General features: G+C 38.6%; 6 protein-coding genes, 1 non-coding gene and 1 pseudogene across 7 annotated transcripts in view; 3 read left to right on the forward strand and 5 right to left on the reverse strand.

Moving 5' to 3' along the window:
- Positions 1 to 2,582: 2,582 nt before the first annotated feature.
- LOC112184828 lies at positions 2,583 to 3,092 on the reverse strand. Its single transcript, XM_024323063.1, has 2 exons — positions 2,819 to 3,092; positions 2,583 to 2,722 (listed from the first exon to the last, which is right to left on the reverse strand). The coding sequence occupies exons 1-2, from the start codon at positions 3,090 to 3,092 to the stop codon at positions 2,583 to 2,585; spliced, it is 414 nt and encodes a 137-aa protein (XP_024178831.1).
- A 14,019-nt stretch (positions 3,093 to 17,111) lies between these two features.
- On the reverse strand, positions 17,112 to 18,585 carry LOC112188725 (glucan endo-1,3-beta-glucosidase, basic isoform). The gene is made up of 2 exons (XM_024327907.2): positions 18,430 to 18,585; positions 17,112 to 18,286 (listed from the first exon to the last, which is right to left on the reverse strand). The coding sequence occupies exons 1-2, from the start codon at positions 18,449 to 18,451 to the stop codon at positions 17,334 to 17,336; spliced, it is 975 nt and encodes a 324-aa protein (XP_024183675.1). The 5' UTR covers positions 18,452 to 18,585; the 3' UTR covers positions 17,112 to 17,333.
- Positions 18,586 to 27,267: 8,682 nt separating this feature from the next.
- On the reverse strand, positions 27,268 to 27,851 carry LOC112184830 (glucan endo-1,3-beta-glucosidase, basic isoform). Its single transcript, XM_040513549.1, has 2 exons — positions 27,825 to 27,851; positions 27,268 to 27,642 (listed from the first exon to the last, which is right to left on the reverse strand). Exons 1-2 carry the CDS (start codon positions 27,849 to 27,851, stop codon positions 27,268 to 27,270), a joined length of 402 nt encoding a protein of 133 aa, XP_040369483.1.
- Positions 27,852 to 34,124: 6,273 nt separating this feature from the next.
- On the forward strand, positions 34,125 to 34,197 carry TRNAK-UUU. Its single transcript has one exon. It is a non-coding gene; the product is annotated as a tRNA-Lys (tRNA).
- Positions 34,198 to 35,717: 1,520 nt separating this feature from the next.
- Positions 35,718 to 39,245, reverse strand: LOC112188595 (protein MANNAN SYNTHESIS-RELATED 1). The gene is made up of 6 exons (XM_024327742.2): positions 38,860 to 39,245; positions 38,158 to 38,299; positions 37,970 to 38,040; positions 37,414 to 37,499; positions 36,617 to 37,193; positions 35,718 to 36,349 (listed from the first exon to the last, which is right to left on the reverse strand). Exons 1-6 carry the CDS (start codon positions 38,959 to 38,961, stop codon positions 36,071 to 36,073), a joined length of 1,257 nt encoding a protein of 418 aa, XP_024183510.1. The 5' UTR covers positions 38,962 to 39,245; the 3' UTR covers positions 35,718 to 36,070.
- A 17,552-nt stretch (positions 39,246 to 56,797) lies between these two features.
- LOC112184832 lies at positions 56,798 to 57,295 on the reverse strand (annotated as a pseudogene).
- Positions 57,296 to 62,881: 5,586 nt separating this feature from the next.
- Positions 62,882 to 68,927, forward strand: LOC112187357 (coatomer subunit beta-1). Its single transcript, XM_024326116.2, has 4 exons — positions 62,882 to 65,037; positions 66,260 to 66,772; positions 67,919 to 68,004; positions 68,412 to 68,927. Exons 1-4 carry the CDS (start codon positions 62,983 to 62,985, stop codon positions 68,614 to 68,616), a joined length of 2,859 nt encoding a protein of 952 aa, XP_024181884.1. The 5' UTR covers positions 62,882 to 62,982; the 3' UTR covers positions 68,617 to 68,927.
- Positions 68,928 to 70,499: 1,572 nt separating this feature from the next.
- Positions 70,500 to 71,467, forward strand: part of LOC112187358 (coatomer subunit beta-1) — a 5,395-nt gene continuing 4,427 nt past the window's right edge. The window contains exon 1 of the mRNA XM_024326117.2: positions 70,500 to 71,467. This exon is cut by the window's right edge and continues 1,161 nt beyond it. Within this exon, the coding sequence (XP_024181885.1) occupies positions 70,580 to 71,467 (888 nt within the window). The 5' untranslated portion in view covers positions 70,500 to 70,579.

Below are 71,467 nucleotides of genomic sequence, written 5' to 3' on the forward strand. Positions count from 1 at the left end.
AATAGAAATGAGCTGAAACTTTCCAGATTAATACTAGACATCCCAAGGATCATTTCTTATGAAGAGTGCCAGAGTTAGTTTTAAGTGGAAAGCCTTCAAACAATCAGCCCAATTTTCTATAGAAGCAAAACTGGAAAACTGGACCTGTAAGAGGTCCAGCAGCATTTCCGGCCCAACCACATGGAAATAAATTCTGAAATTTTACCACAGTAATCTACACTCATGGTGGATAATTTCATATGCAGAAGTCGAAGGCTTATACTGAAGTCTTGTTGGAGAAATAATTGAAGGAATAAAGGGACAGAAACTGACCTAAAACCAGCTCAATATTCACATGTTCATGTTTCCTACCCACATGAAGAAAGCTAGATGCTTTTCTCTTTTTCCTTGGATATATTTTTCTTCTACAATCTCTTTAATAGATCTTCATCACTTCCATGTTTCTGCACCTTCATGCTTTGCGTTCATTTCATCATTTCTCTATCTTTTCCATATTTTACAAATCACTTTCATACTCCATTTTCATTATTTTTCTTCCACTCATCATTTCACTCTTCTTTTTCTTCCCTATATAAACACCTTCTCCTCTCATTCTAACACACACATTCATAACATCAAAACATCTCTAAGATGATCTAAGTTCTCTCTAGAGCAACCTCTCTAAGAGCAACTCCTCTCCTTGTCTTTCTCTTAGCGGTGATCACACTCGTAGTCCTAGTCTTCTCAGAAGCTGACTTTCAGTGCCACCAAACCCTCTGTCAACGTACTTTGGTCCTAGTCTCCTCGAGAGCCAACGGTAGTGCCGCGACCACAACGGTTACGGAACCAGCCAAGCAAGGGTAACGCCTTAACAACCCAGCCAAGCTAAAGTCACGCTTTAGCAAGATCTCAATACTTTCCGGTGATTTCGCTTTGCTCAATCTGCAATATTGGGTATCGATTGTGTGAACAAGAAGAAGTTCAGCAAAAGTCCTCACCACGAGGCACAAAGAATCCCACGACGAGGTTGGTGCTCTCCTCGTCCACAATTGCTTGAAAGAAGTCAGGTCAAGGGACACCCCCGACGACCGCACCCGAACGGTGCTGGCACGCCCGCACAGAAAAGAGACTATTGACCAGCTGCAACAAAACTAGAGCCAAACACTATGGAAGCATGAAAAGTCAACTTTAGCACATTTTCCAACTTCGGCTAGGAGAAACCGAGCTAAACAAGGAAGGAGGGACGGCAGACTAACCAAATAAAATCGAAATGAGTTGAAACTTTCTAGATTCATTCTAGACAGCCCAAGGATCATTTCTTATGAAGAGTGCCAGAGCTAGTTTTGAGTGGAAGGCCTTCAAACAATCAGTCCAATTTTCTACAGAAGCAAAACTGGAAAACTGGACCTGTAAGAGGTCCAGCAGCATTTCCGGCCCAACCACATGGAAATAAATTCTGAAATTTTACCACAGTAATCTACACTCATGGTGGATAATTTCATATGAAGAAGTCGAAGGCTCATATTGAAGTCTTGTTGGAGAAATAATTGAAGGAATAAAGGGGCAGAAACTGACCTAAAACCAGCTCAATATTCACATGTTCATGTTTCCTACCCACATGAAGAAAGCTAGATGCTTTTCTTTTTTTCCTTGGATATATTTTTCTACTACAATCTCTTTAATAGATCATCATCACTTCCATGTTTCTGCACCTTCATGCTTTGCTTTCATTTCATCATTTCTCTATCTTTTCCATATTTTACAAATCACTTTCATACTCCACTTTCATTATTTTTCTTCCACTCATCATTTCACTCTTCTTTTTCTTCCCTATATAAACACCTTCTCCTCTCATTCTCAAACACACATTCACAACATCAAAACATCTCTAAGATGATTTAAGTTCTCTCTAGAGCAACCTCTCTAAGAGCAACTCATCTCCTTCTCTTTCTCTTATCAGTGATCACACTCTAAGTCCTAGTCTCCTCAGGAGCCGACTATTAGTGCCACCAATCCCTCTGTCAACGTACTTCGGTCCTAGTCTCCTTGGGAGCCGACGGTAGTGCCGCGACCACAACGGTTACAGAACCAGCCAAGCAAGGGTAACGCCCTAGCAACCCAGCCAAGCTAAGGTCACGCTTTAGCAAGTTCTCCTCACTTCCCGGTGGTTCTCGCTCTGCTCGATCTACAACATCGAGTATCGATTTGGTGACGAAAGAAGAAGATAAGCAAAAGTCCTCATCACGAGGCACAAAGACCCCAACGACGAGGTTGGTGCTCTCCTCGTCTACAATCACTTGAAAGAAGTTAGGTCAAGGGACACCCCCGACGACCGCACCCTAACAGTGCTGGCACGCCCGCGCAGAAAAGAGACTGTTGACCAGCTGCTACAAAACTGGAGCCAAACAGTTATATGGGCCCGTACGCCTTTCTTGTCCCCTGTTATTAGGGTATTGCTGCTTGCGCCCTCTTTTGGGTGCATTATAATTTGCCTCACGGACGCTCTTGGTTCCAATGGGCCTTGAATGATAATTCTTTACAAGGATGTTGTCGTACTTTTCAGCTACCGACAAAAGATTGATAAGCTCATTAAACCTTGTAATTCATCCAGCATTGAATTCGGTGCGATATTGCTTTGATATCACAATTGCTGAGACAGGAATGGTGGAGAGAGTCTTCTCAATTAGCTCCTCTTCTATGAGAGGCTTTGCACAGAACCTCAACATGGCTTTGAGGCGAAGAGCTTCCAAGTTATATTCAGCAACAGACTTAAAGTCGGAGAAGCGTATATTATTCCACTGAACCTTCAAGTCAGGGAGGAGGGTATCTTAGATATTACCAAAATGCTCTTCTAGCGCTACCCATAGGTCTCTGGCATCTTTGATTGACATGTACTCTAATCTGAGTGCTTTATCCATATGGCGCCGCATCAAGATAATAGCTTGTGCATGCTTTATGGGTGTTCGTTGGAACACAAGGCCTGGATTAGGAGCCTGAATTATGGGCAATATTCCTCTTGAAGTGAGGTGGTTCTCAACGTCGGTTACCCAACTATGGTATTCCGAACCAGTTGAGTCAAGCATTTGAAAATCGAGTCTAAGTTCATTCGACATCCTTGGAATAATATTGCCGGAAAAAGTTGTCGAAAAGTTGCCGGAAAAGTGTCAAGAAAGTTGCCCAAAAGTGGCAGGAAAGTTGTCCGGAAAAGTGTTCGGAAAGTCGCTGGAAAAGTCGTCGGAAAAGTGTCAGGAAAGTTGCTCGACAGATCTGTCGACAGATGTGTCGACAGCAGGCAGGGGGCTCGGCAGGTGGCTCGGCAGCTGCTGCGCAGGTCCTTGGCAGGTGCTCGACAGCTACTGCGCAGATCCTCAGCAGATGCTCGGCAGGTGCTCTCGGCAAATCTCAGCAGATGCTCGATAGGACTTCGACAGCGGTTCGGCAGCGGTTCAATATTTTCGGTGGCCGGTTCAGGCTGTTTCTGGCCTGTTCTGGAGGTTCTAAGGCCGGTTCTGAGCTTCTTGAATCAAGAGCTTTGATATGTGCTAGGGTTTGGAGGTTTTTTGTAAGTTTGAAAAAATGACTTCGATCGGATTATGAACTACCTCTACTCTTTTCAATTTCGATTCTAATTCTAGAGCAGTTTCGTGCTGATAACGTGTTTTAGGACAAGTATAAATTGATACACAGAGAGAGAGAGTAATATTTCAGAGAGAATGGAGATTCAAGTGTGTTTATTCATCTCATACAAAGAGGTATTTATAGGAGTACATTTTGTAGTGTGAATGCTCAAAGAGAAACTCAATTTGATAACTACTACATTTACAGCTGCAGCTCTATATTGTGGCTGTGATGATGACATTTGCCATGCTTGTTCCCCTTTGGCATAAAGCTTGTCACACAAGTCTCTATACCTACATTATACACTCAAGTACCTATTGTATACATGATATAGACATTTATACTATGACTCATATGTACAACATGATTCATATATACTACAACACATCAGATAATCAGTAAAAAAAACACGGGGGAAATGTGAGCTGCAGACATAGTGGCACAAACAGGATTCCATCGACCAACCTGCACACCTGAGTTTATTGGGTTAAAAGTTTTTCCATGTAAAGCACAAAGTGATGAATCACTTTGACGTCTTCAGTACGCTTCCATTAAGTTTTAGAAGACAAATTTTGACAATGGTAGCGTTGCGCTTCGTAGAAAAATGATTCAAGCAATAAAACTTTGGCCTATCATAGGCCTTAGAGAGATCAATTTTCCAGGCTAGCTATGAAACCATTACCTTCTTTGGCATGATTGAATCTATGGAGAACCTCCCGAGCTATCATGGCGTTGTCTGACATTTATCTTCCACAAACCAATTTCACTCGACTAGGGCTTATGAGTTATTTAAGAAATCAAGGGTCTAATTTTAGCAACAAGCGCCCTAGAAATAACCTCACAAATGGTGTTAATTGCATAATCTGATTGGCCTAAAGGGAGCCATACTTTGAGTTTGAGGCACCAAAGTGATCAACGTATAGTTATGCCCTCAGTGTTCCTCGTTCTGACGAGTAGTGAGACGAATGAAGTGTTCCTATACCCATCCAAATTTTTGTTCTTTCAAGATACTCATGTTAAAGGTTCAAAAGTAACTTTTGCACTATTTCTTGATAATCAAATATTTCAATAGCTACTCCTACTATCACTATTCTAAAAGCTAAGATTGTTGACTAGAATTTTTTCCGTGTGTTCTATCTAGCCATGTTTTGCTCTTTGACCTGTGGTGATTTAGAAGAACATGAAGCATCATTCTAATATCTAGGCAGACCTCTCGAAGATTTTCAATCAAGTATGGTTTGTCAACACTTTAGTTTCCTATCATGTGATCGAAAATGAAGCCAGTTAAAAAGACACAGTTGAAATCAGATATGTAATGCGCACAACTCCTGCTTCCGGTTAGAGTTGGCAAAAGTTGGCCAAGCCTACACCTGAAATTATAAAAGTAGCTTTTCCTATAAGAAAGCCATAAATGAAGCGTCCTCGAGCAAGATGCACCATCAACCGCAAGGCTTAGCTCTAAAATATTTTTTTGATTATTAATAAGTGCCCTGTTAAGTCAAGCGTACCTGCACAGCTGAATGTCTGATTGCAGCTATGTGAAATAATGGTGGAATAGAACAAAGTACGCAGAAGGTAAACTAGGGAAGGGAGGAGGGGAGTGTTGTGATTGTACTACCTAGTCGCGTAAGACATACGGCAGCTTAGACAAAAGGAAAAGGTGCATCAATACTTGAAGCTGCTGATCATGTTTCATTCCCAATGAATAAGAAAGCTAGCAGTAGAGTACTACTGCTTCTGCTTATGATCATCTAACAAGAACAAAGACACAAACAAATACATTAATTGAAGACTTCTTTTCGTTGCCATGCAGAAATTACAGATATGCAATAAGAGCATTCAGACAAATTGCCTTTGTGAACATAAAGATCATGAAAAAATAAAAAATTTAAAATCTTCTAGCTTGACCAGTGCAGTAATGAAAGCATGATCTTATATATAAGTTCAGCATAATAAAAAACTATATGGATTTTATAATTTTCTCATCCAAACGCACCTCTATTAGGGCTCACTGAAGTGAGTCTTGAAGATTTCGTCTTTCCTATTCCGGAAAAGTATCATACATCTTAAACGAACATTTTGGCCAAAAGTTGATCCAAATTTATACACAATCAATACTTGACTTTTTTCATGAGAAACCCGAAAAGATTTGGACTTCTTGAATAGTCCAGCGCGCTAGTAACCTTATTATGCGTGAGTTACCTATTTTCCAATCACTCTTCTTATTTCTACGCTGCTTCTTTACTTTGATAGTTTTTCGACTAAACTAGGTCTATTCTCATCCTACATTAGACTATAACACTTGCTTGTCTTGAGCTGAATTTTGGTTCTTGTTTTTGCTCTGTGTTAGCATTTTCGTTGGTGCTCTTTATTTTGCTTACCTTTGCTGCTCTCATTTCTATGATTTTGCCCGTGACCTATCTTTGGACTTTGGTATAAATATTGTTTTGGCTGAAATAAAGGAGAAATATATGTGTAATTCAGCAATTAAATCACTTAGAAGATTCACGGTTGATTTCTACTTGCTTTGGAGGATTTCTATTGGGCAGATGATGTAGAAAAAGTAAGAAATTAACAACCAAAACATCAACCCTTTGTCGTGCACTACATAAGCGAGCATTGTTTTACGTTTTCACCACCACAAAATCCTAAATCAAATTCGTAATTCATTGCCTCCTCGATCTCTCCCGTGAAGTAAGCTCCATCAATATCCATTCATCCTTGTCGTGATGCTAATCAAGCATCCATCATTTTGAAGTTCCTCTTGCGTTCTTGAAGACTTTAAAAGTGTAACCATGACCATCTCTATTTGAGTTTCAATTTCTAATCTTTGTAACGCAATTCATATTATTGTTATGTTATTTTGGATGTTTTGAATTCTTGTTAGATTGAAGTTTATGTTTTGATTTTTAGTTTTCGAATACCATGAAGCATGTTTAACATTTTAGGATTTCTTGAACAAAAAATTGTGATTTCATTATGTATGTGATTGTTTGTTGATTTTGTGCTTTAATCCCACCTTTTATATGTTTTATAACCTTTGGATGCATACTTCGAATTATGAGCATATAATTGTTTCTAGATTAAGATTGCTAGCGTTCTAGGTCTTAATTGCTGAGTAGAAAACTTATAATTACTTAAATAAATCAACAATGAGCTTTGCATGAAAGAATTGGCGTTCCAACTTGTTATCTTTGCTTAAATCGATCAAACTTCTACGATTTTTAATGCGTTAATTGTGTTCGATCTTGTTAGTGATTAACTACAACTAGTAATTGCATGCTTAATAGGCTTAACTATGGTGTATTCATCTACTTAATTTAATTAAGGGAAGTAGTAAGGACTTTGTATGCGTTCATCTTTGTTCTTGATTGATTTCTTTCATTTTACATGTGTTGATCAGTAATTTCTGTTTAGAATCCTTGTTAACGTATTAATGGTGGTTAATTAAATCTCTACTATCTTCATTCATCTATTTCTACATTGATTCTTGATTTGATTTTTTTGTCACACTTAGGTTAGATTATAATTAAAATACATGAAAAACCCCCTATCTCTTGTAATTTTTGTAAATACCTATATACATTCTTGTTTTATACTTTATAGATTTTGTATTCCTTAAACATTTTTGACAAGAGTCCATCCCTTAATCCTAAATTTAGAACGATCCCTACTTATTCTTACTACAATTGCAGGGGTATATTTTGAGCACTCATTCCAAGCGTGTCAGTCAATACTTGATACCAAGGAAGGGAAAGGTAAAGTCATTGTTGGTATTTTGATTGTTGGTTTCATATTTGTATTGAATGTTGTTGAGTTATAGATCGCATCAAAAACATGCTTGGATAAAAAATGGGAAACTGAAGTTGAAGAACATTGTTTGGGTTTCAGAGTTCTATGGTCTGCTGACCTCCTTTGTGCAGTTTGGATTGTACATATGGGCAATTTGGCAGCCACTTGCTCTGCGCATATCTTCAGAGTTCTATGGTCTGCTGACCTCTTTTGTGCAGTTTGGATTGTACATATATATAGGCACTTTGGCAGCCACTTGCTCTGCGCATATCTTTTCCGACGTGTCTCTTCAGCATATGCTTGTTCTGCAACAAGATGATCAAGCGTTCCCACATTAAAAAAAAGTCAAAATTGATGTTTGAAGAGTGATGTCTCTCTATGACTGGTGTCCAGTATTTTTTCTCTCTGTGACTGGTGTCCCCGTATCTTTATGTATTTTGTTAGTGTCTTTGTGGTGGCAATGAGTCTTTTGAACTACTAGTAGAATTGCTGTGTGTCAATTAGGGACTGTATTCACTGTGAGGATTTGTGCCAATAGACGATGCATGTCAATCATTTTGGAAAATTTAATGCCACGTCCGTTTTTTTTTTTTGAACAGGAATTGATATTATTAGTAATTAAAGCCATAAAAATATGCCCGCCAGAGTCTAACATGCACTTATTACATAAGAATCCGATGGAACCGGATAAATCTATCTAAGTCAATACTGAACTCATTAAAGTCTAAAGGAATGCCCGCTGGAAAGCAAGCCTAAAACAAGCAAGAACAACCTCGCTATTCTAAGGCAATTAAAATCATTCATCTAGTCTAATCTGTTAGCATGCAATTGTGGTACAAATAACAACTAAAAACATCTTAGAAAAACTCATAGAGATTACTCCAACTTTAGGAGACTTGAAACCATATGTCTAATAGCAGAGAGACTTAAGAAAATGCTAGCTCTTTCCTCTTAGGGTTGGAGCCAGGACTATGCTCAGTGTTAGGGGCCGCACTTGTAATGCCGCAAGCAACCTTGTCCAGGGTCATTAGTTAAGCCTTTGGTTGGTTTGCTTGCGTGCTAGGGTTGTTTTGGTAATTTACAAATGATGTAATTTATTTTATTTAGCAATTAGTCTCCTCGGCCTTTTTCATGTTTCCTCCTGCCAAGTTCGTGTAAGGCCGATATGCTCTATAGGGAGGGGTTCCTAGTCGGCATAGTTTGGACTACGGAACTAGTATAGGTAAGCACATGTACTTTTGCCTCCCTTACCGTCTTACCATCAATAAAAGAGGAATTATTCAATCATCTGTGCCCCGTGAGATTGCTCTTTGATCTTTCCTTTCGATTATTCATTGTTCTTCGTGGTTGCCCCAACATTCATATAATTGTGTTCTTGCTTGTCACTAGCACTATTTTAATATCGTGTGGCTTTCATTGTTCCTTGCAAGGTACTCACTTGGCTGACTTGCTTGCTAGCAAGTGCCGCACGGTCCGCTTTGCGCATTGCAAAGTTCGGCCCGTGACAGTTGGTATCAGAGCCAGCTCGGCTCAAGAAGCTCACTACGATGACGGGGAAGATGACAAACCAACAAAGATTCGATTGGTATGACCAACAACTCGGAGAACTTGCGGGAGTGCCGGATAGGTTGATTGATATCACTAATGTGTTGGACCGCGTCGACCTAGATGAGTTGGCGGCGCGGATGATAGAGGTGGAGAACCTGAAGGACCGAGTTGTGGCCCTTGAAAATTGGAAAGCTCGAGGTAGCGGAAGGGAGAGAAATGAGGAAGAAGCTCCTGTTCCGAACGAGCAAATGGGGGCGATGAGTGATGCCCTTGACACACTCCAGGTGGCCGTGGACAATATGGCAGAAGATGTCCGAGTCACCATTGATGCTTTTAGAAACGAGCTGGTGGAGATGAATACCAAGCTCAACCTAACCATCCGTGCGATGGGAAACCAACCTGTGACGGACTACAGGAAGGTAAAGATACCAGAACCTCAAGCTTTTGGAGGGGCGCGAGACGCCAAGGAGCTTGAGAATTACTTATTTGATATGGAGCAATACTTCCGAGCAGTGAAGCCAGACTCGGAAGAAGTGAAGGTGAACATGGCGACAATGTATTTGTCAGGAGATGCTAAACTATGGTGGAGGACCAAGTATAATGACATACAAAGAGGGGTATGCACCATTGACACCTGGGAGGATCTTAAGAAGGAGCTCAGAGCTCAATTCTTCCCCGAGAATGTAGAGTACATTGCTAGAAGGCAGCTAAGGGAGCTCAAGCACACCAACAACATCCGAGACTTTGTAAACAAGTTCTCGGGGCTCATGCTTGACATCCCGGACATGTCAGAGAAGGATCGGCTATTTTATTTCCTGGAAGGCTTAAAGCCATGGGCGAGGACCGAACTTCAGCGGCAGAGAGTCCAAGATTTGGCCTCCGCACAGGCTGCTGCTGAAAGGCTGACTGACTACACATTCGAAGAGAACTCTACTAGGAAGACTCAGCCGTTTTCGAATGTGAATGTCAACAGAAATGTAAGGCCTGGACCGAGTAGAAGTGGGGGAGCGGAGTCCAAGTTTTCCAACTCAGGAGGAGGGGACAGGAGAGTAGTGAATACGAGGGACACGGCAACGTCCAAGCCTGTTGCCTCGACAGGGGTCTTCACCCCTCGACCCTTTAATCCCTCAGGCTATGCTCCAAGGCCACTAGCATGCTTCTTATGCAAAGGACCGCATAGAGTGAATGAGTGCCCCCATAAGACCGCCCTCTCTGCCCTACAGGCTCATATTCACTCGAAAGAAATGGAAGATCAGCAAGAGCCAGAGGAGGAACCTGGTCACATGGGAGCTCTAAGATTCTTGGGTGCGGTGGAGAAGCGACCACAATCACCTAAGAAGTCCCAGGCTAAAGGCTTGATGTTCATAGATGGTAGTATTAATGGAAAGGTAGCCAAGAGCGTGATGGTTGACACAGGGGCCACTCACAACTTTGTGTCAGAACCTGAAGCACGGAGGTTGGGGCTGAAATTGGAGAAGGATGTTGGCCGCATGAAAGCTGTGAACTCTAAGGCCTCACCTACAACTGGACTATCTCGAGGGGTATCACTCAAGTTGGGTCACTGGCAAGGGAAGACGGACCTCGTAGTTGTCCAGATGGACGACTTTGATGTCATATTGGGGATGGAGTTCTTGTTGGCGAACAAAGCTATTCCCATTCCTAGTGCCCAACACTTACTTATTATGGGAGAAAGGCCGTGTGTGGTTCCGGCAAGAATCGAACAACCAAGTGAACCCCGTCTCTTGTCCGCCCTCCAGTTCAAGAAAGGCGTGAAGCGTCATGAGCCTACCTATGTAGCAGTTCCTTTGATAAAGGATGAGACTAAAGGAGAAGTGATTCCGAAGGAGATTGAAGGGGTATTGGAGAGCTTTGTAGATGTGATGCCTCCTGAACTTCCCAAAGAATTGCCTCCAAGGAGGAGTGTGGACCATGAGATCGAACTGCTTCCGGGGGCCAAACCACCTGCAAAGGCACCTTACAGAATGGCGCCCCCAGAACTGGCGGAACTTCGAAAGCAGCTCGAAGACCTGCTCAAGGCGGGATTCATTAGGCCATCTAAAGCCCCCTTTGGTGCACCTGTGCTGTTTCAAAGGAAGCACGATGGAAGTTGGAGACTGTGTGTGGACTATCGGGCTCTCAACAAAGTCACGGTGCGCAACAAGTACCCGATCCCTCTGATTGCAGATCTGTTTGACCAACTCAGTGGTGCCAAATATTTCACAAAGCTAGACCTCCGCTCGGGGTACTATCAAGTTCGCATTGCAGAAGGAGATGAACCCAAGACAACGTGCGTCACCCGTTATGGCGCCTTTGAGTTCCTGGTGATGCCGTTCGGGTTGACCAATGCGCCAGCCACATTCTGCACTTTGATGAACCAAGTCTTCCACGAGTACTTAGATAAGTTCGTGGTAGTGTACCTGGATGACATAGTGGTGTACAGCTCTACCCTAGAAGAACACGTAGAGCACTTGAAGTTGGTGTTCCAACGATTGCGGGACAACCAGTTGTATGTCAAGCGCGAAAAGTGCTCCTTCGCGCAAGTGACCATCAAGTTTTTAGGTCACATTATTGAAAGGGGTCAAATCAGGATGGATATGGAGAAAGTGGAAGCCATAAAGGAGTGGAGAAACCCCAAGAATGTGAAAGAGCTACGTTCTTTTCTTGGGCTGGCCAATTACTACAGACGTTTCATTGAGAATTACTCAAAGAAGACGACCCCCTTAACTGAACTCTTGAAGAAAGGGGTGACATGGGACTGGAGTAGTAATTGTGAGAAGGCCTTTCAAGATTTGAAGAAGGCCGTGATGGAAGATCCGGTCCTTGCCTTACCCGACCTGAACCAGCCATTTGAAGTCCAGACAGATGCTTCTGACTTCGCCTTAGGAGGAGTCCTGCTGCAACAAGGGCACCCTGTTGCGTATGAAAGTCATAAACTCTCGGAAGCTGAGAGGAGGTACGCGGCTCAGGAGAAGGAGTTGCTAGCCGTAATTCACTGTTTGAGGACGTGGCGACACTATTTGCTGGGGTCAAAGTTCCTTGTGAAGACAGACAATTCAGCCGTCAGCCACTTCCTGACCCAGCCGAAGTTAACTCCAAAGCAAGCTCGATGGCAAGAGTTTCTCGCTGAGTTCGACTTCAATTTCGAACACAAGGCTGGGCACACAAACCAAGTTGCTGATGCTCTAAGTCGCAAGGCTGATCTTGCCACCCTCAAGGTGTTGGCCACTTTGTCGAGCAGCATCATTGCCACAGACATCAAGCAACGTATCAAGGAGAGTCTGGAGAAGGATTCCGTGGCGCAATCCCTCATGAAAATGGTGAAGGAAGGGAAGAGCCGTCGGTTTTGGATGGAGGATGGCATATTGATGGCCAAAGGAGGACGAGTGTTTGTTCCGCGAGCTGACGGACTGCGAAGAATGCTTATGAGGGAGTGTCACGACACCCTGTGGGCAGGTCACCCTGGATGGCAGAGGACCCATGCACTCCTCAAGCAGGGATACTATTGGCCCCAGATGCGAGACGATGTCACGGAATACACCAAGACTTGCCTGACATGCCAGCAAGACAAGATTGAGCGCCAAAAGACTCCAGGGCTGTTGGAACCGCTGTCTATTCCTACTCGCCCGTGGGAGAGTGTCTCCCTTGACTTTATTACTAACCTCCCGAAGGTGGGAGACTTATCAGGCATCCTGGTTGTGGTTGACAGGTTTTCAAAGTATGCCACCTTTGTGCCAACTCCAAAGTACTGTTCGGCGGAAGACACAGCAAGCCTCTTCTTCAAGCATGTTGTAAAGTATTGGGGTGTGCCTCAGAACATAGTCAGCGATCGAGACACTAGGTTCACGGGAACATTCTGGACCGAGCTATTCAAGTTGCTCGGGTCTGAGCTCAACATATCTTCAAGTTATCACCCACAGACTGATGGGCAAACAGAAAGGTTCAACGGGATGTTGGAGGAGTACTTGCGCCATTTCGTTCATGCCAACCAACAGAATTGGGCGCAATTGCTCGATGTTGCACAATTTTGTTTCAACTCGAAGAAGAGCTCATCCACCAACAAGAGTGCTTTTGAAATTGTCACTGGCCAACAGCCTCTCTTGCCGCATACGGTGCAAGAAGTCTACAAAGGGGCGAATCTGCGTGCTTTCAACTTCACAAAAGAGTGGAAGACTAATGCCGAGATCGCTCAAGCCTATCTAGAGAAAGCGGCGGGGAGGATGAAGAAGTGGGCAGATCAAGGCCGCAAGCCCAGGGAGTTTCAGGCAGGGGACATGGTCCTTGTCAAGCTGCTTCCGGAACAACTCAGGTTCCTGCGCTCCAGAGACAAACGACTATTCAGGAAGTATGAAGGACCGCTCCCCATCATTGCTAAAGTGGGGAAGTGCTCCTACAAAGTCGATATTCCCGCCTGGATGAGAGTTCACCCCGTCTTCCACGTCAGCAACCTCAAGCCGCACCAGCCAGACTGTGAAGATCAAGCACGCAACCAGCCTGTTCGGGAGCACGTCGACATCAGACCACCAAAGCCGAAAGAAGTGGAGGAGATTCTAGCAGAGAGAGTGATCCGAGTGTCAAGGCGCCCATGCCAGCAGTTCCTGGTCAAGTGGAAGAGTCTGGGAGATGAAGAAACTAGTTGGGAGAATGCTGACGTCCTGAAGAAGAAGTTCCAGCAGAAGATTGAAGACTTCAAGATCAAGGCAGTCGTCGAGAGCGCCGACAGCTTAAGTGGGGGAGGATGTTAGGGGCCGCACTTGTAATGCCGCAAGCAACCTTGTCCAGGGTCATTAGTTAAGCCTTTGGTTGGTTTGCTTGCGTGCTAGGGTTGTTTTGGTAATTTACAAATGATGTAATTTATTTTATTTAGCAATTAGTCTCCTCGGCCTTTTTCATGTTTCCTCCTGCCAAGTTCGTGTAAGGCCGATATGCTCTATAGGGAGGGGTTCCTAGTCGGCATAGTTTGGACTACGGAACTAGTATAGGTAAGCACATGTACTTTTGCCTCCCTTACCGTCTTACCATCAATAAAAGAGGAATTATTCAATCATCTGTGCCCCGTGAGATTGCTCTTTGATCTTTCCTTTCGATTATTCATTGTTCTTCGTGGTTGCCCCAACATTCATATAATTGTGTTCTTGCTTGTCACTAGCACTATTTTAATATCGTGTGGCTTTCATTGTTCCTTGCAAGGTACTCACTTGGCTGACTTGCTTGCTAGCAAGTGCCGCACGGTCCGCTTTGCGCATTGCAAAGTTCGGCCCGTGACACTCAGCCTCTTCGGGAGCCAACAACCTCAACAAGAAGTTGGTTTTGCTCTTCTTGTCCAACGCCACTATAGCAGACTCAATCACCCCAAACTTGAGCTCAAGTCTACGCTCAAAAGCCTAGGCACCCCTAAGGCCAAGTTTGAGCTCGGGCCCAACGACCCAAGCCCAAACCCGAGCAAAAAGGGAAAGAAACCTCTGCTACTGGGCTGCCTCTGCCGCCACCAGAGCCTCTGGCGGCTGGCTGTTCCACCTTTACATCAAGTGTCGATCACCCTTGCCGAGTCCTTACAGAAAACTAATGACCCTTGCTTGTAAGGAAGCACACAGCACAATCTGCACTCGACTCCTCCCGCCTTGCTGGCAAGAAGCACTGATCGAAGCACACCTCTACCGATCGGCCCTTAATCTTTAATCTGCAATCTAAAACTCGACCTCGATCCGTGCGTTGAAACTCGGCCAAGATGTCGATTGTCCTCGCCTCATCCCAATCTTCCTCACCCCTATGTAGCACTGACGACCTTTGACGAAGCCTCGTCGGAGACAGATAAACAACCGTCACCGTTCTTCGCTCAAAACCCTTAGGCTCTGCTAGTTTTTTAATGCTACATCCGTTGTCATCAATAATCTCATCTTAAATTCTTAACGTCCGTACTTTTAGGTTATAATTTATGTAGAATTGATGATATCATAGCAAGATGTTAAAGCCATAGCAAGATGGCTTTAACTTTAATAGTTATGCATGAGAGGTTATGCAAGATGTTAAAGCCATGGCCATCATCCTAATATTCTATCTTGAGATAAACAATAAACTCTACGCTCTGTTTTCAGTTATTCAAAATTTGAAAATCTCGTTGTGCATCGATGTTTAGAGATACTCTGCCAACCCAGACTCCACGATGTCCACTGCCAATTTTAGGACTCTAGAATTCCTTGAAGCAAAATCAGCAATCAATGATCCAAACTCCATTCCCACTGCTTCAACTCATGCACAAATACGGTTAGTTCCTAATGATCCTTTTGTCAAGCTCAATATTGATGGAGCCTGGGATAAATATTCTCTTAGAAGTGGTTTGGGAATTATTATCAGAAATAGTGCTGGTAAGTTTGTAGCAGGTGCTAGTATTTCTACACTCTCTAACCTAGCAATGGAAGCATAAGCCTTGGTCATTGTCCAGGGTCTAACTCTGGCTACAAAAATTAATCTCCAAAATGTCCAAGTTGAGAGGGACTGCAAGGAAATCATTGATTCCCTTTCGTACAATAGGGAGTGCAGCAACTGGAGACTTGCGCAGTTCATTGACAGATTCCACTGCCTTATGACTAAGTTTCATTGTGTTTCTAGCTTGGTCATGGATCCCTCATGAAGCTAATAGTTCAGCAGATGCTGCGACAATGCTAGCTAAACAGAGGATGTGTTCGGAGGAATGGATCAATCTTCCCCCAACCTCTATTTTAGCAGTTCTCAAAAGTGATGGCTTTTTTAGACCACCATATGGAATTACTTGATGTTATCTTAAATAATTTATATTTGGAAACTTTCGACTTTTCCCATTGTTTTTACCTGTATTCTGCAACTTTGGCTTATGAATGAATATTTTTGAAAAAAAAAAAACCATAAATTGAAATGGACTAGCATCCTAAATATGTCAATTTCTAGTCCTAAAAAAGCAACAACTATTTTCTCAAAATGTCTCCTTTTTTTTTTCATGTTAAAATGGAGATCAGAAGACCCAACCACCTATTTGTTAAAAAAAAAAAAAGGATACACCAAGTTTGGGGTGTAATAAACAACAAACTAACTAAAAAAAAATTTGGGCAAACTCAAATAATCTCTACTACGCTGAGAAAGAACGAAATCAGGAGGGGTACATCCCACCAAACCAAACAATCTGAAGAGATGTCATGATTAGCAAGAGCATCTGCTACTCAGTTTCCCTCGTAATGAATGTGAGCAAAATTACATTTGAGACTTGTGGTGCAAACAATCTTTAACCAAGAAACACGAATTCGTCAAGGCACTAATTAAATGGGGAGATTTAAGAACAAGAGCACATCAACCTCTAACCACACATGTTTCCAATCATGAACCCAAGCCAACTCAATGGTTTTAATTACCGCCATGACTTCAACAGCAATAGAGCTAGGAATATCAGGATTACAACAAAACGCTCCAATTACATGACCACAAAAAATCATGAAAAACTCCACCATAATCCGCTTGACCTGAGACATTCCTCTAAGCACCATCCGTATTAAATTTAACCCATCCTATTAGATATAGAAGGAAACCAATTAACTTCAACAATACGGGGAGCACGTCTAGGCCGACAAGGGACCCGAAGCCTTTTTAAAATGCAAAGCTCTTGGACGTTGTTACATGGTACCTGAAGCAAGCATGCATGCTAGAATTAATAATAGAAGATTATTAATAACTTATATGCAATTTGTTCTGCCCCCTAACCAATTGAAAAGAACTAACCACATTAACACAAGCACCATCATATTTCACTCTGTTCCTAAACCTCCAGAGACACCAAAGCGCTCCAACAAAAGCAATACGCCAAAGCTCATGCAATGTGCCCTGCGGCCAATCAATAAACCATGGTGCAGCCTATCTAACAAAGATCCATGAAGCCCACCTAAATAAAAAATCCAAGCAATCTGTTGCCAAAGTGACTCCGCAAAAGGACAATTAAGAAAAATGTGATCAAGTGATTCACCATGAGTACTAAAGCATAGAAAGCACCTTGATACAAGACTTCTTTTTCGCTGCCATGCAGAAATTACTTACAGATGCAATGGAGCATCCAGACAAATTGCTTTTGTGAACATAAAGCTCATATAAAAAAATAAAAATAAAAATAAATAAAAAAATTAAAAAAAAATCTTATAGCTTCACGCCTTCACCAGTGCAGTAATGAAAAGCATGATCTTATATATAAAAGTTCGGCAAAGTTTCTTTTATTTGACTACATGCCGTACCGAGTCTACCGACATTATTTTCTTGCGAGATACAACATACTGATATTTTGGCTCTTGCCATGTTCAGGATTACAAGTAGTTAACCCAGCTTTTATTTATGCTTACGAATCGTTGCACAAAAGAAGTGCTAGCTTATCACCTAGTAAACTCTTAGTTGAAATTGATGGGATAAACCGGATTTTTGCTTGGGTAAAAGAGGCCGAAATTTTTCTCAGTCTCGTCTCCAGGTTTTTGATTCTCATTGAACATGGCAAATATGTAAGTTTCTATTGAACCTCCAGGTCTCTTTGGAGTACCGCCCTTGACATGCTTGATCACATTTGAGTTGTAAATTCTCGCATTCTCCTTTGTTGTCACTTGACCATCACCACCAGCAGAGGGCCAACCAGTCTCCGATACAACAATTCTCAAAGAACCACCCCCAGCCTTCTCTAAAGCGGAGTAATGTGCATCAAGAAGTGCATCAAACAGATTTTGATAGCCAGATTGTCCATCTTGAACCACGACTGACGGAGATGTAAAAAGAGCATATCGAAGGTCAATGTTTGCTCGGTTTTGAATGAAACTAAAGTATGGGTACATATTTAGAAGCAATGGAGATTTATTTCCCACTAGGAAACCAATGATAGGATCGAGAAATGGTCGGTAATCCTGCCTGAATGATCCTTTTGATGGAGGGTAGGATTCTTGGAGAATTACAGGATGAACGGCCGTGGAGACTTTAATTTTGTTTGCAAGACCAGCCCTCGAAATTGCATTGTGAATTTTTTCCATGGCAGGGCCAACAAATGGTGCCAATGGCCCTTTAGCATCTATTTCATTTCCAACCGCAATGTACTTGAAATTGACATTTCCATAGGTCACAACATTTTTTTGGACCCAGTCATCAGCACTGGCTTGGTTAGAAGAAATATCCCGAAGGCGTTCGTTTTCTACACCAAGCATGAGCTCAATGTTGGAGCCTCTAAGAGCTTCGAGAGCATCATGGTTAGGACCATAAAGCCGCATCCTTTTGATGTTATATTGGTTGTAAAGTGATATTACTTCTCGTGGGGGTGGCAATTTGTTTGCGACAGTTCCATAACAAACACCAACCTGGGCACCTGCATCATATACATGTATATTAGCTCCGAAAACAAGATTTACATATAGGGTAAAAGCACACCGATCGACTATAAGCAACATGAACATAAATTAATGATACATTGAGAGATAGACAGACAAACTGACTAACTGATAGACAGACCTGTTGTGGTAAAGGTAGCCATGAGGATACCCAATAGTACTAGTAACTTGGAAACTACAAAGGGACTTTGGCAACTACATGGGACTTAGCCATCTTGTGCATTCAAAAGGATATGTATGTTAGCAAATTGCATGTTTCAACAACTACTAAGGTGCCATTTTTATAGGTGGAGGACTCCTTGGACATTTTTTTGAATGGATTTGCACAATCAAGAATGTGCACACCTTGGTCCACTTACACTTTGTTTTTAGTTGTGGAAATTAATCTGGACCAAATTACACTTTGTATTTAGTTGTGGAAATACTTGATATATTAATTGCTGGTATGGACTAAATTGCTTCCTTGTCGGAAATTCCATCATCTTCAATATCAGCTAATGAATTGTAGGAGAGATGGATATTATTGGAGGCCTAGCTAGTTGATATTTTCAAAGGTCACAAGTTGATATTTTCAAAGGTCACAAGTTGTATATATAGCTACCCAAACTTTTCGATCCAAGGGGCAAGCTAGTTGATATTTTCAAAGGTCACAAGTTGTATAGCTACCCAAACTTATCAATCGAGGGGGAGGATTCAGTGCACGTACATAAATGGATAGTTTGATTATATTAAATACACTCTTAGGTTATTAAAAAAAATATTAATTATAAATATCAAGGGTTGAGATTATCTTATAAGTGTTGAGTCATTTGCACCGTCGGTGCATTGTCGGTGCATATATAGAATAATTTCTAATTGATTGAAGGGACTAGCTAGTTGAACAAGTCTAGTTTCCCCATTGTAGCGCAGAGCTAGCTAGCTCCATCTATTTGTTTGAAAATCCGAGTGAACCGTACGTCGAATGTTCATTAGTCCATATATGTATGTGTATCCATATGGTGATGACGAGGTTATACATGTATCATTATAGTCTAACACGTACAGTTGCCATCATTGTCTTGGATCTATTGGATTACCCATTAATTGTAAAGTGGGAAATTCTAACTTGTTTTACTCGTAGACAGAAAATGTTCACATAAGAAGTCGAAGTGGGAATTCCTACCAATTAAGTCCTACCTTTGATTCTGTATTTTTTTTTTTCCTTCTCTTTCTTCTGGTTCGAAAGCATTTAGCTTGAGTTGAGGTCATCCCCTAGCTAGTAAGTGATGGAGTAACTAATTAAGTGAAGCCGCCGCCTTAGTCAACCCAATAAGTCGATCTTATCCGGTCATCCCAGTTGTTTCGATCATCATACTTATCCATCCTCACAATATATACGTAACTAAACGTGTGGACCTTTTGATATATTGCCGGACTAAATTGCTTCCTCCTCGGAAATTCGATCATCTTCAAACTAGTACATTAGTTTAAGTGGAGTAATTACTACAAATACAACAAAAATGACCACTTTTATATCAATTGATGTGGATTGTGGTAAAATGCATACTCATTAAAGTATTCATCCCCGGATTTGCAATAGAGATTTTATGGGGCTTCCTAATTTTTGCTTTCGATAGTTTTTTGCTTAGTTGTTTTTGGTCAGATGTCTTTCAACTTTCTTACTAGAGGGGTATGTTCATTCATTACCCCCCCCCCCCCCCCCCACAATATCTAGTTAGTCTTTTTGTCTTTCTTCTTTTATTAATAAATTTGGGGGGAATTTTCCTCTCTTATTAAAAAAAAATTCATCTCATTAATGATAAAAACATAAAGATTTACCACTCTAACAACAAATTTATTGTCAAACTTGTTAAATTGTCCATAAACTAGTAAATAGGTTGTAGGTGGAGTAATTACTACAATTAGAACAAAAATTATCGTTTTTACATCAATTGTTGTAGTTTGTGGTAAATTGCGTCGATGAAAGTAATTACAACTTCGACAATGGAAATTACACAATATATTACTTAAATTACGCAAGGGAGAACTTCATTACACCAATGAGAACATACATTCTTTTAGTCCAAATATAATAGTTTACCTATATGATAACACATTGTGGTAACATTTGTAAATTAGTTCAAAAAACAGTAATAACAAGTTGTACGTGAAGTAGTTTTTATATCTAATTTTTACATTAATTGTTGTGGTTGTCGTAAAATGCATGTAAAAATAATTATATTTGGTTAAGGAAAATACTAATGCTATAACTAATTAGCAATAAAGACCATATAATTAATACTAATTCCGTGAGCCTAGATTAGAAGCTTTTTTTTTTTTAATAAGGAAAAAACGTAATTGTCAATGGGGGCTGAAATTTGCACACCCTATTTTACATTCTACACACCCTTTGCATTTTTTTAATATTTCTTATCAATTCAAGATAAATCTCTTCCAAAACTACCCTTCTCTCCCTCCCTCCACAGAACCGAGAATGATGTTGATTGTAGGTTAAAGTGGAGAACCCAGAAGCAAATCAGCTTCCTGAAGTGGATTCATTACCAGTTGGATTTGTTGACAGCTCCACAAAGCCACTGGCTCCTCCAACTCCCACCTTTGAACAAGAGAAGCCTCCGGGCAATCACGAAGATGATAATGCCTCGGAGATGGATCGTTCGAAGGAGCTTGTGGATGAATTGGGTGCAAATGAGTTGCAAACGAGCCGGGATAAGGGAGAGAAGACACCCAAACTAAAATCATAATAGAAATGTAATCTATTGGATGAGCATCTTGAAACCTTCGCAACAACCAAGTCTTGTGCAACCAAACATGTAACTCTTGAGAAATATATGTCCCAAGTAATTAAGCTATAACATCAACAGATAGCTACTTCTGTTGTGTCTAGAATCCTCATAAAATAGCACATTGCCATAGCAATAACACAAGCAATTATGATTGAGGATTCTTTCAAAATAAACAAATAATCGAACATTGCATAGCCTCATCGAGATAGAGCAGTAGCATGTGCAATGATTCAGTAATCAATTTGCAAATCTAATCAAAGACCCACCCGCTGCTCATGTTAGTCCAAAGTCATCCTTCATCTCCGTCTCAACTAAGAAGCTCTCCAGCTCCCCTTTGTTCCACTCATCCAAGATTTCGGCCAACTCCGAATTCGAAAGCCCACTGATGTTCTTCAATACGTCGTAGGAAGAACATCATCGCCGACGACGATAACGCTGACGCTGACGTCATCTTCCCTCCGATTCCCCATAGCACCTCAGTCGCCTCGATCACCCTCCACGACGATCGCAAAGACCTATATGCCCCCAGATCATCTCCCTCCCCGACCAAAGTACCCACCTTTATCGACCTCTCTGATGAACCTGACGACATCGACGAGATTCGGATCCTCCGATTCAAACCCACCAAAACCCACTTCAAAAAGCGAAGGACAAACCTGTTTATAACAGGGTTCGTATCAGAACCGGGCCAATCCTCCTCCGATTCTCTCACTGACTACCCGCCATTCGTCTGTGATATTTGCGCCGATGACAAGTTTGGGTACCAATCTTTTCCAATCGAGAACTGCAACCATGTGTATTGCTCTGATTGTGTGATCAACTACCTCGATTCCAAGCTCCAAGGAAACGAACCCACAATTTGGACCCGCCTTCGCCACGCATAGCCCGTTCTCTACCTGGGCAACCTTGTGGAGAATATCCTAAACGTTGGAGTACGTCTGGTGAGAGAGAGAGAGAGAGAGAGAGTGCGTGTTTTAGTTGTAGGCTGTGGAAGGGAGAGGATGAGACAGAAAGTATAAGGGTGATTTGGTAAAAGCAGCACAAGGGGTGTGTAGAATGTAAAATAGGGTGTGCAAATTTCAGCCCCCTTGTCAATAGTGTAATTGTTAATTGATAATCAAACATTAATTGACTAATGATAAATTAATTAGTAATAAATACTATTTAACAGTGTTCTAAAAAACGACCGCCTAGGCGCTGGGCGGCAGCAAACCGACTCGAGTAATGGGTAATCGGAGGCATTGGGCAGACATGATTTAGGCGGGCTGGGCGGGCGCCTAGGCTGGTTGGGCGGCCTAGGCGGCTAGGCGCTGGGCGGGTTGGGCGGGCGCCTGGGCGGGTTGGGCGAGCTCCTAGGCTGGCTGGGCGGGCGCCTAGGTGGGCTGGGCGGCCTAGGCGGTTTTAGGCGTTGAAATTCATCAAATGATTTAGATCTAAGATCTTAATGATTTTCGAAGCAAATGGAATTCAACTTTACATCTACATTTGAGATCTCATTGAAACTTTGAATTCTGAAGCACTTAATGACCTCATGCTTAATTGATCAAAAGATCTCAATGATCAATGCTTAGGACGATGAGGAGAAGGATTTATCGACCTGGGATTTTGGGAAGGTAGATAGAATGAAAGAGAAGATAGACGAATTGAACTTTGTCTTTTAAAAAAAGGAAAAAGAACTAGAAATTCTAGTAAATATAAACTCTTCTAAGTAGTTTTTAAAACTCTTTTTAAGTCTTTATATATATTTTATATATAATTATATGATATAAAAATTAAGAAAATAAAAATCGCCTAGGCGCTTGGGCACTAGTCCCCTAGCCACCGCCTGACTAGCGCCTAGCGATTTTTCGAACCTTGCTATTTAACTATTGGCTAAGAGCATCTTTAGCAATGCTAGCCATTTTTGAGTCAAATTTTAGCTAAAGTAGCTAAAAAGTCATTTTAGCTAGCCACTTTAGAATTGCGTCTGCATCAATGCTCTCTATTTTAGCTAGTTTTAAATTTATATTATTTTTTAAATGTATTTATAAATTACATAAAATAACTTAAAAGGAATGTTTTAAATTATAGGGAGCCTCATCCCGCTCTCTATATTTAGGAGCGAGATAGCTAAAAGTTATAATAGAGAGCCACTTAGGAGTCTGGTGCAGTTGCTAAAATAGATAAAAAGTTAAACATGCTCTCCAAAATAGCTAAGGAACCACAATAGAGAGTCTGCTAAAGATACTCTAAGGACTAAACTATGAATTGTAATAGTTATAGGCTTGCTTTAGATAAGTGAGCGATAAGTTCAAATATAATTGGTCTATCCTATGTATCACTGTGGTTTTACCACGAAGCCTTGTCATGTCCATTGTGAGGCAGTGGGTGCGTATGTAATGACCTTCTTGGCATGCGTTTTATCAATGGAATTACCATTCATTCAAAAAAAAAAAGGACTAAACAGGTTACCAAATTTAAATATTTTGGACCATTTGATATATTACTAATCTAATAATCCAAAATATTTAACAAAATGGGTGTATGGCAAATATCCGGATACCTAAGAAAATTCCCATCTTCAATATCAACTAATGAATTCTAGGAGAGATGGAAATTATTGGAGGGCACACACTTGTATTCTGAAAAGACTGCCCTGTTAGCTCGGGAGAGTCTATGAGATAAATATCTACAAAACTGAGTACGATACTAGCTGGCTGGCTAGCTACTATCTCCCAACTTTTAAGACAATTGAATTCTCATGTTATAAGCCTCAAATTAGTAGAGCCTTGATATATAGAGGACTTGGAATAAAGAAAAGGGAAGAAATTAAAAGCTCGTCTTTGATCCATATACGTACAGATATGGCCCAAAATAAAAGGCTAATGAAGTCTAGATCTTCCGCGTGATAGATTTTTTTATTTTGTGTTTCATCTGTATTAGTTATAATTAAGTACTCTGAATCGAAGATCTTAAGTTGGAGATAGATGAGCGAGGTAAATTTCAGACAGCGCCTATAGAGGAAGCTGAAAGAAAAGAAACCTTCGAGTAGAGGAGAGTCTAAGTCATGCAACAGAAACCATTGTTCTAATTTATGATAGGAATCTTTCACCTGAATGAGAAATGGATCGATGGAGATTAGAATTATCTGCATTCTAATATGATCGATCATATGACATCTTTGAGAACTTGGAAAAACATATTGTAAGTACTTCATTGTAATTATTTGATAGATACGAAGGGGCAACGGAATGCTGATAATTAAATAAGACCCTTGCTGTATCGATGTTTCATTCCCAACATAGGAGTGGTGATTCTGCGTATGGGGAAATTCTAGTGTAGTGGTGGGTATCTCATACCCACATTTACAAAAGTGAGAACAAATTTTGTTGTCAAAGTTGTAATTTGAGTCATACTTTGTGTAATCTTAGTTCTAATAATAGTAATTACAGATCTTACGACATTTTACAAGTTTTTGAACAAATTCGTTGTCAATGTTGTAATCTTAGTTATAATAATGGTAATTACACCTCTTACGACATTTTTACAAGCTTTTGAACAAATTTGTTGTCAATGTTGTAATTTTTGTTTAACTATATATAAATAGTGTAAATAAATATGGTAACTTTTGTTCTCAATGTTGTAATTTTGGTTCACATACTTGTAAATTTTTGTTCAAATAGTTGTAAATGAGGGTATCTCATACCCACCAGTACACTAGCTTATCTCTCTGCGTATGATCATTTAAGAAGAACATACAAAGAGACAAACCCTTAATTTGTTAATTATTTGAGGATTTCTTTTTCGTTGCCAGCAATTACATTACAGACTAAATAACATATATATTTTTTTTTTGGACAAAATACTGTTTACTCCATATACTTATAGGGTCTCGACGTTTCAGTCCCTGACGTTTCAATTTCACCTAAAAAGTCCCTGAATTTTCCAATTTCACCTAAAAAGTCCCTGCCGTCAATTTTCCGTTAAAAAGTCTGTTATCTTGCTGACGTGGCACTATTTCAACAGTAAAATGACTATTTTACCCTTACTGACCCAAAAAAAAATTTACTCTTTTTTCTCTATTTTTTTAATTTGTTCTTTTTTATTCCTACTTTTTCTTTTAACTCTTTTTTCTCTATTTTTTTAATTTGTTCTTTTTTATTCCTACTTTTTTTTAAACTCTTTTTTCTCTCTTTTTTTAACTCTCTTTTCTCTTTTTTTTTATTTGTTCGCTCTCCTTTATATATATATATATATATATATATATATATATTTCTTTCTCTTTTCTATTTAGCTCTTCTTCCTCTTCCTCCTCTCTGCTCTTCGGCCTTATTTTCCTCCTCCCTGATCGCAGCTCCAGTTTTCGGCCACGCTTAGAAGCCAGAATGGTCGGGTTCTCTTCCCTTCATATTCCGGCCCCTTCGTGGTGTCGGAGCTATATCAGAAGCTTTCTCTCGACGTCAATGACATTTCTTTGGTGTTGGTTTGCTGAGATGATGAGCTAATAGAGATTCAAAGAGGATAAGATATTTGAGTTTTCCTGCGAGTTTCCATGTTTTGGTCTATTTGGCAGTTTCTGATCGTAACTTTAGAGAGAAATGTTTGAACTGTTTTGGCACCGAAGAAAGGGAGGTGAAACGTGAATTGATTTGATTTGGGTGTGCTCCGATTTGGTTTGGAACCGCTGTATGGATAGAGGTGATTAGGAGAGGTGGTGATGCTTGCTAGCATGACGGGGATGATGGATGGACGGTGGAATGGTCAGCAGTTGCTTGGAGCGGCGGGCACGCCAACGGTGATTAGGAGAGGTGGTGATGCTCGCCGAAAACTGGAGCTGAGATTAGGGAGGAGGAAAAGAAGGCCGAAGAGCAGAAAGGAGGGAGAGGAAGAAGAGGTAAACATAAAAGAGAAAGAAATAAAAAAAAAAACAAAAGAGAGAGAACAAATAAAAAAAGAGGAAAAAAGTTTTAAAAAAAAAAGAGAAAAAAGAGTAGGAAAAATAAAGAGAAAAGAGGGTTAAAAAAAGAAGAGAACAAATAAATAAATAAAAAAAAGAGAAAAGAGAGTTAAAAAAAAAGTAGGCAAAAAAAAAAGAGTAGGAAAAAAAAGAAGAGAACAAATTAAAAAAATAGAGAAAAAAGAGTTAAAAAAAAAGAACAAACTAAAAAAATAGAGAAAAAAGAGTTAAAAAAAGAAAAAAAAAAGAGTAAATTATTTTTTTTGGGTCAATAAGGGTAAAATAGTCATTTTACTGTTGAAATAGTGCCACGTCAGCAAGATAACAGATTTTTTAACGGAAAATTGACGGCAGAGACTTTTTAGATGAAATTGGAAAGTTCAGGGACTTTTTAGGTGAAATTGAAACGTCAGGGACTGAAACGTCGAGACCCTATAAGTATAGGAAGTAAACAGTATTTTGTCCTCTTTTTTTTCTCGAGTGGAGGAGCACAATTTGGGAAGTGCAAGAGCTAGGGTTCGATCTTCCTTCATCTTCTTCAACTTCACAAAGAAAAATAAATAAATAAAATAAAATCCTACACAGTATTCGTACTACTGCAACAGTGAAAGAAAAAGATCTTTTAAAAATCGACCTAAAATAAAACTCAGCAAGTCCTTCCCCATTATGTTGGCATTAATTTCTTGATCGATACATCATGCATATATTTTGGCTTAGGTAGGGTTACAAGTAAGCATTTATTTCTGCAAAAGCGTGGTTACATGAATGAAGAGTGCCTATATATAATTATCCTAGAACTCTCTTAATAATTAATCCTATAACTCTCTTAACTAGTTAAATTTGACATGATTAATCACATTAGAGTTGTATTCTCGCATTCTCTTTTGTCAGTTTTGTGGCCATGCCACTTGCCCATCACCACCAATGGAGGGAGGCCAGGGCCAACCTATCTCTGATACAACAATTTTCAAAGAACTGCTGCCTGCCTTCTCCAAATCGTCAAACAAGTTTTCGTAGCCAGTTGTCCATCTGTAACCAGAATTAATGGATATGTAAAGAGAGCATATTGAAGGTCTTTTTTTTTTTTTTTTTCTGATAGATTAATTAATAGAAATTAAAAGAAGCACTGAAACATACACAACCCAATTAGCAGAGATAGTCCATATATAGCTCTACGCAGACCCCATTATAACCTAAAACACGACTCCAAGGAAAATCCAAAATGAAAAGGTCGTTGTTATTATCCTCCACCACTAGAAGAGAAGAAGAACAAAACAGGATCAAGAAAGGGTCGGTAATTCGGCCTGAATGGTCCTATTGATGGAGTGGAGGATTCTTGGAGGATTATAGGATGAACTGCCGAGAAGACTTTAATTTTATTAGCAAGACCAGCTTTCGAAATTGCATTTTGAATTTTTTCCATGGCAGGGCCAACAAATGGTGCTAAAGGACCTGTAGCATCTATGTCATTTCCAACCGCAATGTATTTGAAATTGACGTTTCCATAGGTTACAACATTTTTTTGGACCCAATCATCGGCACTGGCTTGGTTAGAAGAAATGTCCTCAAGGCGTTCGTTTTCGACATTTTCCATGACAAACACCAATCTGGGCACCTGCATCATGAATATGCACATTAATTAGCTATATAAAACAAGATAGCTAAACAAGCTTTAAGTACATAATAAGAACACACTGATTGACTATGAGAGAGAGAGAAAGAGAGAGAGCTGTTGTGGTAAAGGTAGCCATTAGGATCACAAAAAGTAGCAACTGAATTGGAAACTATGGAAGGGACTTCGACAACTACACGAGACTTGGCCATCTTGTATTCTTGTATATTCAAAAGGTGTAGTTAGCAACTTTTGAATGAATTTCCACTAGTCAAGAACTAGCATAGTAGCATTGACATGACCCAGATTTCCACAAATAAATACAAAGTGTAACTGTGAAAGTACGTAGTTGACCCAGATTTCCACAAATAAATACAGAGTGTAACTGTGTAAGTACGTAGTTCACAAGTTGCATAGTAACCCTGACTTATCAAAGAGGCAATCAGTTGAACAAGTCTGCTTTCTTGAGTTTCTTCCCCTTTGGACAAGTTGATGAAGAAAACTTCTTGCTTGTACCTATATATCTCCTGCCTAACTTATAAGACAATTGAGTCCTTATGTTACAAGCCTCACATTGGCCTCGGAGGATTTAGAAGAAAATAAACGAGAAGAAAAAGACTTTCATATGGCCCAAAGCCCCAAAAGAAACGGCAAATGAACTAGTCTCGATCTTCATTCGATATGTACGTGGTATATAATATAAGTATGTAACTTTTGTGTTTTGTGCTAGTACTCGATCTGAAGTAAAGATATTGAGGGGGAGGTAGATGAGGTAGGTACGTCTATGATTAATTAGTGCTCATCTCTGCCAGACAATATTATAGATTGCAGCTAGATAGCACAAGCCGATCCATAGAAGCTGAAAGAAAAGAACCTAAAGACTCTTGGTTTAGGGTTTAGTCATATACTCATATATAATTAATCATTAGTCTTCATTTGTGCTTGGGTTTCTAATGCTCACTCTATTTTCCGTCTCTGGGTTGAAAAAGATTAAGGGTTTCAATTTGCTGAATGAAAGTGGCGGGAAAGGGACGTGGAAGGGTTAATTTACCCGCCAAAATTCAAATATATAAATGGCAACGAACACAAACGCTCTTCGAACCGCTGAGTTGGGGTTTAAAAGCCACGCGCGAAAATTATATAAAGCATTATTGATCAATTTTCTGAAAAAGAAAAAAATAGAAGTCCCCCTCACTTGATGCTCCGTGAAGCAAAGCGATCATCTTCATCCTTTGTAACATCGTAAAGTCTTCTTCTTCAACCACTCTCTATATTCATATGCATATGTTAATGGGTAAGGGCCGGTGCGGCTGCTCTCAGACATTAATTGATGAAACCGATGAATATAAATAGGGGGACATAAAGCCTAAACCCCATAATACAATACACATTAAGAAGACCTCCTGAATAATAACAGGAGACTCCACAACTACAATGTATTCGAACACGCACCTAATAGCAAAGAGCATCATAAGGACGACTCTATTTGCTTTACAAGAATGGTGGCATATCGGAAAGTTAAAGCAGTGCCATAAAACCAATAAATTAGCTGTTTTCCCACTATGCTGACGACTGGAAAGAAATCCGCCAACACGATATTTCATCCTGTCACCAGGAGGTTGCACCCGATTCAAGAATTGCCGCCTCACTAAGACAGATAAGGCATACTGAATATGCAACCTGGTACCGAGCCCACATGGCAGGGAGTTATTGTAGAAAAACTACCCCTAAACTTGATACCTAAAATGAAAACTAAATAATACCTACTATAAGCCCACCAGCAGAGGCCTAGGGACTGAAGGCAGGCCCACGATTCCGGACAGGCCCACAACACTAGAGAACAAGCCTACGACCAATGTCCCGTTTGGAATTGAGGCACCACAGCCATCGATCGTTGACTACGTCGAATTACTACCGAAGACAGAGGTCGGACCACACCACGGTTGATATGTGCCGCCGACGCACATAGACGGCCAAGCATTGTCGTGAAATAAATCCTATACGGCAGCATGTGCAACAACCGCCGCCGGATCGCAAAAATCCTCAAAGTCAGATTGCAGCCGGATTCGGATATCATCCTCGAATGAGCAATCCACTCTCCCCCAGCCTTCAAAGACCGAATGCAATGGCCGAATTGTTGGCCCAAGTTGGCGGCAGTTGCAGGCTGGTCGTCGATCGCTGTAGTTGCAGACTGATGCAGATTCAAACCTCAGTTGCAGGCCGGTCGTCGACCTATCCCCCGCTTTGGACCTTCACTTGCGGACTGAGAAATCCTACCTACCCGTCCGAAGACGACGTCCCGAAGACGTGCCGCCGGACGGAACATTGGAACACGACGATTCTGCGCTTCTTGGAAACTGTTTTTGGTCTTCTCCGAATAACGCGGAGTACTTTTTTCAAACAACACCCCCCTAATATCTGTTTGTTTTGTAAGCTATGGCTTCTGCTGTTTATTTGCTTCGGTTTTTCCTCCATTAGTTGAAAGATTCAAGGTTGATCGATTCAATAGTTCACATGGCATTGTGGAAATTGTTGAATTTCTCGGATTCTCTGATCTGTTCTATGACCTCTTATACTTAATCACTTGATGTAGGACGAGAATGTGCTCAGTTTAGCCAGAAAACCATAAAAGCAAAGAAGCGGAGTAGAATCAAGAAGAGTGATTGGAAAATAGGTAACTCACGCGTAATGAGATTTTTAGCCGCGGGAATATTCAAGAAGATTTGGTTTTGGACCTTTCGAGTTACTCATACAAAAAAAGTCAGGTTTTGATTTTGAATCAGATTTGACTAACTTTTGGCCAGAATGTTCGTTTGAGACGCATGGTACCTTTCCAGAATAGGAACGACGAGATCTTCAAGACTCACTTTAGTGAGCCCTATCAGATTTAGGCCAAAATGTATCGTCTTAATTATCCGATTTGTGATTTAATATTTTTAGGCTAGTTTTACATTCTTTTTATTTTAGGTTTTCTAGTTTATTTTGGATTTGTTTTGTTTTAATCCATGGGCTTTAGGGTTTCATTGTTAGTCGCCCTAGGGTTTCTTTTCCCATATATAAGCAACCTTAAACGACTGCAGAACTATCTTCTATCTTATTATCAATTGAATATAGAATTTTCTCTTTTATCTCTGGTAGACTCCAGAACTATTTGTTTAGGTTTATTGCTTGTAAACCTAAGTGATCTTTTCCGACTGCGTCATCACTGTTTCTTTACGTTTTGAATGTATCTTTGAGCAAGAAATTTGAATATTTCCTTGATGTCATCACTTGAATTAGGGGTTTTGGACATCAAATGTTAGATCATGCATGCGCTAATTTGCACTCTATTTGATTAAAAAGAGAAGCCGGAGACTTTAATATTCAAAAAATAAATCTATGAGTGAAGCCATAGTGTTATTAAGAGTAACTCTATCTGTTCCCACAGGCATGAAGTCAACTCACTACTAGAAAAACCCCCCATCACACACGGATGAGAATCCGTGTGAAATCGTAGTATTGCATACGGAAATCCGTGTGAAAATATCAATACACACGGTACAACGACGGATTAATAATCCGTACGTATTGCTGGCGTTGCTAATACTACTTTCACACGGATTTTTGCTATCCGTGTGAATGTATTCGATGGGTCCCACTTAAATCACATCTCCAGCAATTACTTCAGAAAAAAATAAAAAATCTGTGTGAATGAAATATATTTATTAAACTTTTATTAAATTATTTACATATTTATTTTTTTGTCTATCAAATTATTGTCCTTTTTTTGTTTGATTTTTATTTTTATTTTTTTGTCCGACGAACCGCCAGTGCCTCCACCATAAGCACAGATTCACTCCTCAAGACCTAGAAACCAAAACCGTAGTTAGATCCATAAGCAACTGAGAATGAATTTGAGAAACTAAAATCAGCCTCCACACGACGAAACAATGAAGCAACAACAAGAAGCAGCCATAACCGTTACCTTAGCGACTCGCTTGGTACCCCGGTACCGGATCATGTGACCCCAGCCGGCCATCAACGCGATTCCGAACACCATCCCATCAGAAGCCTCGAAATCAGCCCCATTTCTGCAGATTCCGTTCACAACCTCCTTGAAACCAATCAAACACCACAATCCACCAAATCAAACCAAAATTCCACCAAAATTCAAACCAAATCCGCCACAATCAAACATATTAGCTTTGTTGCCGGCGATAGATATGAGAGAAAGATAGAGAGATTATATTAGAAGAGAAATTTGGGGGGGAGACGGAGAGCGACGGAGGGAGACGGAGTACCATAGTGTTCCGAGAGAGAGATGAGCGAGATTTACAGCTCTGGGCTTCTCGACAACTTCGGGATTTTTTGGAGTTGCAGAAGCCTTTTTTTTTGCAACATGAGCTGCAGAAGCTTTGGAAGTGAGAGTATTGAGGCGGCATGGGGAGGCATGGGTTTTATATGGGGGGAGGGTACTGATGCCCTAGATAACAAGATGGGCCTTCAATTGTTTTTCTTTTTTTTCGATAAGGCCTTCAATTGTTGTAAATTTGTAATTCCTACCCCGATTCTTAACTTTTTTTTGGGGCCACAAGTTTTTCACTATTTTCATTACAATTGTGACAAAATGATAAAATATAAAAATATATATAAAAAATTGTGATAAAAATTGTCACAATTTTCACTATAATTGTGACAAAATGAAAAAATAAAAAATAAAATATTTAAATAAATTCTGAAGTTCTTCAGTATGGAGTTCCAATTTCCACTCTGAGTCTCCGAATCTAAAATATATAGCATTAGATGCATTTAGCGAGACGAAGTAATTTATAGCTATGTTGTGATCCAATTATCTAGGGAGAAGGTAGTATACAAAGAATTTATGGAAAGAAATTAATGAATTGGGATATTGGAATTTCCAAATAGTTATCAAAAAGACTTCACACAGATATCTGTGTGAAACAAAATATTTTCAGAATTAATATGTTGTGTATAAACATGTTTATTAATTTTAAATAGTTAAGTTTATTTTATTTTATTTTGAAATAAGATTCACACGGATTTTTTCTATATCAACTCTAATTCATACCGAAATCTGTGTGAATGTCGGACAAAAATAAAATAATTTTTAAAACATAAATAAATTTTAACACGGACGTCTGTGTGTAATCATAATTCACACGGACTTCCGTGTAAATTTCACACGGAAATCCGTGTGAACTTTGGCGGTCCCACTTTTAGTTTTCATTTCACACGGAAAACTATGTGAACATGGTTTTACACACAAAAATCTGTGTGTTTGCAGTGTTTTACACACAGATGCTTCTTCGTGTGAATATCTGTGTAAACCAAATCTGTGTGTGATAGGGGATTTTTCTAGTAGTGACTTATCCCCGTCTAGCTAGTTTTGTTTCAATTTCAGCTTATCTGTTATTGTTTGAGTTAGTTATGTAGAATCATAAACATTTTGCTCCCCTCTTAGATGGCACAAGAGTTGAGTCCTATATTGCAATAGAATCGAACGTGAACTCCGACAGCTGCAAGCCCAGGATCTGCCGCCAAGAATACAAGATGGAGTGTCCTGTTGAGCCCAGGATTTGGGTCGTTTGACTGTAATACTATATTACTCTAAGGGCACGTTTACTTACTTGGAATGAAATGAAATGATTACGGAGTAAAAACACTCATGTGTTTACTAACACATAAAGGAATTTGAATGATTTCGGGTAAAAGAATTCATGTGTTTACTAATACATGAAGGAATCGAAATGGGTGTAGGTCAGTATGTCTCACCTATTTATCAGGAATCGATTCCTAAATATTCAGGAATTTGATTACGAAGTGGGGAGATGAGTTTAGGAATTAATCCTCCGAAATCAATACCGATTCCTTTCTTCTCCCATTCCACTTGTCTCTGATTCATGATTATTTTCCATTCAAAGTAAGTAAACGTACCATAAAAATGTCCGAAACGAGGAACTGAAACCAACTCCAAGCATGAAGATTCAAGAGAACCTATAACGTGGAACTGAAGCCAAATCTCGACCACACGAAGATGCAATGAAATTAGGCAATGATCTCCACCAAATAGCGCGCATCATCATAGTAAGCTAACCATCAAGTATTATCCTCGTGGTAACTGGTAAATATGATGAAACAAGAAAATTATGGCTACCAGCAATATGAATAAAATTTAGCCAAGCCAAGTCAATCTCAACCCATATAAATATATTTGTGTTCATTTAAGTACTCAAGTCACACGAAAAGCTTCCATAGTTGCTAAAACATAGGCGTGAATATCATAGGTGATAAGTAAAACAACATTCTATGTCCATTCCCTAAAAGAGCTTCTCAAAAATTCGTAACATATCAGAACTTACACTTTTACAGCAAGTCATTGAATGCTTTGCGGAAACGATGAATGCACGTGTAAAAAGGTACGCAGTATGCGGTAGAGCGCATACTAGTTGTTATAAGTAAGATATACAGGAGAAACCAACAATATTGCCGTCTTAGCTCAGCTGGTAGAGCGCGTGGCTTTTAACCACGTGGTCGTGGGTTCGATTCCCACAGACGGCGTCGTGTTTTGATTTAGTTTAGTTCTGAATTTTTTGAGATATTTTACTAATTGGTTAGTCATAAACAACCTCGGATGTCATCTTCTGTTTTTCTTTTCTTTTTTGGTTCTGTATGAGTATGATTCAAAGAAGACCACTAACCACCCCAGAAATCTCATAACGCAGGTCCAACTTTGTTTTATTCTCCCAATTTGGTGTCTTTTTCTTATCAAAATGTCGAGTGTGGAATCCAAGTAATTCTACTTGGATTAATCAAGTTCAGGAGTGGTGGAAGCTGGAAGGTAAAACCAGGTGAAGCGTCTTGTATCTCATCAGTATACTTGCTCCTAGCTAATCTCACAATGTGGAAGTCTTTTTCAACTTTTGAGAACAAAGTTATAGTTCGTATGAGATATTTTCAGATTAATCATTTCTCCAGCAACTTTACATGCTCATAGAACCGAATACATTGCCAAGTTTGCCTTCTGTAACCACAAAAACCTCCATCGTAATTCGAAAACAGTAAAACTGACGACACAACGTATCATCCAGGTTAATTTCGGCTTTCCGTCAGTTGATAAGGTCTTTCCTCAAGAGATCTCCTATAATGGCAAAGAGTTGTGGAAAACACTGCATACATGTGCTACTACTGCTACTACTCCAAATGTCCTACAAGCTCAGCTAGTACCTTTGTTGGTGAAAATGTGCCGATCTTTTCTTTTGTTTTGATATCTCTATACTCAACTTCTTCGACAAAAATCTGAGTTGTATCATGAAATTCATGAGATTATTATTATATTTTCTGTCATACATTTTATAAAGCCCTCAGGTCCAGCCACAATTTTAGTTATTGGACTGATATACCCGCTAGAACTGGACCAGTTCATGAAATTATGGAAACATGGGGATGTCATTGATGTAACATTTGTTAAGGTTCACAACAACAGCCAAGATGATAAAAAGGGACAAGTCTCTGAAGGATAGCTCGTGGGAGTAGGGTATACACCAGCACTATGAATTATTGATTATTATTCAATCTTAACGAAAGAATGGAGTACTGGACCAAGAAGTAATACGAAATGTGACACGGATTTAGATCCGAATATTCATTCTTCTTTCAACATCTACCTATAATCACTAATTGTTATTTAACTGTGCAACTGTCTCTCAGTATTATTATAGACACCCTTGGATCTTGATCCAACTCTTTCTTATTTCTTTTCTGTTTCGGTTCTATATGATCCAATGAAAACCAATAACTACCCAAAAGGTTTCATATTGCATGTTCAGATTTGTTTTATTCACTACAATCCAGTCTTTTTTTTGGTTCTTTCCTTATCAATAACCGACAGATTATTGGCGTTTGCTAATCAAACTAGTTGGGGAATTCTCCTCGTAGTTACTGAACATTGTTGAACATGTAAAGAGACTAATGTCATGGCTTAGCAAATAGAGATGGTTGTTTCGACCGTGCGCAGCTCATGGACTGTATGCTTATCGGAAGTTCAGAACAAATCAAAGCCATTCAGTACACGGGACAAGTTCAGTGAAAAATCATAAATAATCCTTCTTTTCAACCCAGTTTGGAAAATGTGACAATATTACAAAGAATAGAAGAAAATTGTTCTGGAATATATCAAACATATGAAGCAATCACAATCGGTTGAAAACTTTGTCAAAGAGTGTCATAGAAGATCACCAAAACAGAGAAACTTCTGTTTAGGGGTTCTTGTATGTAACACAGATTTGAGTATACATTATACAAACTAGCCTGTCCATCTTCGTAACCATAAAGCTCGATTTAGATAAATACGATACCTAACACCACCCTCTTTGAAGGCTTCAATTCATCTGCCATGATGCCTTTTCCTTTTCTGGGTTTCTTCTACCAGTCACTAGCAAAAGCATGAATAGGCCAAATGGTTCTTCTTTGACACATAATGCGTGATGAAATTGGTAGCAGATGCAGAAGAGCTGGAAATGTCAGCTGGCACAAGTATTTCAGTTTTGCTGGAAGCAATTCTCTTGCCGGCTACATTTGCATAGAACAAGCCAGAGATGGCTGGTACAAATACATCACTCTGAGAACATACATAGTAGTCGATGATCTTTTCAAATTCAGAACCCTCTGAACCCAGGAACTTTGATTTTTTGTCTGCAGGGATAATGCCATCCTGCAACAGATTCCAGAGGTGTTGAGTACATAAATCTAGAACTTAAATATCAATGTTATTGATTACTAGGAAGAGTATGACCATTCCAAAAGAATAACCAGCAAGTACACCAGAGATTTTAAATAGATCAAAGTTCATTTTGACTACTCTAGATTAAAAGTTAAGTATCCATTAGTTATCAACTGAGGTTAAAAGCTGGCTAATCATACATAAATAAACAAATAGAAAAAAGGTAAAACATCAAGGAAGAGCAGAAGAAGCATGTACCTTTACGTAAGTTTTAGGAAAGATATCTTTCAGATTATCAAGGCTGCTGTCCCATCTTGATTCAGTTACATAAATGGTAGTATCCTTACCAAATCCAATTTTCCTCAGAAATAAAGCAATCTCTTGCGGATTGTAACAACTTTTTGTTCCACTTTCATCTCCTTGGCAACCATTCTGCTCCAGCATCTCAACCCTCAAGTCCACTGCTATAAATTGGCCATTTGTCTTGCGACTCAAAGTTCTCAGGCGCTCAACGGTTGAATCAACTACTTCACTAATTTCTGGTTGCAACTCTAAAGTTCCAAACATTCCTAAACATGCAACCGAATCACTAGCACTCTTTTTTTCTGTCTTCTTCATATTTACTGAGGGAAAGTAAGTCGCCAGCCTTATGTTGCCCTTGGATCTGTAAATTGGTTCCACATGTTCTACAATGTAATCTTCTGTAACCCGATTAGGGACCTTCACAGCAGCAAGATTCCTTGATGATAGTTTACCAGGTCGTTCTTTTGCTACTCTAACAACACCGTCCAGGCTAAGAATAAACTTCTCAACATCATAAATCTCTTCAAAGCTCCTGGAAGAAAATCCAAATAAGTTTAAGACTTCAATGGATATAAAAGACAATCACTTAGTTCATAGTATTGTTCATTCAGCAAGTTCACTTATCGGTGCCTTGTTTACTACATCACTAACGGCCAAAGACTTACACAAGCAAGACAAAAGGGGTATTCTTAGTTTAAAACTAGAAATTGTCATAGCAAATCAAGGTTTTAAACTAAGCATTTGCAACTAACCTTTCATCCCCTGGTTTGCTCCCTCTAATGTCAGGAACTACAAGAGTTGCCCCAAGATACCTTGCCACCACAACTGCATCAGCAATCTAGAGAATACAAAGGAAAAGTACAACAAAAAAAAGTACAACAAAAATCAATGGCTAATAAAAAAGAATTATGGAAATTTTACCAAATCAATGGCTAATAAAAAAAAAGTACAACAAAAATTTCTTAATAAACATATACAACATCCACCAAGTAGCAATACACATTTCCAATCACATTTAACAATCATTTTGACCGGCATGGACATGTACTATTTATTATTTAAGTTCTGTAAATGTAAAACCAGCCTGCAGAGAATGGTAGAGAATAAATATAAAAAAGAAGATCCAGGGACTGGACGGTAGAGATACACTTGTAACACCGTCCACTGATTGACAAAAGGATGCATATTTTGAAAAGAAATGATTATATTGAGGAAAATTTAGATCCAGTTAAGGAGGCCAACAACCATAAAGAACAGAAAACACAATCAACTAATTCAAATCTTAATTAATTTATTTATTTTAAATACCTGTGAAACATGGTATTCAGGACCATTTGTTAATGAGAAAAGGACAAACCCCTCTGTCTGCTCTACATCATCTGCAGTCAGGTTATAAGCATTCAAATGTATCAGGGAACACCAGATTGGATCAGCATCACAATGAAGTGATGAAAACTATCAGTCATTTAGCATTTAGCAATGTAAAGCAAACTTACCCAAAGCTGGCTTAGACCAACATGGTTTTAGCTCTTCGCCATCATCATTAAAATTCCCACCCTTCTTAGCAAGGGAAAAAAGACCCTCCTTTGAAATCTTGGCATTCTCTAAGGCATCTCTTCCTTCTCCAGGAAATTTCTCCTACACAAGGCAAACCAAAAGAAAATGAATTGAACATTCCAGATAACAAATGCTCCAATTTATTCGTTATAAATAACCAAACGATTAACTCATAAATCCACATGAATTTCGTTAGAACTCACAAAAATATTTTAAGAGTGACTATTGAATTCAAAAAGTATCACTCAACAGAGATTTCATTATAACTAGCAGATTCAGTTAACCAAAATATTTCTTGAACAATTGGAGAACTCAAAACTCTAAATCCATTTTGCCTCTCTATTGCTAACAAACAAAGGATGGGAATTGACAAAACTAAACAGTACTGAATGGGCTAAATCCAACAGAAACTCTCAGTAATCGTTTTTGTCATGACTCAACTTAAATCACAGCAAATCATTCAAAACCGATCAGAGAAAACAACTCAAATGGAACCAAACAAAAACTGCAGAACTCCAGACTGACAGAATGAGATAAAAGCAATGACATTTATGTGATTCTTCTGCCAAAAAAAACCAAGGCAAAGTAGATCAGATACAACAGCAATGAGTAAAGCATTGTAAAGGGTATTGAGGACTCACTTCAACATAATCAAAATGGTCTCTTTTGATCATATGCCCAAGCATCACAAACATTGTCACTGTCAGTATCCCTGCCACTACCTGCCTCAAATCCACACCCATCTCTTTCTCTCTCTTTTCACAAACCCAGATCCTACTCCACACTGTCACTCTAACCAATAGAGAGAGTGAGAAGACCAAGAAAGTGAGAGCCTTGAGAGATCAAGATTGAATCCTAGTGTCTAGTGGTGTGGGAGCACTAGAAAATGAAGCAGCTGGGGTTAAAGGGTGAGATATGAGAGAGAGAGATAGAGGACTATTGTATTGGGAAGGAGCTGAAATGGAAAGCTTTAAAGAAAGGACAAACAGACATTTTGTGACGCAGGACTGAAGGAGTGATAGACACAACACCATTTGTTACGCCAATTGAATAATGATGCTTTGTAACTTCTTGGGTTTCTCTTTCTTACAGCACCGACACTTTCCTCCACGATAGGGACGCCTGGCCTAAACTTGCTTCTGCAACTCTCACTTTCTTTCTCTTCCTTCTCTTTTCTTTTTCTTTTGGTGTTTTTTGATTTTTGTGACTTGGATGGTTGGGAAAATAATTGAAAATGGTAAAGTACCATGTTTTTGGTATTGAAATAAAATAATATTTCCTTAAATACCGGTTATCTTTTTTTAGAGAAAACGATTGCAACCGCTATATAAAACGTCGTAATGAAGTTAGAAGTCAATTTATGTGTCACTCGTTAACGAGATTTATTATTATCAATTAATACAGTTAAAATGAAGAAATTTGTAACTGTTAAATGAAAATCTTGAACTATTTCAAAGCAACCAATCTCAATCTAAACCATTCTAATCACATTCAATGAGAATCTACTTAGGTACACATATTTTTTGTTTTGAGGAAACTATTTAGCTAGTAGCTACACATTGAAATTACATGATCTATATAAATAATACATTTATTAGTTGAACAAAGAACATTTCCAAATTAACCAAGCTTTTTTGATATGCATGAGAGTGAGTTGGATATAGTACTTCTTATAAATTTGAATCAAGAACTAAAGTTGGCAAGAAAAATATTTGTACAAACCAATAAACTTGTTTTGATGATCACTTGATTAGAGAGAGGGGCAACCATTAGGATTTAAGCTTGGAATGCGATTAAGTCTTTATTTAATTATAAAGAGAATTATCGTGTCGGTTGTGTTCCTGCCTCAGCCTATACTTTTCATAAGTATGTGATGTTTCTATCCTTCATTATTCATTAATCGAATACATAAAAGCATGATGATTTGTTAATCATTGATTACTTATTTTGTATCTTTTGCTACTGTCTCATGCCTTGAGGGTAATGTCAAAGAATAAGCTTTCTCCACTGCTACTGTATGGCTTTGTCTTTTAGACTTTTCCAAGTTGAGCTCTTTTAATAATCTGTAGGATAGTGGCAAATCTGATGAGGACCTGCAAATCATCCGCCTCAGACAGCGGATTGTAAGTCAACAAAGACATACAAGTTTGTATTAACAAAATCAAAATTGTGTTTAGGGGCAACTTAATTATTGTTACTCCGGATCCGTCATTTCAGACATTAACCGTATTTGCGTTAGCGGTTAAGCGAAAGTGTATAATATCTCAAATAGGCCCTAATGAGTTGATTAAGGGGATGGTAGACTTTTTGCAAGCAATTTACTTTGCATTGAAATTACTATAATTTGTGATGTGTAATGAACTCGTAGAATATTCGGATGACTTTTGTTTAATTTGTTGGATGATTTTTTTCAGTTTTTTTATTAAGGAAATCTTGGTTTGAATGAACTATCAGTGGTTAGAGGAGCAAGATTGCTCAACTAATCTTTGTGTTAGTCAATTGAATCAATGGTAAATGAATCATACAGATGATCTAATTAAGGTGGAGGGTGATTTCAACTTGTATTAGGCTTGCTTTAAATAATATCTAGGACTTACCATTTTTTGTTTTGCAGAAAATAACTTATATGTAATTTATTAAAATTTCTTTTCACCCTCCCTACCAAAAAAAAAAAACAAATTGGGAGAGTTTTTTTTTTTTTTAAAGAAGGGCCGGTGCGGCTGCCCTCAAGCCTTCATTAATAAAACTACTGAATACAAAGAGGTGGGGGAGGGACGTAAAGCCTAAACTCCGAACAATTAGTAACACGAGAACTTCCTGAATAATAACAAGAGCTCCCACTAATCCTATGTATTCAAACATGCACCAACCAGCAAGGGTTGACGTACCAGATATCTGGGCAACACCATTTGCTTTACAGGAGTGACATAACGGAAAGACAAAGCGCATACAAAGCCATAAAGCAATAAAACCAGCTTTCCCACTATGCTGTCGACCAGAACAACCTCTAGCGACACTTCGTTTCATCCTGCCACCAGGAGATTGCTTCCATTTGATAATGACCCGCCACCTCTCTAGGACAAACAAGGCACTATGAGTGCACACCCACACCGACCTATGGCAGTGACTTATTGTAAACAGTAAACAAGCAGAAATAAAAAGACCAACATAAATAACATAGCTAGCCCAAGCTGGGCCCAAGAAAGGAGCCCAAGCCCAAGCAACTATCCAAGGAAGAGGAAGCCCACCAACTGCCAGCCGAGCCTGGCCCAACCCCATCCCAGCCACCGCCGACAGACCACCTTCCCTCCATACTTGCCGAGTTCCCACCGTCCACGCTGCACCATCACCCCAGACCGCACCACCCTGCCAAGGCGAAACCAAAGCACGCCTGACCCTTCCAAATGGGATCCATATCAGATTGGATCCAATCGATCCAAACCAGATCACACCACCAGGATCCTTCCAGATCGGGGAAAACCCATACCTGATCAAACCCCGCCGCCACCCAACCAACCATCCTCCGACCCCACGATAGTATACCCCACCTCCGCCCAAGCCAGCCAGGGGCAAACCACAACACGACAGCCACCGTGTTCTCCTCCTTCCTCACCTTACAAACCACTGCCGCCATCTCCCCACACCGGCTGATAATGTCGATCGAGGAGCCCGGCACCACATCAGTCCCACAGGGGACTACAAAGGCCAATCCAACGACGGCGAATGGGCTCGCAGCCGGACAGGAGGAAATCCCATTGTTTTCTCGTCAAGCTCGTGCAGGCACGTTCTCTGAGTTTTCATAGTTGGATAGTTAATTAGGTTAAGAGTTGCTCAATCATACAACTTGGGTTTGGGTGGGAACGCGCCCCACACGCTTTGGAAAAACTTGGGTTTCTGGTATTCGGCAGTCCTGGTCTAGTGGCGCCCTCATTCTAGCGCTGGTCTCTGGCTGTGTTGGTGTGTAGTGGTTGCTGCCAGACGAGCTACGTACGGTTTCCGGTGGTGTGGAGATTGGGTGGTTGCACTCGGTGTCTCTTTTGTCTGGTTGGCGGCGATGGTTTCTTTGAATTGGCTTCTTACCTTGGTTAAGGCCAGGACGGCGGTCATGGCTAGCTTTGCTAGTTGGGCTGACAGGGTTTTGGTCAATGGTGGAAGGGCTCTCGGTGGCTGGATAGTTGGTTCTGTGATTTGCCACGGTGGTGTGGTCTCTGTGTGTCAGATATAGGCTGCGGTGGATTTTGGGGGATTGCAGTGGGGTTCATGAGAGCCTGGTGTTGGTCTGGCGGTTTGGGGTGGAGAGATGTTCATGGGTGGGGCGGGTCTCCGTGCAAGGGTGGAATTACAGAGGCGAGTTCGGGTTGGGGGAGGTTCCATGCAGTGGGTTTGCTATTCAGGGCCCATTGCGGTTTAGATTTGGTATGGGGGAGTTGGTCACTGATCTCACTATTCCAGCAACAGGGATTTCCAAATGGTCGAGGTCATTCACTCAACGATGGGAAAAAGTTCTTGACGGCGGTCTTTTGAGTTTTAGTAGGGTTTCTTTTTTTGTTAGGTTAGTGTTAATAAGTCCCTGCTCTTTTAAGATAGGGTTGGGTTCCTACTCTTTTGAGCTAGGATTGGGTCTAGGTGCTATGTCATGTAAATGGTGTCATCTCCAAGGACGAGGACTATTTGGTTCAATTCTGGTTTACTTTTGGTGTTGATTCGCTGACGAGTGATCCTTTACACGTGGTCTGGTACTTTTAGACACGGTGTTGAAGAGGACGCAGTCTTCTGTGCAGTTGATTACGAGGTATTACTGGAACTTTCGGGATCATATGATCAATGTAGCCTTGGAAATGGGCGTATTGTGGTTAGAGTTTGGGCCAATTGGCCTAATGGTTTCTGTAACTGCAGTTTCTTGGGGTATTGGTTCATGCCCCCCCCCCCCCCCCCAATGTATGTTTTCCGATTGATTGAATGAATACTTATCTTTTTCTAAAAAAAAAAAAAAGATAGTTAATTAGGTTGGGGTGCACCATACTATACATCAGTTCATATCCTTTTTTTTTTTTTTTGAGGGGATCAGTCCATATCATTCTGTTTGTATGGGTACTGTATTGCATATCGTGAAACTAGTCTTTAATCCTAGGAGATACTAATGCTTTTGTTCGCTTAATTTATTTTCTTCAACATGTGCTTCCATTTGTAATAATCAAAGATCTGCATTCTGCAATTGACTTGAAGTCTTCTCATGCTCTGCATATAGTAGTATCACATGAATTGTTAGGTTTGGCAACATTACGTCATTACCCAAAGTCTTGATAATTGAATTTATTTATTTATTTATTTTACGTCATTACACTTAAAATAGTCTAATATATGATTACAATTGTTAAGATGAGCAATTTGATCTCCAATCTAGAGTTGTCATTAGGAAACCCTAATGCATGACAAATGATAGATTGTCCAATTGGTCGTTGTTAGACTATCTTTGTGAAATAGAAACAGAAATACAATTTATAAGTTTATTATACTATCTTTGTCCTATAAAAACATGCTGTTCTATTTGCTAAGGCACACAATTATCGTGCTCATGTTAATTCAACTAAAACTCATTAAATAATTGAGAAACTCCACAAGCAGAGAATGAAATTTACTAGAAATTCTAATAGAAAATCTAAGTCATTTTCAACACCTAGTCACAAAGCATTCGATCTGCCTCAAGATGAACTCGGTGCCCTTCATTATTAACCCTAGGCCAGCATAAGTTCTAATAATTTCAAAGAACAAAGAAACCTAAACCACCATGCTTTCCACATGAATCTCATACTTGTAGATCTAATAATAAATTGAGAGTAGGGTTTGGTGTCATGACGACCGCGCCAAGCAACACCCGACCCGTGCCAATTGGTTGATTTGGCAAACAACAAACAATTTGTATTTTTGTGATCTGGCATGTTGTAGAACCTCGAGCCTTCAAATTGGTCGAGCAATGATGCATAACAGTGAAATTTAAACTAGCATCAAAGTCGACCGCGCGGAGGACATGGCTGGGATTCCACCAGATGGAGAGATGCCATGGGGCCAAAATCTTCTTGCTTTCATATAACACGACCATGCTTTCATCCCTACATATATAGGCTAGCTGAGATTAATTTCTCGCTTGGCCACTGCCTCTAGCCATAGGATTCCTTAGACTATATCCTTACCTCATGGTTATATATGGACGTTGACGAATATCATCTGGATCCGAATCCGATTGAAGTTGCTGTGAATGGTGCATATGGAGGCGTGAAGAAATTACGATTAGACGTCCTTTCTGATTTGGCGTCATGGAACAACCTCAACAATTAGCTCTCTTAGGTTAGATCATGCAATCTAGCGCTTTCATGATTCCCCCTCGACTTTTGGACTGGATTTCACGACATAGTGCAGTTTGGAGGGATGGTTCCTTTTCCCTTCACTCGAAGGATTTGATTTCTAGTTTCATAGATCGTGGCACGGTATTATTTGGTTACAGAGGCTCTTGTTTTAGTACTCCAATGTTTTTCTTTCTCTTTTTTGAAGAGGAGTGAAATCCACGCTCTTTATTTTACAATTCACATTTCTTTTTTCTCTTTTTGATTAAAGTTTTTATAAAAAAAAAACAAAATTAAGTTACTAAAGACAAAAATTTAAGTTACTAAAAAGGAAAAAATGAAGTGTATGTGAATTGTAAAATAAAGAGAATGAATTTCGCTCCCCCTTTTGAAAGTTTCTAAATAAAACTTGATCGAGGATTATTCAATTTTATAACATTGTTGAAGAGGTTAAAGAATATTATTTCAAATTTTCAGTCTAGTATTCAGTCATGATATATACGGCAATTGCGCCTTATTTTTGTGTTAGGTAATAATTCTGTTAATAGTATTCATACTTAATTTTCTTTAATCTCAATTGCGTTGAGTTAAAGACTATTTAAGCAATGAGATTAAGGGGGGTGTATTCAATCTAGATTTTAAATGATTCTGTCTGACTTTTAATAATCTGTGGATTCTTGTGGATTCTGAATAATCCACAGATTGTTTTAATTCTATATGGATTTAAACAGATTTTACTGTATTGTAGTGGCAAGATTTGTTTGGATTTTAATAGATTCTAACTTATATTACGCTGCATCTATATCCTACAAAAACAATAACCTACATGGATACCTTTTGAGATTGGCCAATTACATTTTGGTTCATAACAAGATTTTTGGGAGTTTGTGGCCCTTTAGTGCTTATGACGAAGTGGATGACATATTACCACTTCCTAGACAATGTACAAGACATGTTCTGGGTGATGATAGCAAAGGGTATGACCAGAGTGGAGAGAAGGTTTCTTACAAGTTAGGTAGTATTACTGTACAAATCATAAGAAACATTCCACAAATTTTTATTGACAACCATGTGATATACACATATTTACTCATAATTCATAAGGTGTGGATCAAGTTGGCACAGAGAGAAAACAACAATACATTATTTCCTTTTGTGGCTCCTAACAAGCTATGCACATATATTTGCTTCTATAGGCCACTCGTGTGGAGGGAACTTGAGAGCAACTAGCACAAAGTTATTACAAGATAGAAACATCTGCATGCCTTGTCCTTCTTCCAATTTCCAACTCCATTGAGTTTTTCTATTTGCAACACCATCAAGGCAAGGCAACTTCATTAGTCCGTCAAAGATTAGTGTAATTTCAACTTGGCAATTAAATAAGATGTAGATTAGATCATGAGAGCAAGTCCAGCATGCAATAATCCTCAATGGAGTGATTCAATCTAGCCTAATTACACAAATTACAAGATAGAAACATCTGCATGCCTTGTCCTTCTTCCAATTTCCAACTCCATTGAGTTTTTCTATTTGCAACACCATCAAGGCAAGGCAACTTCATTAGTCCGTCAAAGATTAGTGTAATTTCAACTTGGCAATTAAATAAGATGTAGATTAGATCATGAGAGCAAGTCCAGCATGCAATAATCCTCAATGGAGTGATTCAATCTAGCCTAATTACACAAATGAAGATGATAGGCACAAGTGAGCATGCAAAAGTCCTCGATGGAGTGAGTTATGGTAGTTCATCTGTTATTCATACCAACAACAAAGAATAAGCTTTGACCATCACTACTGGAAACTAAAGTAAGCCAAACCCAAGATTACTTGAATCTTAAATGCTTTAAAGCTTACACAATTATACCTAATAGTAATTCATTTCACAAGGAGGACGTACCAGAGCTTACATATTGGGAATGCAAGTCATCCTCCTGTTTTAGTAATATTAATTAATGGAGATGGCAAGCAACATCCCTAAAAGTCCACAAACTGGACAATTATTTCACTACAAGGCAAAGTTCTCTTGGAATATTCATAGACATATATAAAACGAGTAAGAAAGATTATCAAATATAACTGTCATGCAAGTATTAGAGTTCCTCCTGTTGACAATCAATCATTTATTAGAGGGTAAATTCTGATGTTCAATATAATGTCTCAAACCACGGAGGAAGCATTTCCACATACAAGTTTTATTGCATATCCTCAAACTTAATTAATAAAAAACCTGACATAACATTTTTACCTTGCCTGACCTCTGATTGGGAAGTTTGAAGTTGAGAGTTGCCTTGAGACCAGGAGTAGGTTGATGAATTGTAACAGTGGTGAGAAGCTGTCAGCAAAACAAACCATTAGTAAGCTGACTTTTTCCCAGAAATAGATGTACAATTTATAAATACTTCCACCACGTACTCAACATAGGGATATAGCTTACAAAATTGCAAAAGACTTAATAACAAACAAGAGAGCAGAACAAAATATTATCCAGAACCAGAAGTTGTTCTGTGCATCAGAATGAATCCAGTAGCAAGAAGCATGAAACAAAAAAAGCATATATATATATATATGACATCCTTTGCTGCACTATTCTGTTTCTATATTAGTTGATGTCTCTTGGAAAACAGTAAGCTAAAAATGAATAAGCTATTCTATTTACAAAGGCTCAAATTGCAGACATTAAACAACCTATAGTAGGCACAAGTAACTTATATTAACTCCAACAGGACATGGGAGCAAATGTCATTGTCCTTAAAATTCTAGACACTGGCAATGTAGTATTGGAGTTACTAATATAGATGGGCATGGCCGGTACTCTCTTTCTAAAACCAACAAAAATTGACATATGGGTTCGTCTTTTCTACAAGATATATACCAGCAGAATTGGAACCCCTGCAGATCCTTTCAATCAAACAAAGTCCAAAACTATTGTCATGTAATAGATTTTCCTGCTGCCAATGCAGATAATAGAATATACTATCTATTCAAATTTTCCAGGAAGAGTATCACGTTAAATTTAAATGACTACATGCAAGAAGAAGAGAGAAGAAACACTCGAGTATGACACATATATAGTAAATTCATGATCTATGGTATGGGACATATATAGAAAAAACCTTCTCTTTCTATAATCAGAATGACCAACATGATTTGTGGTATCATCAACTGTCACCACCACAACGACATCACTCTCACCTATTAAGTTTACAGAGTCCTACCTTTGCTGATAAGTCTCAAAGAAAAGGTGTTATTTGTAATCGTAGACTCTTTAAACTGTGGCAAACAAGACTTCGAAGAGTTGTCCCAATAAAGGGTTTTCGCTAATGGTCCATCCATTACCAAATATGTTGATTGAAAACGTTAATCGCCAAAATTTCCTATTCCGATATAGTTAAATTCTAGCTTCTATTCCGTTTAGTGGTCAATTTCTCATTGCATCTTAACCATAAACCTTAATAGTCCAATACAAAGCCAAACAAAAATTTCAGCCTAAAAAGGAAAAAGCCCCATAAGAAGCCAAGCAGTATTTCAATCATGAATCTGAAACCAAATATACATAATCGAACACATCTTAAGTAGACTTGGTACATGAATCCCAAGCAAATCAAATAAACTTTAATGTTCTTTCAATGTCAAAAGAAGAACGATCCGTCTATTTATACTCACAAGTTATCTCTGATCAAATAATAGCCAATACCTTTTCAACAAGTGATAATTTCCCCCAAGTCTCACAGGTTGAGGTCAGGTCGAGGTCAGAGGTGAGGTCGGTTCTTTTCATCTTCAGAATGAGAGAAAAAAAAAATTAAGACGTCAAAATCTCATGTCTAGAGAGTGGATTTCTGATAGGGTTTGATATTTATACCAGCCACTCTAAAATCCTACACAATCAACCATCTAATAAAATCCTTCAAAATCAGTAAGCTTTTGAATACCACCCGATTTGAAAAGACTTCTGAAAATTTGAATTGAATACCACAAGATTTTGAAGGACTTTTTAAAAACTTAATTGAATACCACAAGATTTCAAATGATTTTCAAAATACAAAACAATAGTGGTGTTCACCTGGTCAATTGCTGACCAAAGAATTTATGCTCAACAACCCTTAGATTTATATCCAAGAGTGGAAAACAAAATACCTCAACTTAATAATAATTCTCTCTGCCCTTGGATTTACATCCAAGGGTGGTTGAGCATTATTTTCTTGGTCAATAACTGACTAGGTGAACATTTTCGTACAAAACAATCCTATAGACTCCTAATTGAATACACCCCCCTTAGTCTATAAGGTATGCAACTTAGTTGTTGTAGTTCCTAATGAATATTGATAAGTCCACATCAAGTGTTACAGATTATCTGCAAATCTATTTATACTGTGCAAGCGTATAATAGTAACTACTAAGTACCAAAAACAAAAATAGAAATGTAGTGGCGTCTCACCTGAAGTACACATGTGATCTCAGTAAGTTTACCAGCAAGGGTCTTTCTAAATAGACCCAGCAAATTTCTATGTAGACCCAGCAAACTTTTTATACCCAATAAAAAAATAAAATTTATAATTGTACGTAACTACTTTTCCAACAATACCCTTAACCAAACTCGCACCCAACAAAACGTATACCCAGCAAATTTCACACCCAAAACTCATACCCAGCAAAACCCCGATTATCTCCGCGTCAATGAGAGTTGCTCCAAGATCGTTCCCAACTGAGGAATTCGTCCAGACTCGGCACCGATTGGACTCAGAGCATCACTATAGACGACCGACTTGACACCGAGTTGAGGGAAAAGAAGCGCAGTCTCAAACCCAACAATATCTCCATCTTAGACTTCGTGGGTCATCGCTATTTCCTTCGCTCTCACCCACCGACTTTGAAGGTATCCCGCACTTCTTGGTTTAAATTTCCTTGCACGAGTTCTTTCATTAGTTTAGGGTCTGAATTTCTGGTTCACTTGTTGATATTTTCTTTTGATTCATGGGTATTGTTTTGTTTAACTTTTGTTTTGCTCTGAATTCAATTTGCTTATGAGAGAGTTGAGCTTATTTTATTTGTTTGGATGATTTAACTCATATTCTTGAATGTAGTTGATGACTTGAGTTTTTTATATTGATTACAATTGAGCCGTGGCAATGTTTAGACTTGAGCCTTTTTAGCATTGCATTTGCACTTGAAAAAGTAACAAATTCTGATTGAGAACTTGAAAATGGATTTCTATTTTACCTTCGTACAGCAACAGTAATTTATTCTTCTTTTGTTGTTGCTGTTGTTCTCTTCTTTCGCTGCTGCAAAATTTTCACATTATGCTGCTGCATCACTTTTCATCTTATGGTGCTTGGTTGCTAATGTCTTGTGCGGGTGGCCTACTAGAGTTTGCATGCGCTTGAGCTGCCCTTTTGCTAATAGTTTTTTTTTTCTTCTGTTCTGTCTCGTGAATGACTATCTTGACCTAACAATGCAATCTCAAAAGAAGATAACATACGACGCGTAGAGGCTTCTTCTTTAGTTGGACGTCCTTTTGTGTTGATCTTCGCTTGTGGTTCTGTAAGCAGGGTACATCCTGGATTCATAATTTCCTCTAACTTTCTTTTTACCTGTCTCTTGGTGTCATCGTCCCTTTCATGTAACCAGGTCATGAATCTTTCCTCTAGTGACTTCAGTGGAATATCTATAGGGTCATTACTTTGTGGGGCATGAAACAAATCTAATTTCCTCCAATGATGATGAACACAATCAAGTGGAATAGGGCTGTCATTCTCCTTATAAATTGCCATTTCATGTGCACATGGTAACCCATGTGTTTTTCTCAAAGTACAGCCACATGCATTCTCATTAGTTCCAATAACATCCATCCTCTCAGACTCTCCCAAAATATAATCCAGGGCAGCATGTGATACAAAACCCACTATTACCTTAAACTCATTCTTCATGAAGTCATGTTGGACAAATATAAGACTTGTCTCAAATGAAGCCTTTACTTCTGTGTGTTGCAACACCAGTAAGGCGTGAATCTTTTTCCATGATGTATCAAAGTTGCACAGACTAGACATCAAATGTCGCTTCAATTTTGAATGAGCACTTTCCGCCCTAGTTAAAAGTACACATGAACAATTTATGAAAATTCAAGTAAATTATATGAAACAATACATAGTTTATTAACAAATAGAAAATATCAATTGAAAAGTACCTGTTTGAAGTCATTGTTCCAAAATGCTTATAATTGTTCGTCCATGCTTCAACAAATCTTTCCTTATATTCATTCAACCAAGTGCCTTTCACATAGGTTAGTACTTCATGATATTTTTGGTAGTCTCTCTCGAACTCATGTAAATGTCTTTCATAGTCAGGTATCGTATCTGAAAAGACTAATGTGTTCCATGCCTGCATCAACTTTTTAAACTTCACTTGGTTATCAACAAGCTTTTTATATTTTCCCAACACTGCCCTATTAATATGCCATCTGCACAATAAATGTTGAGCAGCAGGGAACACCCGACGAATGGCATTCATGAGTGCTAACTCTCTGTCAGTAACAATCACACTTGGAAGACAGTCTTCATTCATCACACTCTTCAATTTAGATAAAGCCCATACATAATTTTCTTCTTTCTCAGCATGGATGTACACAAATGCAGCATGGAATGTTAACTCTGTAGATGTCACCCCCACAATCTCTAACAATGGATATCGAAACTTATTTGTCTTGTATGTGGCAACCATTATTAAAACATAAGGAAATGCACGTAGCAGATTTACACTATCAGGATGAGTCCAGAATAAGTCACGTACTCACAATGTTCTCTGTGCCGTAACTCCTATGCCATTCCACATAATTATATTTCTGCAAATTGTTTAGCAGTATTTGCATCTCTGACATGCCAGCTTTTTCAAACATCCTTTGAATATGTCAAGCATTGTAGATTGTCTTCATAGTGCTTGAATTGAGTGGGTCATTTTGCTTTAAAGTGTATAATATTTCTTTTGGATTTACCAGGTTCTTTGACATATCAACCAACAAATTATTTTCTTCCTTGGTTAATCGCCCCAGATAGGAATGCCCTTCAGGATACTTTGCAGCATGATGGTTATGCATCCCATTTACAACCTCAAGGATCCACTCATCCCCAGGACCAACATTTTTGCCCTTCAAGCGAAATGGCAACCACACCTCTTTGTACCACCACTTCTATCACGCTTCTTCTTTTGAGGATTCAAGCTGGCATTAAGCTTCTTCTTTTGCATGCATTCTGAGTCTATGCTATTCTTTTGATAAAAGCCACCTCTCTCACAACCAAAAGTTATTCGCCCTCTTTTTAACCTACAATTCCCTGGAGCATCAGACCTCCTAATTACAACTACTATTCCACACTTTCTTCCTTCTTCACGAGTCCAGTTAACTAATTCATTCAGACTTTTGAATACCTGTACAAACAAACATTTACTATTCAAATTAGAATGAAAATCGAAGTAAAAATTAATTATCTTGACGATTTCCAAGCTACTTACCTCACTAGTTATAAATTGATTTGTTGTTTCAAAAACACATTCAGTCCAACCATTGCCACTTTCAATAGACTCAGAATTAATCTGTTAAAAAAAGAACACGTCACAGTAATAAATAATGAAGTTATAAATATTTCATATAAAAGGAACTGAAAACAGTAAAAAAGACAAGTAGTACCATTCGGTGGTTGAGTACCGAAAATTATGAAAATATTCGGTGGTTTTCTCCCGAATAAAGCAGTATTATTCGGTGTTTGTGCTCTGAATATGTTTCTAAATTTCGGTGGTCATGTGCCGAAATATTCCATCTTGTTCGGTGGTACAGTACCGAATATTCTAGTGATTTTCGGTGTTTATTGACCGATTGAAAAGCGGTAAACTGCAGAAAAAATTATTTTGTATTTTCTGGTTCTATGATGAACAAAATACACAAACCTTATTTGACGCCTCCAAAATCATAATTGCAGTCACAACTTTGTTAATATCATGCGTATTAAACCCTTGAAGCAATTATAAAGGAAAGTGAAATTTGGGTTTAAGGCTTTGCTAGAAGAAACAACATAAACGCAACAACGTAAACACAGTGAATTGCTGGGTATAACTGAACTGCTAGGTACAAATAGAAAAAAGAGTTTTAAACTTTATGGTTTCTTTTGTTATTATTTTTATTTACCATGACTATTATAGTCATTTTGTACGAGGATATAAATGTATTTTTATGTAAAATTGATTTGCTGGGTCTACATAGAAATTTGTTTGGTACATTTAGAAAGACCCTACCAGCAATCATGAAATGAATAGAGTATGAATTAGTCGGTTCATCCACATGATGTTGGTTATAAGAGGTGCCCTAAGAAAAAATAAAAAGAGATTTTTATTTTTATTTTTATTTTTATTTTTTGGGAAATAAGCAACCAACTAGTTGTGAAAATATAGGAATTCCAACTCTTGATAAACAAAATTTTTCCAACAACATGTAGCACACACTAGTACAAAATGGCCAGTACCACAACAGGACAATCAAATAAACGGAACATGTAAAAAGTAAAATCAATTCCAAGCCTTCTCCTTGGAGGCAATTGTAGCAGCTTGGTCCTCTGAGACGAGTTAGACGACCAGTTCTCCTGGCAGCAATGAGACCAACCTTCCGCCCTTCACCGCCGACTGCTGTGGTTTCATCGCAAAACGGGCCGTCGAATCGCCGATAGTTAGGGAAATCTCCATTATAGGTACTCTATTTCGTTGTAGACAAATTTTTTTTTTTTTCTTGTCCGATTTTCCACAACTCCGGAATCCAATTTCTTCAATTTTCTTTTGGGTCTTGGTGAATTAGGAGCCAAAAAAAAACCCTTCAATTTCTTTACTTTTCACTTCGTTATGTGATTTGGATTTGATTAATTAGGAATTCATTGTCATTGTTTTTGATTCAAACAACACTAGACTGCAGTCTGCACAGTAGAGAATAAAATCAAAGTTGTAACTTTTCTAATTACCATCTTAAATTGAAATCCAATTTTGGCTAATACTCGACGTGGTTTTAGTTTTATAATCTGATTGTTATATGATGGCCGGTGAAGCCAAATGCATTGCATTTTTTGGATGTTAGTTAGTTCAAATGTAAGGCATGAAATTTCAGCGGATTCATACATTGTCTTGACGCCTGCACGGGCCGTATTTTAGTTGGATTCTACTTTGGTTGTTAGTTACATAGCGTTTGGTTTTAGTAAATTAATGATTTTCAAAGTTATGAACATAGGAATCTATAATTCTAGTTAGGGAGATATTAAACAAGAACAGAAAACAAAAGAAAAACTAAAAGCAAAGTGAGTTTGTATGATTTTCGGAGAGTTTTCTCTTGCCAATACCACAACCACCTCTCTGACTCTGCATTTGTGGTCCGAATTTTTGAATGATTAAATATGTCACTGTCATTTTCTTACTTTTAAGTACTCAGTTCTTGGCATCTTGCTGTTTTTGTTTTTCTGTTTTCTCTTGGATCTTGTAACTACTTTTTTGGGAGTTTCTTTCTTTGGCTTAATGGAGTTGTGTAATTTGTGTTTTTATTGGGAATGAGACTTCTGTTGAGAGTTGTGTGGCTGGTTGTGTTTTTTTTTGCTACATATTCATCTAACTTCTATTGTAATATATGTGTTTTGACATGTGTTTGGTTGCCTTTTGCTTGGTGTTATAGTCATTGAGGTTGGAGCAGCAGTGATGACAACCAGAATATGTGTTGCGATTCGATCTTTTGAGAAATATCCATTGGGACTTCTGCCTTGCACGCGGAGGATTCAGTTACCTAACACACGCGTCTTATATACCGTGTTACGATCACCTCATATTGATAAGAAGTCCAGAGAACAATTTCATATGATAACCAAGAAACTACTTCTGGTCATAGACGCAAAAGCAAATGAGTTGCAAAAGAAGTTCTTTTGGTTAAAACGCCAGCGTATACTTGGAGCTCAATATGAAATTATATTCAACTCAAAGACCCGTTTGGATAAGGGAAAACTGCAGACTTTGGTTAATAAGGAAACTGACACAACTCCTGCAGCAGAATTGGGGTAAAATATCTTTACTAGACTTCCAGTCACCTAATATTTTCTATTTAAGTAGAATATGAAACTGAGTTGTATTCAGAATGGATAATATGATATGCATTGGTTCAGTTATGGTTGCTTTGATAACAATTTTGTCAGTAAGTTGACATGATGAATGCTAAATTTGAAGGCTATAATCTGTTGGTCTGATCTTTTCTTAGTTAGAGTTGATGTCGTGTAATCATTTATTGATATGGTGATTGACTATTCACTAGCCATTGTACTGCTTGGTTTCATGTAAGGTATATTTGAAAGCTGAACTATGATTTTATAGTTCGATCCTTTTTGGATAAAGTAAAAATGGTTTATGTCTTGTGGTGAGGGATTTGAAGGACCAAATTGTTTCACACTCATGTTTAACTTGAAGAATCAGCTATGCTATCATTAATCATCAGCTTATGTATACATTACTTTTTATCAATAAATAGAGATAGGTGGGGCCATACTGGACCATGTGTTTTTTTTGTCTTTTCTTAGTGTAATTTTATTTGTGTCTGAATATTAGTTGATCAATATCTTTTTGTTTTATCACTTACAGTTAATATCTGAGTGATTTAATTGAAGATATGGTGCATTCAATTGAATAATTTAGTGTACATTTCATGAGTACTTTTTAATTGCTGAGATATGATGAACTTGTATATAATTGTCATGTATGATTTGCATCTAGTTAAGCGGTAGATTTGAAAATGCAAAAATGAAATTAAGTTGTTTACCAGTTGTTCATCACTAATAATAAAAGCCTAGAATATAGGCACAACGAGATGTTAAAATAATGATTATGACGTTTTATCTTTACACCAAGAAATGAATTTTCCTTTGTTCTTTCTGAATTCATCACTTTTATTGTATTACGTATGACCGTTATCAAAATTGAGGCTTGATTGTACTTTGTATTTTGATTTGCAATAGAAGATGATTCAGATATTTGATTATTTGTGTATGTACATCTCCAGGTTGAAGTCCATAATTTCCGGTTGAGAAGGTGTTTCTTTGTAAACAGACAAAGAGATTTTGTAGAAGTTGATGACAATGACCAGACTTATGGTTGGAGAAGTCCTCAATTCGCCTCATACATCTAATGATGATACAAATTTTTTTAAGTTATTTCAGAGACTTTAGTTGTAAGAAATCTCTTTTTATTATATGTTTGTAGAACTTAAAGAATTTGGTCCTTATTTTGTTACGTGTAACGACTTTTTCGCTTCCATGAAATAAGATATGCATTAGGGTTGCCTATTCAAATGTTAAATCAATTGTCAACTCTACAGTCATGTTAAAGCCAGTATGAATGGAGGATGAACAATTCACCATATGATTGAACTGATTTTGAATTTTCGATGCTTATCCTGTAATTTGATTTACATATTATTTACCAGGGTTTTTACGAGAAACTATAGTTTCAAATCTCGACAAAACAGATTGAATCAAATACCTAAATCTGAAAGATTTAGATATTTGGAGAGGTCACAAATTGAGTTCCAATTGGTTTGTCTTGGGTTCTTTGTGCTAAGCGTACTGGCCTAAGTCTGTTGTTGCCAATAAGCTTTCCGGCCTCGAATCTGAAATTTGACTAGAACAGAGCAGATATTTATTCTTCCTCATTCCAGCCCTACAGTTTTGTTTTCTTTGGGCTAGGATAAATACTAACTTCTGGTTCAGGGTCTCAAGTCTTAATAATGATGCTGCTATATTCTTGGTTCAGGCTGAAGTTGCTTGAGCCATTTGAGCATTTCTCTTCGCTAATATTTCGAAGACATCTAAAGAATCCAACTTGGTAACAGGTAAATTGCAAATCTAAGACAACTTATACAAATTTTTTGTTAAATCTTTTTGTTCAATTGTATATTTGAATCCCGAAATAATCCTATTTGTAATTCAGACCATTTTAGTGAAAAATAGAGAGGACAACTCACTAAACAACTTTATGCGGTTTTAGGTCTTTGCTTTTTACACAAGATACATATATCTTTCAAACCCAAGTAGGAAAGAAAGATCTTTGCTAAGAGCTTAAAACTCAACTTTGAGAAGCGCTTTCTGTAATAAGCATTGAGTTATTGCAATTGGTAGCAAAACTAATTGCAGACACTATTAATGATAATCAAAAGAATTAGAGCCTGGTTTTGACATGCATGGTTTTAATCATGACCATACTTCTGGAACTCCCACTCGCTGTTATCCAAAGGACAGACCTGACGAGTCTTGAGGCATCAACTAATGCAGTGGAAGTGGAAGGCATGGTTGCAAGTTCCCAAGCCACCATACATTCTTCGTTGGTCACAGTTTTCTGGTTGGCTTGGCACTCTATGCACAGGTGCATTATATGGTTCCTGCAGATGGCGCAGTTATCCACCACAAAATCCCACGCCCACATACTTACTGCCTTCCACTTCTTCAGCTCAAATCGCTTGTGCACTTCTTGCTTCCAGAACAAGCACCTGCACCACCGCTCGCTCCCACCCCCATTGGAACCATCGTCACGTCGGAGTCCAATGGATTAGTTGTAATAAGCAGGAAATATGGCTTTGTTTCTGTTTGTAAGAACAAGGAGACTTGCACGTCCTCTTGCAAATTTCGAATGAAAAATATACAATGCTAGGTGTCGGCTCTTTTATATAGACCACGCACTAACTCATAATCTAACAAGGAAAAGAAAAGAATAACAAACTAGACTAAGAAAAGAATTCCGTATATAGGTACCAATTTTTTACGTGTTCTTCCGAATATTGTTATTGAAAATTGACCTAAGTTTGAATCAAATTTTGTTTATCAAGATCCGGAAAATATTAGCTATATAAAAGATGAATACGTACAATCTGTTACGTGTAAAGATATGGATGTTAGTAATGGACACCGAAATTGAAAACAAGAACTTTTGTGTGTACTAATCTGTAGGTGATCAGAATTTCGATTTTGTAAAGTAAATACTTGATTTCACTTTGTGGTGATGTTTGCTTGATGCCTAAATAATTGGCAGTGAACATTTGGGGGGTTAACTTCTTTAGCATATTTCAAGAAGTTTATCTTCAGACAAAGAATCAACGTGTATCTAATATTGTAAAGTGCTTTGATGCAATAGATGAACTGAAAGTAGTGGTATGACCGTATGACTTTGCTCTTCTCAACTGCTTAATACTTTGTATTTGCGTTTTATAAAAAAATTGGTACGTATTTCTTCTCCTTTATGTTCAAATTTTTTGTTTTTGCACAGGCAGAAGCAACAATAAAAAACAGAAAGTGAATACTTTGTCGATTTGACAAAGCAGCCTTTTCATTTAAAATTTTACCATTCAAGGTCCCATAGCCAATGCCATTCAGACTTCTTGGGGATGAGGCAAAGGGTTGGTTGGATACCACATATCTGTCCTAATCTGGCAATCTTCGTATCTCAAGAAGAAATAAGGTAATAGTGACTTGATTATCCAGCACACTCCATATTCTAACTGTTTACTGCTTTATTTTATCTGACCATATAGTGATATATAGTTACTTAAAACTAAAATTCAGTTGCTCCTAGCTAAGAATATCGACAAATAACTTTGTAGTGCAGGGAACAACATTTGTTCTGCAAAAGAGAGCTGAACTTAGGCAAAGACTATTGTCAATCATGTTTACTGGTACAAGAGTTAAAAAGGTAATATTTGTGAATCCAAATGTGTACTTTGTATGTCAAAGAAACTTTTCTTTGCTTATATGGTTTCTGGCTACCATATTAATACTGCAGGTAATCGAGGAGTTTATCTCCTTAAATCAAAATATAGGTGAATCAGAATTCCAAGAAGGGGAATGGCAAATGGTTTGGAGTTCACAGGTAATCAGAGTCATGTTTAATTAAAGATTTACATAAATGTGATTACAAAAAGCTTATTTGCTTTGTACTGCATTATCTAAAATCCTAAATGAAATAAAATAAAAAATGATGAAATATGTAAAATTAGGTTGGTTTACAACTGCTTATAATTGATCCCGGCCCTTAGAGTTGTGAGGAAAAGTGCATACAGGCATGATGTCCTATCTGAGTTTAAGTTTTTAATAAGATTCGAGTAGAGTTAAGAATGAATACTTGAATCTCTTTAAATGATCTGATTACATGAAATAGAGAGTTACATAATTTAGCTACCAGTCGCCTGGTTCTATGCTGCATGAGAATTCATGTGCACTATAACTGGTTCAGCAAGTCCCCTGTACTGAGTTTAGTGGATAACTCTGCCACTATAACTTCTTTCGCAGCACAAATAATAAGATCATAACAAAAAAACAACAGAAAACAGTAGCAGACCTGTCTGTGGATTACTAGCTCAATCAGCATCTGCATTGCCATTCATCTACACTAAACTTTCAGTCTTGATTTCAATTGGGTACTTTTTCTTTTGTTCTTTAATTTCTGCTACTTTTATTCGATCGGATTATTTAGCACAACAAGTTTGGCAATGCTTATTCCTGCCTTAAAGAAAGTTTAGCTTCAAAAATTGTTTTTGGTTTTTTTTTTTTTTCTGATCAGTTTTGCTAAGGTGGAAGCTATCGTTTTTGTCAATGCTTTTATTAGTTCATTTACAATTGGTCAATAATTCATTTATGGCGTATGAAAAGATCTTACTTTCATTGGATATTTGTCTATAGAAAACTACATAGTAACTCCCAAAACATTCTGATTTCTGAAAAGTAGAAGCCTTTTGAGAATTAAGTAATTGTCTCAGGTGAACCAAGTAATTGTATTAGATTTGTAGAACTAAGCCTCACCTTGGTTAGATTAGGCTGATATGTTCTCATCAGTTGAATGGGATATTAGGTAGTAGTAGCTTTATCGTTTACTTCTCCGTTCATTTAGCCAAGCAGATAGGATGCAATTGTTAGTAGATATCAGCCATAACTATATACGTGTTTCTTCCTCTATGGGTCATTTTTTCTAAATTTTTGTTTTTGTCTTTAAAGTAGTTCCCAGACAAAAGTATTGTGAATCCATACACAAAACTGTCAAAAGAAAGACAAGGACAATGATGGTTGGAAATGTGGCTATTGGCAGTGAGCATCCCCTAAGGATTCAAACAATGACAAAAAATGACACAAAGGATGTATCTGCCACAGTTGAAGAGGTAACTGAAGCTACTTAGTTTTGAGCGAACTCTGTACCTCTATTATATGTGGCATAAAGCCCTTGCTTTCTGTTGCACCAGTTTTCCTATTTGTTGTGGAAATTACAATTGAACTGTTGTTCACGTTCTTTAATCTATGGTTATTCAGGTTCTCTGCAATCACTTATTTCTCTATGATAGAATTTTGAACTTTCTTTCATGTGCTCACTTTCAATAATTTGACACAAATTTACGTTTTCTATTCTGTATTTTTCAATCTCTCTACCTTCGTTTTCTTTTTGGCCTGGAAAAAAATGACAAAAATAATGTCCACCTTTGGTAATCTGGAAATGTCATGCATATAATCAGTCAATTAAGTATCATATATATAATCAGTCAAATGTATTAGCAGTGGCTTCCCTTTTGGTCTCTATTCCACTTTTGGTAATCTGGTAATCTGGAAATATCATGTATACCCTGAATTGTTGTTTTGACTTTTGTGTGCTCTCCTGATCATGGTGACCATTTGATACCAAATTTAGTCAAGAATTAGGTCTTTTCTTTGTAGGAGCAATTACAATTGACTATAGTTTCTTTCATACAGTGGAGGATTAGAATTACAGCAAAATATTTTGGGAAATTCTGTTTCTTTTTTATGATCATTTTGACTTGGTAATGACTTCTTGAGTTATTTGGATGAAAAGAAAGTGCCAAGTGCTGGGGTTTCAAATAAAATGATAGTGAGTATATATATATCAATGTTCCTTAAATTTTCTTCATTTTACAGAATTCTTTTCTTCCATGTTTGCATTTCATATGAATATGGTGATGCGGAATAGTTCATACTCCATTGGCTTTTTTTTTTTTTTTCTGTAGGAGAGGCTGAAAGTTGTTATTGAACAGATCACGGCTGTAGCTTCTTGGTGAGTAGTCTGTCGTCTTCCATCTTTTGGTTTTCTATTGTAATAGTTTTTTTTTGATATGTTTGATTACATTTCAGGTGTCAAGCTTAGTGATGCTTCAGAGAAGTTGGGGAGAAGTTTGTTACAGGAGTTTATGTTGTTAAGATAATGTACTTTCTCAAATTGAGCTCATTCGTTTGCAATGCTTTATTCAAGTGGCACCACTTCGATCAGTTTTTTTCTGGGGAAGTTAACAAATTTTCCTTTTGTTATTGCTTTCAACTTTCTGTTTGTTATTCTGGAGCTCTGCTCTTAAATTCATGATTATTAAATGAAATTTGTGTCACTAAAAATTTCTGTTCAAGTGATTTTAAAGTAATTTGTATCTATGCAGTTATCTGTAGGCAGTCAGGCATTTAAGCATTGGTGACAACTGTTTGATGTTTTATTGGATGCGTTGAATTGTCATGTAATTGCAGCAATTAGTCAACATTGCTTTATGATCATCCAAGATTGGAAAACCTTGAACCTTTCACCCTAAACTCTAAACCCTGAATATGAGCTATTGTTTCCTGAATTGAAATTCTGTCAATACTGTGCATGTTTTGCACAATGCACAGTACTGAGGAATTTTAATTTAGGAAAGAATTTCAGACTTGGGGTTTGGAGTCAGTATACATGAATTAATGAAAATATATTTAGGGTCCGATCACTATAATTACGTTGGTTCTTTTTCATACTGCAGGTTATTTATGAAAATTTGGAAATTTTTCACTACGTAAAACACACCAAAGTAGAGCACTTGATTTCATTTGACATTGGATATAATGATATATGATAGTGAATGTGCATTGATGAAAAATCTCTGCAATATGCATATGTGTGACTAGAAGAAGTAATTTAATTACCTTCTTCGTTGTGGAGTTACTGACATAATACCTTTTGAGCTGATAAAACCTTTAACTACATTCATGCTTATATGTGAACCTCACATTTCAATTCAGCTATTTAAATATGCATTTGAACATTTAATCGACTTTCATACTAATCAAAATTTCTGACATCAAGCAACAGCCCCTCAAATAAGCTTGCAAACGAGCTGTTTCCAGCCGCCAAAGATGCAAGGTGGTGTGAAGTAGTTGGTTTGGCGAAACCCTTTTCATAGAAACACGTATTGTGTTATGGCTTTGAATCCATTTTGGAAATGCAAAGGCCAAGTCTAACATTTTTAGTTAAAGTTAGCTAGGTTCTCCTAATTGAAAAATTGTAAACACACATCTGGTCAAGATACCAGATTTTGGAATGTATAAAAGAACTCTCTAGCTATATAATCCATCAACGTTTATAACCGCTCTCTTATAATGAATGAATAATATATCCGCAGCATTGCACGGGTGCCATTGCTAGTTTTCCTTAAAGCTAAGAAGTTTTTTTTTTAAGAGCTTCTTGCAGTAATCATTGGAATTGATATTGCTTTTAGAAGTGGCTGGTATCATCTCTGGCTGGAAAGTGATTCAATGGGTGTTCTTCAATGTATTTATTCTCGGGTTTTTGAGCCTCCATGGTCTTTGCGGACTTGTTGGCTTAATTGCTTGACCCAAATGCGTGGTATGGAGATTAGATGTTCTCATATTTATCATGAGGATAACATGGTTGAAGATTCTATGGCAAATTTAGGTTTGAATTATTCTTCATTGCAGTGGTTTGCTTCCCCAACTCCTATGATCTGGCTACCTTTTCATTATGATTCATTGGGTTATCCCTATCAACGGGATTGTTTTTCATGGTCTTGATGGTCTTGGGTCATTGCATTCTTCTTTTTCATGAGAGGTTTTGGTCTGGTCCCCCTATCCCTTTACTGTATTTTCTTTTCCTTTTTTTAATAATAATATTAAATGGAGAGACGGGCGGTGGGTTTCCGGATGTAGTGGTCCTCTCCTCTTACGAGGAGGGTAGGCGCCTTGTGCAATGACCACTAATAAGGGACTGATATCGCCTAATCCTCTATTAAAAAAAAAAAAAATTGAAACCTAGAAATAAGAAGGTTATGGGAGTAGTATATAAATGAAGGATCAGTTTTAAATTTCTATTAGCTTTTCTTCTTGCCACTTGGCAAGCTGAGAGTAAGTGTGAGCCTACTTCCCCAAAAAAAAAAAAAGTTATTCGTATGCAAATTTAATGACCAACCCGACCCGTTTGTTGAGGCCCAATTGTTACCAAATTTTAAATCCGAAGAAACCAACACAGTACCCACCACAATCTAAAGCTCTCTTTCCTCTTCTCCTCCCCCCACTCTGCTTCCTTATTTCCCTCATTTTCAGATCCGGTATTTCCAATCGCCGATCTCCGATGACGGAGAAGTCATGCACGCTCCTGGTCCACTTCGACAAGGGCACGCCGGCCCTTGCCAACGAGATCAAAGAAGCTCTCGAAGGAAACGACGTCGAAGCCAAGATCGAAGCCCTCAAGCAAGCAATCATGCTCTTGCTCAACGGCGACACCATTCCCCAGCTCTTCATCACCATTATCCGCTACGTCCTTCCCTCCGAGGACCACACCGTCCAGAAGCTTCTCCTCCTCTACCTCGAGATCATTGACAAGAAAGACTCCAGAGGCAAGGTCCTGCCGGAGATGATCCTCATCTGCCAGAACCTCCGCAACAATCTCCAGAGCCCTAACGAGTACATCCGCGGTGTCACGCTCCGGTTCCTCTGCCGGTTGAACGAGTCCGAGATCATCGAGCCGTTGATCCCTTCGATTCTGGCCAACCTGGAGCACCGCCACCCGTTCGTTCGACGAAACGCCGTCAGCGCAGTCATGTCTGTGTATAGGCTTCCGCACGGTGAGCAAATGCTGGTGGATGCGCCGGAGATTATCGATCGGTTCTTGGCTTCCGAGCATGATCCTTCTAGTAAGCGAAACGCCTTTCTTATGCTGTTTAATTGTGCGCAGGATAGAGCCGTCAGCTATTTGTTTTCTCATATCGATAGGATTGCTGATTGGGGCGAGCAGCTCCAAATGGTTGTGTTGGAATTGATTAGGAAGGTTTGTAGAGTCAATAAGGGTGAGAAGGGGAAGTACATTAAGGTCATTATATCATTGCTTAATGCTCAGTCCAGTGCTGTTGTTTACGAGTGTGCCAATACGCTCGTGTCCTTGTCGTCTGCCCCGACTGCGATTCGGGCCGCAGCCAATACGTATTGTCAGTTGTTATTATCACAGAGTGATAACAATGTCAAGTTGATTGTGCTCGATAGGATTAATGAGCTTAAGTCTTCGCATAGGGAGATTCTGGTTGAATTGGTTATGGATGTGCTGAGGGTACTTTCAAGTCCAAATCTTGATATTAGGAGGAAAACACTTGATATTGTTCTTGAGTTGATTACTCCGAGAAATATTGATGAGGTTGTGATGATGTTGAAGAAGGAGGTCGTCAAGACTCAGAGTGGTGAGCTTGAGAAGAATGGGGAATACAGGCAGATGCTGGTGCAAGCTATATATTCATGTGCGGTTAAGTTTCCAGAGGTGGCGAGCACAGTGGTGCATCCTTTGATGGATTTCTTGGGCGATACTAATGTGGCTTCAGCCTTGGATGTGGCTATTTTTGTGCGTGAGATAATTGAAACCAATCCCAAGTTGCGTGTTTCAATAATAATGAGACTGTTGGACACTTTCTACCAGATTCGGACTTCCAGGGTGTGTACTTATGCTCTTTGGATTATTGGGGAGTATTGTCTGTCACTTTCTGAGGTTGAGAGTGGGATTGCAACCATTAAGCAGTGTCTTGGGGAGCTCCCATTTTACACCGCTTCTGAGGAAAGCGAGGCGCAAGATGTTTCAAAGAATTCTCTGGTTGTAAGCTCGTCGACTGTCTCTTCCAGAAGACCTGTGGTTCTTGCAGATGGGACCTATGCTACCCAGTCTGCTGCACTGGAAACTGCTATGTCTGCACCTCTCCTTGTTCAAGGATCATTGGTGGCTTCTGTAGGGAACTTGAGATCGTTGATTCTCTCTGGTGACTTTTTCCTCGAGTCAGTTGTAGCATGCACGCTGACAAAGCTTGTTTTGAGATTAGAAGAGGTTCAGCCTTCAAAAGTTGAAGTGAACAAGGCAACTACACAAGCTTTGTTAATCATGGTCTCTATGCTTCAACTGGGTCAATCATCGGCCCTTCCACATCCAATTGATAATGATTCTCATGATAGAATTGTTCTTTGCATCCGTTTACTATGCAATAAAGGTGAAGAAGTAAAGATGATATGGTTGAAATCTTGTCGAGAGAGTTTTGTTAAAATGCTTGAAGATAAGAAGCACCGGGAAGCAGAGGAGACTAGAGCCATGGCTCAGATATCAAATGCACAGCCGGATGACCTAATTGATTTCTACCATCTAAAGAGCAAAAAGGTAAGGCTGCACTGTTTTTCTTGTCTCTTCCATGCTGTAAGATTACATGTTCTAAGAACTGTTTGGTTGTGTTTCTTTTTATTGTTTTCTGTTTTGTTTTTAATGTTTTTGGGCTTCGAGACAAGGATTTTTTATTTGGTCTGAAGACAACAAATTTCTATTAATGCAGTTTCCTTGTGTTCTTATGTACACGGTCTTTTTTACCATCTCATTTGAGATATAATTAAGGATCATGAAAGTCTGTCCCTGATCCTGATTTATGTTTGATGCATACTTTTATGAATAGTGATCAGAGCCGTCTCAAAGGTTTCAAGGGACCCGTGTTGGGACCGTGTACAATGTAGTATCTTGAGATTGATGTGGACCAAATTAAAAATGAAGCCTCTTTTTAATTATTTTAACATAGGATTTTGAAACTTTTTAATTAAGTAGTAGATTTCTGTTAGCATCTGTTATACAGATGTCGCTTGCTTATTTCTGTTATTATGAAAAACATAGCTGATTGCTATAGTATTAGAAGTCACCAAAAAATAAAAGAGTTAAAATTATGGCAGCTCATTTTATTATTAAGAAACAAAAAAGCAAAGTTGATCATATGAAACTGATTTATGGAGTCGTATGGAGATTGTAACCCAAAATTTATGGAGTGAAACAACAGTAAGGTCCTGATATGCAATAACAGTAAGTAGTCTTGTGATTGGTGCTTATTAGATAAAGGCATGAATATGAATCATACATACAAAGCTTATTAATAGAGACTGAGGCTAAAAAGAGGGCTACAATTGGGGGTGGTTAGGCCTAAGCTGTCACACAGATTGCACCTGCTTTAAGCTGTATGTGTAGTGACAAAGTTCAAGTCAAGTAGTGATAAAGTTCAAGTCAAATTTACATTCTTATTTTTAGCCCCTCTTTAGTTTCAGTTTGGTAGATAGTTTTTGTGTGTGTTTTTGCATCATTTGCAATATTAAGGAACAATGTGTTTCTTGATCAGTTATAATATTAAGGAACCATGTGTTTCTTGATCAGCTATATCAATTTGTAAATTGGCAGTTCATATAACTCCACCATTTTGGTGGCAAACATCTATTCCATCGCAGTTTATAGTATTGGATAGAGCAATATAGACATTTGGCAAGATAAAGGAAAGCAGAAGATAGATCAGAAACATTGGGTGAATCACATTGTTTTTTGTGTTTTTTCTAAATATGTATGTCTTTTGTAGGGTATGAGCCAACTTGAGTTAGAAGATGAGGTCCAAGATGATCTCAAACGTGCCACTGGAGAGTTTCTCAAGGATGGAGATGACACAAATAAACTCAACCGCATTCTGCAGCTCACAGGATTCAGCGATCCTGTTTATGCTGAAGCCTATGTTACAGTCAATCATTATGACATTGTTCTTGATGTTACCGTCATCAATCGAACAAAGGAAACCCTTCAGAATTTGTGCTTGGAGTTGGCCACGATGGGCGATCTCAAACTTGTTGAGCGTCCTCAGAACTATACACTAGCTCCGCTATCAAGCAAACAGATAAAGTCAAACATTAAGGTCTCTTCAACTGAAACAGGAGTTATATTTGGTAACATTGTATATGAGACATCTTCAAATGTGCTTGAAAGAAACGTTATTGTACTTAATGACATCCATATTGATATAATGGATTACATCTCTCCTGCATCATGTGCTGATATATTATTCCGGACAATGTGGGCTGAGTTTGAGTGGGAGAATAAGGTACGCTTATTTGACTTTATGCTTTGTAATATCGTTCCTGTAATTAATCTTTAGAGTTTATCACGAAGTGCTTTTGCAAGAAAGTAGTTGACGATGACCCAAAAGGTTATGATGTGTTTGTACCCGGTAATGATGAATTAGTAATGACTGTCTGTGTTAAGTTAAGGCCTACAAGAGACAGACTTTTATGATAAAACTCTAAAAATGTTTTCTGTTGGTGGTTATTAATGACGATGCTGTATTGGTTATATTAAAGTGGTTTTTGCACTTATGGTTATAGCGACAGTGATGAGTTTTATAATGGATTGTATGTAGCAATATTAGTGTTTGGAGATTTTCACCAATAATGATTACTGCAACAATGTGGTGGCACTGTTGCTCTCCCAAGTCAAAAGGGTCAAGCCACAGATATATCATGCAATATACAGTCTTGTCTTCTTTGCTAACTGCTGGTTCAAACTCTCTACAAGACAATGATCTCATGTAGCACTTTCCACATTACAGGGACTACATATTTGATATATTGTTGTGTGGCTGTTGTGCCATGCATCCATTCAAATTTAGTAATCTATCATGTTATATATATGGTTGATTTCAAACTTGGTTTCTGTTTTTCCATAAATGAGGCTCATTTAGATTGTGCTTCTTCTCAGTCATCTTTCCTGATATATATATATATATATATATATATATATATATATATTTTTTTTTTTATATCTATTTTTTTAAAAGAGGATCAAAGGATTTCACTCCTACCCCCATGGTGACTCAAACTCATGACTTCGTACATAAGTAGTGGGTGCTCTAACCACTGAGCTAACACCACTTCGTCAAGTCATCTTTCCTGATATGTTTTTTGTGAATGCGTGCTGCTCATCTTATATTATAGACTAGTGTTCTTATATTATAGACTAGTGTATTTTCCTATCACGTCAAAGAGCAGTGCATCTTTGTGTTGATAAAATGTATTCGTTGCCTGCCTGATACCAATGTCCTTTCTAAGGATATGTTTTGGACTTTCACATCCACAAGCATATCTTATGTCGGCTTTAGAATTTTTTTGTGTCACTGTTATTGTAATTCTGCCTTGCCTTGGTAGATGAATTTGGATGCTGCTATGCCTTAAAACACTTTTTTCTCCCTCAGGTTGCTGTAAGCACTGTTATCGAAGACGAGAAGGACTTTCTGAACCACATTGTTAAAGCAACTAACATGAAGTGCCTGACTCCACCGTAAGTTCAAAACTTTATTAACCGTTTGTATCATCTGCCCTGCATTTGGAAGTACATTATTTCTTGCATACATGCAGAGTCATACATAATTGTAATAAAGTCTGAAATAAAGTTTTAAATCATATATGGATTTGAAATATTCAACAAATAATTGAGGAATTGATATAGTGGTTGCCCCAAATTTACGGAAGGGGGAGATAAAAATTTAGCTATATTTTTCATTGTTATACAAGATATACAGTTCAAAATGTGGTCGTTTTCATGATTTTTTTTCATTGATGCATACATTCATGGAAGAATACTATTTCCTTTATATGTCCTATGCATCCTATTGTATCTCCTTCGGGAATTCTCAATGGATGATTGACGTTCAATGTTCCTCTCATCCCTCTCTAAAATGACACTAGGTCGGCACTGGAAGGAGAGTGTGGAGTCCTTGCTGCTAATCTGTATGCAAAGAGTGTTTTTGGGGAGGATGCTTTGGTGAATGTGAGTGTTGAGAAACAAGCAGATGGTAAGCTAAGTGGATACATCAGAATTAGAAGCAAGACTCAGGGTATTGCCCTAAGTCTTGGGGACAAGATCACCTTGAAACAGAAGGGCAGCTCTTGATTGGACAACCTCTTGCGTAATTTTGCAGCATTTATACCTAATTCATCCTTGTTAGTACTAGTCTGTTGGCAGCATGAGGGTTCGTATTATTCTTGAGCATATCCTATTACATAAATTCTTTAGAATACTTGAGCCTGGAAAAACTATCCCAAGTCTTAATGAGAGACTGATTGGAATCATAGAATTCACTTGGAGGTACATATAATTGAGCTTTTTCTTGGGAAATTGAGTTGGTTGTATACACATTTTGTTGCAGATACTTAAAAAAATTTCTCTATTACCCTCAAATAGAGAAATTTATCATGAATAAATGAGGTGTGTGCTACATGAACATGAAGATGTTTGTATGCAAATAATGTTGTGTGATCATAGGTAAAAACTGCACGTGGTTTGTGAGCGAGATTAAAAAAAAAGGCATAAGGGGGTACTGGGTAAATATGTATGTATACGGTGCACGATGATGTGTGTTTAAGATCGGGAATGTTGCTGCCCTCCCTCTAGTTAACTAATGAAAGAAATGTGACCTTCTGGATTGAGGTTTAAAAACCAAACTACCTTGTTTGGTTCAGACATATGTAATACTTGTAATGTGTGAGTTAAGGTAGTACCAAGAAGACAACAATTTGTGATGGTTGGGAATGCGAGATTTGCATCACGAGAATACCAGGCGGACAACAGTTCATTTTATGTTTGCCTTGGGAATCCTTAATATTGAACATGAAGGGAATTCAATTGTTCGAACAACAATGGTATAAACAATTTCGTGTCCATTAATGTGAGGCAGGGGGTGCTAGGAAGGTGTAAGCCAGAAACTTGGAAATGCTGACAGGAGGCGAGTGCAAAGCTCGAGGATGTCCGAAAGACAATGAGCGCGAAGTTTGGAGATATCAGAGGGGTGTGAACACAACATTCAGAGATGTCAAAAAAGCATCAATTTGAAGCTTGTAGATGCCGAGAAGACGTGATCATGAATCTCGAGGATTCTCATAAGGCATGAACATAAGGCTTAAGAATGTTTGTAAACAGTGAGTGCGAAGTTTACAGATACTCGTTAGGTGTGAGCATGAAGCTCAGAATTGCTCTTAAGGTATGAGCATGGAACTCAAGAATGCACGTAAGACGTGAGTACGAAGCTTGAGGATACATGCAAGGTGTGAGCATAAAGCTCAAAGACGTAAGACGGGAACACGAAACTCGAAGAGTCGAAGATACCCATAAAACATCAGCATGAAGCTCAAGGATGCTCATAAAGCATGAGTGCGAAACCGGGGAACTTTTAACTTGACACAACTACTCTATACTTGTATAGCAATTCCATGTATCGAATTTATCACTAAAAAGAAAAAAATGAAAACCCCATAATTATGGAGAGTCATATTCTGCTAGGCAACTAATTTTTACTTACTCATGCACAACTATAGTTAGTTTAAATTTATACTAACCGTTTCATTTCTATACTATATTATTAAAAGAAGAGAGTTTGTTAGCCAAAACAATTTTTTTTACTGAAATAACCCTCAAATATTAAAAAAGTTTAAGAAAGTTTAAATGTGCAAGGATAAAATTATAAATTACAAAATAAAAAAAATAAAAAAATAAAAAAATAAGCATTATCCATCTGTTCTCCCAAACTATCATCCACTAACTTCAACTGCCCCTCACATTTAACTGCTAAAAATTGGTTTCATTATTTTAAAATATTTTTTTTTTCAAAATTAAATACACACACAGTGCGTGTTTTCCTTCTAGTTTTTCACTATTCGATCTAATCCAAGAACGACTCAATAACAAAATGTAATTTAATTGGTTCAACCCGACCCGTTTCATCAGGCCCCCGTTACCTTTCCGGAGTCACTCTCACAGTCTTAATTTTGTAGTTACTCCCCCTAGATCAGAGACCATCCAAATCCAAACCCAGATCTGCTTCTTCTTCATCTCCCACAGCTCCCTCAGCGCTTTGGTCATGGAGAAGTCATGCACGCTGCTGGTCCACTTCGACAAGGGCACGCCGGCCCTGGCCAACGAGATCAAGGAAGCTCTGGAAGGAAACGACGTGGAAGCCAAGATCGAAGCCATGAAGAAGGCAATCATGATCTTGCTCAACGGCGACACAATTCCCCAGCTCTTCATCACCATTATCCGCTACGTCCTCCCCTCCGAGGACCACACCGTCCAGAAGCTTCTCCTCCTCTACCTCGAGATCATTGACAAGACAGATTCCCGAGGCAAGGTTCTCCCGGAGATGATCCTCATCTGCCAGAACCTCCGCAACAATCTCCAGAGCCCTAACGAGTACATCCGCGGCGTCACGCTCCGATTCCTCTGCCGGTTGAACGAGGCCGAGATCGTCGAGCCGTTGATTCCGTCGATTCTGGCGAATCTGGAGCACCGCCACCCGTTCGTTCGACGGAACGCCGTCAGCGCAGTCATGTCTGTGTATAGGCTTCCGCAGGGTGAGCAGTTGCTGGTGGATGCGCCGGAGATTATCGATCGGTTCTTGGCCTCCGAGCAAGACCCGTCCAGTAAGAGAAACGCTTTCCTTATGCTCTTTAATTGCGCGCAAGATAGAGCTGTTAGTTATCTGTTTACTCATGTCGATAGGATTATTGATTGGGCTGAGCAGCTCCAGATGGTTGTGTTGGAATTGATTAGGAAGGTTTGTAGAGTCAATAAGGGTGAGAAGGGGAAGTACATTAAGGTCATTATATCATTGCTTAATGCTCAGTCCAGTGCTGTTGTTTACGAGTGTGCCAATACGCTCGTGTCCTTGTCGTCTGCCCCCACTGCAATTCGAGCTGCAGCCAATACTTACTGTCAGTTGTTGTTGTCGCAGAGCGACAACAATGTGAAG

The sequence above is a fragment of the Rosa chinensis genome, chromosome 2 (genome assembly GCF_002994745.2).
Source record: "Rosa chinensis cultivar Old Blush chromosome 2, RchiOBHm-V2, whole genome shotgun sequence".
NCBI classification, from domain to species: Eukaryota; Viridiplantae; Streptophyta; class Magnoliopsida; order Rosales; family Rosaceae; genus Rosa; species Rosa chinensis.

Bases quoted from the DNA above. Each gene is read 5' to 3' on its own strand.
- LOC112188725 (XM_024327907.2), bottom strand. From the start codon at position 18,451: ATGGCTACCTTTACCACAACAG. The intron at 18,287-18,429 runs GTCTGTCTATCA...TATATGATGCAG, and splicing joins GGCTACCTTTACCACAACAG to GTGCCCAGGTTGGTGTTTGT.
- LOC112188595 (XM_024327742.2), bottom strand. From the start codon at position 38,961: ATGGGTGTGGATTTGAGGCAGGTAGTGGCAGGGATACTGACAGTGACA. The intron at 38,300-38,859 runs GTGAGTCCTCAA...TGCCTTGTGTAG, and splicing joins ACCATTTTGATTATGTTGAA to GAGAAATTTCCTGGAGAAGG. The intron at 37,194-37,413 runs GTTAGTTGCAAA...ATTTTCTTCCAG, and splicing joins AGCAAACCAGGGGATGAAAG to GAGCTTTGAAGAGATTTATG.
- LOC112184828 (XM_024323063.1), bottom strand. From the start codon at position 3,092: ATGTCGAATGAACTTAGACTCGATTTTCAAATGCTTGACTCAACTGGT. The intron at 2,723-2,818 runs GTAATATCTAAG...ATAACTTGGAAG, and splicing joins AGCGCTAGAAGAGCATTTTG to CTCTTCGCCTCAAAGCCATG.
- LOC112184830 (XM_040513549.1), bottom strand. From the start codon at position 27,851: ATGGCCAAGTCTCGTGTAGTTGTCGAA. The intron at 27,643-27,824 runs GTCCCTTCCATA...TTCATGATGCAG, and splicing joins AGTCTCGTGTAGTTGTCGAA to GTGCCCAGATTGGTGTTTGT.
- LOC112187357 (XM_024326116.2), top strand. From the start codon at position 62,983: ATGACGGAGAAGTCATGCACGCTCCTGGTCCACTTCGACAAGGGCACG. The intron at 65,038-66,259 runs GTAAGGCTGCAC...TGTCTTTTGTAG, and splicing joins ACCATCTAAAGAGCAAAAAG to GGTATGAGCCAACTTGAGTT. The intron at 68,005-68,411 runs GTAAGTTCAAAA...AAATGACACTAG, and splicing joins ATGAAGTGCCTGACTCCACC to GTCGGCACTGGAAGGAGAGT.